This window comes from Lithobates pipiens, unplaced genomic scaffold, assembly GCF_037356315.1.
Source record: "Lithobates pipiens isolate NorthernLeopardFrog02 unplaced genomic scaffold, aLitPip1_a1.2 Scaffold_18, whole genome shotgun sequence".
In the NCBI taxonomy this organism is placed as follows: Eukaryota; Metazoa; Chordata; class Amphibia; order Anura; family Ranidae; genus Lithobates; species Lithobates pipiens.
The window spans coordinates 77253442-77325530 of NW_027507758.1; the positions used below are offsets into that span (position 1 = coordinate 77253442).

At 44.7% G+C, this 72089-nt stretch overlaps 1 protein-coding gene across 1 annotated transcript; it reads left to right on the plus strand.

Moving 5' to 3' along the window:
• The first annotated feature begins 18977 nt into the window (after nucleotides 1-18977).
• LOC143986681 (uncharacterized) lies at nucleotides 18978-49529 on the plus strand. The gene is made up of 2 exons (XM_077485088.1): nucleotides 18978-23708; nucleotides 49303-49529. Exons 1-2 carry the CDS (start codon nucleotides 20591-20593, stop codon nucleotides 49527-49529), a joined length of 3345 nt encoding a protein of 1114 aa, XP_077341214.1. The 5' UTR covers nucleotides 18978-20590.
• The last annotated feature ends 22560 nt before the right edge of the window (nucleotides 49530-72089 follow it).

The window sequence follows — 72089 nt, forward strand, 5'->3', positions numbered from 1 at the left end:
TTAATAGTTTTTATTGCTTTTAAAGGCAGCAAATAGAGAGTCGTTAAAAAAAATCAATAGGTACATACGAGTATGGCACACAGGCCAACAATACACAGTGATCATCTGCCAATAGTTTAATATGGTAATATATATTAATGTAGCACTAACCTCCTAAGGAGCTGCTGCTTTTATTTGTGCTTACCGTTCTCTTACCTGCTCGCCTCTTCATCTTCAGGCACCTAGTAATTGCGGGTTAGAGGTATTTGTCAGATCCAGAGGTCAAACAGCTCCACAGACTGGATCCAGCAGTCACTGGAAAGGCCCCTCTCACTTGACCTAGCAGCCGATGAGATGCACAACAAAGTCTCTGCCACAGACTTGTTAATTGAACTTAGTGGTTTTGAGGGTAGATACACAACAAAGTCTCTGCCACAGACTTGTTAACTGAACTTAGAGATCTTTGAGCGTTTTTAGGAAGAACTACCATATAGTACCAGATTCTTTCAGCCGACCCGGTGATACTGTAAGGATATTGATCCGGGTTGCGTCCTCAAACTGAGTTTCCAGGCTCCTTCAGATACACCAGCCTTGCGCTCGGTCTTCCACTGGAAAAGTCCTTGTCAGAAACCATGAAACAGACTGAGACAGAAGTACAATCAAATCACACTTGTTTATTAATAAAAATAAAAAAGTAAATAGAAAAAAGTGTATCCCAGGCAGGAAGTCAGGGATCCAAGGAGAGCAACCGCAAGCAGGATAAGAAGCCAGGTGGGATGTCAGCAAGCCAGTCTTGAAAAAAACAGCAGGAGATGGTTCCCTGTGATATGACCACGCGAAGGCAAATGAAAGATTGAGCAGGAAGGCTTTAAATAGGCAGGTCAGACGAGCATCATCGGGAACAGCTGGTAACTGTGGAAAGAGAAGAGAGCTGGCAATTAGCCGACAACTGAGTGGCCAGCCCAGAGGAGGAAGGGCTAAGCCAGCCCTGACAGTCCTCCCCTGGATCCTCCAGCTTTTCTTGGTTTCTCCCTGCAGGGGAGACAGCACAAAACCACCCCTGGATCAGAAGGCCCCAAGACATTCCTGGGCCTACACAGCTCAGTTGAGAATCCTCGGCCAGCAGGCCCCGAGGCACAAGACCATGCGACACAGACCCCAGGCCAGGAGGGCCCTGGGGTTGGGATCACGGACCCTGGAAAACGAACCTAGAAAAATGGTGTCGGTACCTTAAATACCTTCTTCCCGAATGCACAGCAGGGAAACCACACCCACTGAACCATCTCCGAGCAAGAGGCGGCATTCAATGCATGAAATTTTGAGTCCTGTGTGTATATATATATATATATATATATATATATATATATATATATATATATATATATACAGGACTCAAAATTTCAAGTCCTTTCACCATCCACCATGCAGCCTGTGTCCACCATCCACCCTGTGCCCACCATCTACCATGCAGCCTGTGTCCACCATCCACCCTGTGCCCACCATCCACACTTTGTCCACCATGCAGCCTACCTGTGCAGTGGAGGAGAGGAACAGGAGAGCGGCCCGGATATTCAGAGCGCAGCCTGGGAACACAGCGATATTAGCTTTCATTTAAATTGCTGTTTTCCCGCTGCTCAACATCATATACAGCCCCCTGGCCAGGGAACTTTGATTGACAGATCATCCGGCCTGGGATTGGATGTGTGATCTGTCTATCAAAGTCCTGGGTCCAGGGAGTGGGGCTGTATCTGACAGCGAGCTGAGGGGAAAACGGCAATGTGAAATGGAAACTACTACTGACACTGTCCACTGCTGTACTAACACTGTCCAGCCATAACCATCCACAGCCCCTCCACCTCCAATCAAAGCACTTTGAAGAAAATAATTGAAAAAAGCAATAAAATTAAAATTGTAAAAAATAATAAAAAATAAAATAATAAAAATAAAAAAACTACTGACACCATACACTGCCCTCACAAACTGTAATAAAATAATACAAAAATAAAACTGTAAAAAATAATAAAAAAATAATAATAAACAAAAAAAATCGACATGGTCTATTGCTCCACTGACACCATCCTGCACATACTACCCACCACCATATACTCCACACCCTTCTCCTGCACATACTACCCACTGCAATATACTCTGCACTCCTCTCCCTTTAGCTGATCATTATATTAGTGTCACTGTTGATGTCAATGTCAGTTAAGCCAGCCAGAGATGATTAGAATCTTGCCTGGTTCAGCAGGGACCGTCTAAGATTCAAACCATCTCTTGGTGCAGCCCTGAACTCTGCACATAGCGCACCCCTGAACTTTGCACTCTGTACATAGCGCTTCTTTGGTAAGAATAAAATACAATATATGCATTGAAATGTTTTTCTTTATCTCTATCTTATCTTCCTAACATTTGAAAGTCATATCCCAAAAAAATCTAAGTATCTTTTATTTATCTCATGGACGAAATGTGAGAAATAATATACAGTATATATCATACAATCATTCCATAAACACATACACTGCATATATAATTTGAGGAAAATATGCTTATAAAATAGTTTACAATTTGCCAATAAAAAAAATATATATATCCCCGGATTTAATTTTAAAAATCTAGACACCTTACTATAGAAGTCACAGAGACATCCGCTCAACAGCTTTGCTTTTATGCACCTGGACTTTTATTATTACCTGGAGTTGGGCTTTAATATTGTAGACTATTTTAACAATTGTATAGAAAAGTTCTATAGGAATATGTAAGTAGGTGCAGTGAGCTAGTCTGCCACTAGGTGGCTCTGTCCTAAAATAGCATGGTGAAAGGTAAAGTTACAAGCAAGTGATTGCTCCCCGTTTAAAGTCCTTCATGTAGTGATGTCATGCGTTAGTCATGGCCCATATACGCTTTCTCACAAAAGTGAGTACACCCCTCACGTTTTTGTAACTATTTTATTATACCTTTTCATGTGACAACACTGAAGAAATGACACTTTGCTACAATGTAAAGTAGTGAGTGTACAGCTTGTATAACAGTGTAAATTTGCTGTCACCTCAAAATAACTCAACACACAGATATTAATGTCTAAACCGCTGGCAACAAAAGTGAATACAACCCTAAGTTAAAATATCCAAATTGGGTCCATTAGCCATTTTCCCTTCCCGGTATCATGTGACTCGTTTGTGTTACAAGGTCTCAGGTGTGAATGAAGAGCAGGTGTGTTAAATTTGGTGTTATCGCTCTCACTCTCTCATACTGGTCACTGGAAGTTCAACGTGGCACCTCATTGCAAAGGGTTTAGGTCTGGAGACATGCTTGGCCAGTCCATCACCTTTACCCTCAGCTTCTTTAGCAAGGCAGTGGTCATCTTGGAGGTGTGTTTGGTGTCGTTATCATGTTGGAATACTTCCCTGTGGCCCAGTCTCCGAAGGGAGGGTATCATGCTTTGCTTCAGTATGTCACAGTACATGTTGGCATTCATGTTTCCCTCAATGAACTGTAGCTCCCCAGTGCCGGCAGCACTCATGCACCCCAGACCATGACACTCCTCCCACCACCATGCTTGACTGTATGCAAGACACCTTTGTCTTTGTACTACAAGACTCACCCGAAGCAGCCACAATATCAGATCCACCTTCATCCATATCCAAGCCCCTGGGCCTTAACGTTGAATGGGATATCTCACATTTCTACCAATAACTAGGGTATTATTTTCATTATATATTGATTTTCCTCCCCTTTTTTTCTGTCCTCTATTTCCCTTCTTTGCCCTCCCCCCTTTTTTCCCTCAATCCTCCCTCTCCTTTTTCTATTTTCCCTCCTTTCCCTTCCTTTTTCCTTCCCCCTCCCTTCTCCCTCCCCCTTTTTTTCCTTCCTTTTCTTCCTTTCCCCTTCTTCTTCACATTATATAAGATTCTGTGTGTTCTAATATAGGTTCTGCTGGTATGTGCACAGTTATACACATGGGGAGCATTGGATACATTTTGTATTATTTTCTATTTCATGCATTATTCTTTTGTCCCCCCATTGTGTGTGTGTATATATATATATATATATATATATATATATATATATATATATATATATATATATGTGTGTGTACACAGATATTTTACTACATACAAAGTGTTATTTCTTTCTTTCTGTTTTTTTTTTTTTCCTTAAACGTGGAAACTTTGAAAAGTTATCGTTATAATTGTTAGTAGACATTGGCTATCCCTGTTCTTAATATTCACAGGTGATGTCCATGCACAATCAACATTTCATATGTCTATGTCTTAAATGTTTAATTATTTTATTTTTTAGAGGGGTATATATATGCCTGTATGTTGGTGAAGCATTTTGGCTATGAGAAAGCACCGTGATTGGTGTGAAATGTGTTAGAGGTGCGTGTTGGTCTGTACTTATCCATGGGTGTATTTGGATTCTGTTTTTATGAAATAAAAGGTGAACATCCAGCGTTCTTGTTTTCATATTAATGGCTGTGTGTTGAGTTATTTTGAGGGGACAGCAAATTTACACTGTTATACAAGCTGTACACTCACTACTTTACATTGTAGCAAAGTGTCATTTCTTCAGTGTTGTCACATGAAAAGATAGAATAAAACATTTACAAAAATGTGAGGGTGTACTCACTTTTGTGAGATACTGTATAAGCCAGGAGGGGAGGGGCCAAGTACCCCACACCTATGCAGATGTAGTCAGCAGAGCTGGTGTACAGAGTTCAGTAGGATCAAAATGGAACTTCCGCTTTAGGTGATGGTGACCCCCTCACATGCTACATTTGGCATGTAATTTTTTTTTGGGGGGGGGGGGGTGGATGCCCTCTTTTTAGAGACATCCAGCTTACACTTCCTCCCAAGGCTCTGCAGTGCAGGAAGTAAGATCACCTCTCCCCCCTCCCTCTCTGCAATCTTCTGGGACACATCACAGGTCCCACTGCCTGGCCATTCACAGCACGCAGCGTGGCTTGCGAATGCACAGTGCGCGCCCACAGTAAGAATGTTGGTGCCGTGGGAGGAGGGTGAGAAGAGCAGCGCTTTGTAAGCCTGCATCGCTGGACCATGGGACAGGTGAGTGTCTATTTATTAAAAGTGTAGCTGCTGACTTTTAATTTTTTTTTTCAGCGGAACTCTGCTTTAAGGAGAGTCATGAGCTGGATGCCTAATGGACAAGTCAAGCCCTCTGAGTGAGTACTAATGACTCTGGGATCAGTTACTGCAGGGAGTATATGTGACTGGGTAGAGCTATGGAGTGGGACTTAAAAGGTGAGGGAGAGATTGTTAGAGGGAAGATGGCTGCTTAACCACTTGCTGCCCGCCAATAGTCAAATGACGGCTGCAAAGTGGTTTCAAAATCCTGACCAGACATCATAGGACGTCCTCAGGATTTTGAGCACGCATCGCGGCGATCGTTGTTGTGGGGTGTCAGTCTGATACCCCGCAACTACGATCTCATTAAAGAGTCTCCGTCGGAGACTCTTTACCACGTGATCAGCCATGTCCAATCACGGCTGATCACAGTGTAAATAGGAAGAGCCGGTGATCGCCTTTTCCTCACTCGCGTCTGTCAGACATGAGTAGAGGAGAGCCGATCGGCTGCTCCTCTGACAGGGGGGGTCTGTGCTGATCGATTATCAGCACAGCCCCCCCCGAGGATGTCCACACTGGACCACCAGGGATGCCACCAGACCACCAGGGATGCCCAGCACCAGGTATGCCACCCTAGACCACCAGGGATGCCAGTCAGTGCCCACAATGGATGCCAATCAGTGCCCACAATGGATGCCAATCAGTGCCCACAATGGGCATCACTGATTGGCATGCATTATTGTTTGGCACTGATTGGCATCGATCAGTACAAAACAATGCAATACAATGTCATTTATTAGTTCCCATATGTGCCACCTATCAGTGCCCATCCATGCCAACTATCAGTGCCCATCCATGCCCATCTGTGCCGCCTATCCATGCCCATCTGTGCCGCCTATCCATGCCCATTCACGCCACCTATCCATGTCAATCCGTGCCAGCTATCAGTGCCAATTTGTGCCGTCTATCAGTGTCCATCCGTGTCGCCCATCAGTGCTGCCTATCAGTGCCCATCAATGCCACCTCATCAGTGCCACTTCATTGGTGCCAGCTCATCAGTGCCCATCAGTGCCGCCTTATCAGTGCCTGTCAGTGCAGCCCCATCAGTGCCCATCAGTGAAGGAGAAAACATGCTTATTTACAGAGTTTTGAAACTGAAACCAAAAAAACATATTTTTTTCAAAATTTTCTGTCTTTTTTTATTTGTTTAGCAAAAAATAAAAACCGTAGAGGTGATCAAATACCACCAAAAGAAAGCTCTATTTGTGGGAAAAAAATGATAAAAAATTAATTTGGGTACAGTGTAGCATAAACGCACAATTGTCATTCAAAGTGCGACATCGCTGAAAGCTCAAAATTGGTCTGGGCAGGAAGGTGTTTAAGTGCCCTGTATTGAAGTGGTTAAAGTGCTCCATATGCTTTCACATGTGACTGCTACGGACCATCCACTAAATGTAGTCGGCAATATACTGTCAAGTGACTCTGGAATGTTTGTCGATGTGACTGTTTTGTGCCATTTCCCAAGTCCCACCAGCAAAGTTCAGCAACCCTATTCATGTATGAACATTCATTAATTTGGGCATATAAAGGTCAACGGCCAGGAGTGTCCTGTGGAGGCCTCTGGCATGGAGTGCGGAACAATATGGTGGAGATCGTTTTCCATAAAGGACAGTGAGGCAAGGACTTTTGCTTTGGTGCCATTATCCAGCTAATCATAAAAAGCCTCTTGCAAATATATTAGTATTAACATTATTGTTATTTCTATTACTAATATTGTGAGAACAGATTACCCAAAGCTGGAAGAATTCAACTGGAGGGTTTTAAGTTTACTCTGTCATTACCATCTCCAGAGCTTCATCTTTCTTGTATTGTAATCCACTGACAGAGTTGCAGACTTACCTGGAACTTAACAAGAAATCCACGTGGATGCAAGATGTGGGCATAGGACTTCAGCTTGATTATTTCACATGGTGCCTCCGTTTACGTTAAATAAAATTTTTGCTCAGCACATTTCTTCTTCCTGCAATCCTTTGTGGTGTAACACACTAAATAAAAGAGTACGCTGCTCAATTTTAAGGTTATAGACTGTGTTTTTTATTGAGCACAGTGGTTTTGAAACACTTCATTGAGCAAGTGAGCAAGCAGAGCGCCAGACCTGGAGTCATACAATACAGACTGATGCACAATTACACAGTCAGGCAGCACTTTACCTAAATTCAATTTTATAATTTTTTCACACAAATAGAGCTTTATTTTGGTGATATTTAATCACTGCTGGGTTTTTTATGTTTTGCAAGAAAAAAAAGAAGAAAAAAAAAAAAAAAGTTTGGCAAAAAAGTTTTTCTTATGCCCTGTACACACGGTCGGACATTCCGACCACAAAATCCGTCGGATTTTGTCCGAAACTTGTGTTGCATACACACGGTCGCACAAAGTTGTCGGAAAATCTGATTGTTCTGAACGAGGTGGCGTCAAACACGTACGGCGGGACTATAAACGGGCCAGTAGCCAATAGCTTTCGTCTCTTAGTTTATTCTGAGCATGCGTGGCACTTTGTCTGTCGGAATTGTCTACACAGGATCGGAATTTATGCGATCGGATTTTGTTAACTATATAAAAAAATCTGAAAATACACCGTACTCCTGATCCCAGTGCTCAAATGAACTTACATTGCCCTACAGCAGCTGTTATGAATACATATCCAAAATGTAAAAAAAAAATATTCCTGATTAAAAACCAAACACTAACATCGCTTCCTATAACAATTACTGCTTATTTGTAAACCAACAAATGCAATGATTCTTATCTAATACCTCTTTATATTCCTCCAAGGTCACACTATAAATATTGTTAAAAGAAATAAATTGTGCGGAAATGATATATATCCCTATATTAACATATAGAGTGTAATATACAGCACCTATGTTCACCATAAAATGTTTTCTTAAAACAACTATAAAACTTGAATAGCAATGTCCATATATATAGAGGAAGTGCGCGGAAAAAAACGCGAGGAGTATTCAGTCCACCGAAGTATATAAAGGTAGCAATACTGATCTCCTACACCGTCACCGTTTTCACCTTGTGCACTCCCCACTGGATGGCTGCTTACCAGAGGTTATATGCAATCAGGCTTTACTGGGGATATCATTTATATCGCTCTCTTAATTCCGACCTCTCTCTCCTCCAAACACGGACAGGTTCTCATCAAAGGGCAACCACATGCAAGGATACACATAAAGACTCATATAGTGTTATACCCTTTATTTGAAAAGTTCAGTCCCTCACATAAAAGTTGCGCTTACATTGTATATAATAAAAATCAGCATATCAGCGCGTCAAACGACTACAGCACAGCGACTACCTCACCGCCGGCCAGCGTTTTTTATCTGCTCGATCTCCACAATGAGTCCCAGGAGGCACCTGCTGAGTCTGACTGCACCCAGTTGGTCAAGAGGGAAGCAAAACGGAAGTTGGGTTAAAAAAAAAGGAGATTCATTGTAAAAAAGGAAGAAGTTCATTATAGAAGACCACAAGAATTTACAAGAATATTGGAGCTCACGATAAAAGGGAATTATCTATTGGAGATATATTATTAGAAAATTAACTAGCTTGATAAAGATGATATTATGTATAATAATAAGAGCTAATAATATACAAATTAAAGGGCAATGATTAGGGATACCACGACGATCAGGAATTATTAAGAAATTAATTATTAACATAGAGAATATATGAAGATAATTAAATAATAGACTATTTTTAATATATTAAATAAATGGAGTATTTTTTTGTATGGAAAGAACGGGTATAATGTCATTTAGATATGCATATGAGAATGATGAGAATTAATAGTGGATGCAAAAATGGTGGAAAAAATTATTATTGATTAGTTCGGGCATAATCATGAGAAAATTAAAAGTAGAAATGAAAATGAAAATAAAAATGAAAAATAATAAACAAAATACAAAAAAAATATATAAAAATAAAAATGAAGAATAAATCAAAAATAATAATGAAAATGAATATAAATGATAAAAAAATATATAAATGATAAAAAATAAATAAATCGATAAATATATAAATAAAAAAATATGAAGAATCACAAATAATAATAATAAAAATAAAAAATATACAAAGAAAAATAGAAAGAAAAAAGAGAAAAAGAAAGTAAAAATAAAAAAAATAAAAATAAAGATGAAGAATAAAAATGGAAAATATATGGTTGTCAAATCAGTAAAAGATACATGTAAAAAAGAAAGCAAGCCTGAAATATTATTGGAATATATGATGTATGGGAGATATGGGAAGTGATAATGAACACCTAAAAATAATAGTTAAGTAGGAGTATTTTGCAGGAAAAGGAAAAGATGTATCTGGACTGAAGCGGAGCAATAAATGATCCAGTAAAGGATAAGCGTATCAGCACATACGCTCACAAATATATACAGCAGGATGACTAAAACCTAACCTAATTAGCATGAGCTAATTATCTAATCACTGACCCAGACTAGTTATCTGAGAGATAAGACTTTTCAGGATAAGACTTTACATCTCCTAGCTCTCTGACTGACTATTCAATATACGTTACCATAAACATCAACACAGGGTTAATTAGCACAACAACAATGTGTGGAATACTCTTACAAGCCAGACTAAACTCATTTACACAACAGACAGGTGGCTGGAGTTGATGACATTAGCATCTAAGCCCTTGTACTAGTTATTCCGACGGATTCATTCCGGACCAGGTCCGGAAGTGATGTTGCATACACACGGTCGGAACAAGTTGTTGGATTTTCCTGTTGCCACGAACGCGGTGACGTAAGCCGTGTACGGCGGCCCTACAAAAGGGAAGTTCAGCACCACGTCCGGCACCCTTTGGGCTCTTTCTGCTGATCTCGTGTCTATCGCGTGTTAGTAGAAGTTTGGTGAGAGACGAATTCGCGCTTTTCAGATTTGTGATTCAGATCACTACTGCTTTTCGGTTTGTGCTTGTCTTTGCGTATCTGATAATCAGTGCGTGCAGTCAGTAAGTATTTGTTTCTCACTGTGGACTATATCTTGGTATAGTACGCTTTGAAAGGCATTTCTTATTGTCTGCTTGCTTCTGCTATTCAGGTCGTTCTTTCAGGCCTTGCTGTTTATCGGTGCTTTCTGTTGTCTTTCTGACGAGCCGACTATTTTGAAATCATGTTTTGTCTACGTACTCGTCGTAGAGTTTGTGCTGTGCAGGGGCTTCATGTTGGGGTTGTTACTTTGACACAAGCCCGGTCCATGAACAGGGAGGGGAGGCGTTTGTTGACCAAGAATTGGTTGCGCCAGCGTGACCAGTTCTCGCACATGCCTTTGCTCCGTGAGATCCGGGAGAATAATCCTGATGATTTCAGAAATTATCTCCGGATGACGGACCCCGTTTTTCACCGTCTGCTGGCTTTGCTGACCCCTTATATCACCAGGCAGGATACCTGCATGCGGCAAGCCATCACTCCGGAGCAGAGGCTTATCGCCACGTTGCGCTACTTGGCGACTGGGAGAAGCCTTCAGGACCTCAAGTTCTCTACAGGCATCTCCCCCCAGGCTCTGGGGATCATTATTCCAGAGACCTGTTCTGCCATCATTCAGGTCCTGCAGAAGGACTATATGAAGGTAAGTTTTATCCTTTAACATCACATTCTATGTATTTCATGATTGCTAATGTCTTGCATTTCTTTCCTCATTCTCTAATTACCATCATTGCAATATGCTCTAATTCATATGCTCTGCCCCTTTGTCCTCAGGCATATTTGCCTCACTAACTTCCCCACCATGCTCTTCTTGGCCCATAAAACTATAGTCTAGTCACTTACCAATGTCTTTTGTCAGCTCCATAGTATTGCTTTCCCCTAAACACCCTCTAAAATCTCTACAAATGTTATGTGTGTGCTTCAATTCATGCAGAGTGACTTTTTTTTATTTTTTTGGTTGTGCCAAACTCATTAGGAACCCCCCTCCCCCCAACTGCTAGCTCAGCTGATAGCAATCCTCTATCTGATGACTTTACCAAACCCAATACACACTATACCTACCTTTTTGATGCTCACATTTATGGACGAGTTCACCAAAGCATGTAGTGCAAGGGTCTGCCTGAATACTTTCAAATGTTTTTTTTTTCCCCTATTAATTATCTTGATATGTAATAGCAGAATGTCAAAATGTACTTCCATTTATTTTCTATTTTTGGTATTATGACACTTCTTACCTGTCCGGTGGGCTGCCAATAGTGTAAGTAAGGAGGGGCTTCCCAAAGTATCACACATTATTTCGGCATTCAGCTCTCAATCAAGTGGAGAGGGTTACCTGTCCCAAACCCCCCCCCCTCATTTTTTAGCAAGGGCCCATCAGATGGGGGGGATGGGGGGGTGATGACTGATAAGGGGACCTTATACTTTAGGCCTTAAATACTCCGTTCCCAAAATGTTATACTGATCTTGGCCAAAAATGTTGGTGTCTAATCTGCTTGCAATGTTGATTATTTAAATTACTAATTTTGGTTCTTGTTTCACTCCACAGTGTCCTTCAACGCCACAGGAATGGCAGACTGTGGCCTCCCACTTTGCCAGTCGTTGGGACTTTCCCAATGGTGGAGGAGCAATAGATGGGAAGCACGTCCGCATCGTCCCACTACCCAACTCGGGGTCGTACTATTATAACTATAAGGGGTTTCATAGTATCGTGATGTTGGCGGTGGTGTCTGCGACATATGAGTTTTTGTATATGGACGTAGGGCAAAATGGACAGATGTCGGATGGTGTAGTCTTTGCACGGACGGAGTTCTACTGGCGTCTCCAGAGTGGCAGTCTGGGCTTGCCACCCCCAGAGGAGAATCAGGAAGGACTCCCGTTCGTCTTCGTCGCGGATGAGGTGTTTGCCCTGGCGAACCATCTGATACGGCCTTTTCCGATGAGGACCCTCACCCCAGACCAGAGGATTTTTAATTTCCGCCTGTCCAGAGCCCGAAGAGTGGTGGAGAACACTTTTGGTATACTGGCCAGCCGGTTCTGCCTTTTTCTTATGCCTATCCACATGGCGGAATACAATCTAAATCAGTGCTGGCGTGCTGTATTCTTCACAATTTTCTTTAAAAAGTTTCTGCGAACTATGCGGTCTCAGTTGGCCAACAATGATGAGAACCTCACGGGCCTTGAACCTGCTCATCCTGGCTTGCCCCCCCCAAAGCGCCCGTGAGGTTAGAACCCAATACATGGACTTTGTGGGTAGGGAGGCCATTGATATGCCAGACAATTTCTGAGAGGCATTTTCACAATAAATTTTTCTTTAAAACTCATTCATTTACTGCTTGGCTTGGTTTTAGGTGTCTCCTAGGTAAATTTATGTTTTTTCTTGTTGTGCCTTTTTCTCCAACAGTGCAAACCCAATTTCAGAGCGAGATGAGGGGACAGTCTCTTCTTCAGATAATCTTATTATGTTGTGGGTCTGCTACACACACACCTTTGAGCATACTTGCCTACACTCTCCTGGAACCCCTGGTACCATATCCTTAATTTACTCCCCCTTCAACTCTAGTGGTACCCCAACCTCCTTATCCTATGTCCCCAAGTGGGAGCGGGACTTATCCCCCATTGATTTGGTGGATTGGAGCAAAGCCTGATCTAGTATTGCAAAATGCTCCTTCAACATGGCTACCCTAGAGGCAGCCTACAAGGTACTCCTCCACTGGTATTGGATTCCAAACCATATGCCAACTCAAACCCATCATACAGTGATAGATGCTTCAGGGGCTGTGGTCAGCGTGGAGATGAATTTCATATCTGGTGGTCCTGCCCCCACTTAGTGGTATTTTGGTCAAGGGTATTTCGTATTTTCTTCACTCTCTTCACTCTCTTGGCCTTACTTCACTGTCCGATCTCAGGCTTCTACTATCAGCAGAAATTGGGCACCTATTTGTTTGTCGCAACCAAGCGTGCAATAGCAAGGACCTGGAAAAATCCGGCTGTCTTGTTTGTAAAGGTGATAAGCATCTTAACGACTGATTAAGGAGAAGATGACTAGTATCCTCCACGACTCCAACGCTAAATTTCTCAAGGTGTGGGGCCCGTAGTGGTAATTATACTCTTCCAACTTTGCACCCGACCAGCCTGGGTCTCTCTAACTGACCTCCTCTTCCTCCTGGCCTGGGGTAACCTTTTCCTACTCCTTTTCTGTTTTTTCTCTCTCACCTCCCTTTTGCCTCTTTGGCATCTGCCCCCCCCCCCTTTTTTTTTCCCCTCCTCTTTCCCCTCCCTTTTGTTCGTATGAGTTTGGTTTGAGTTTTATTTTCCCAAAATGTTGTGGACTGCTCCACACCCCAATACCTAAGCAATTTAGCTCAGACACCCTGTATTGACCCCCGGCCTTGGCAGGAGGGTTATTGTTGCTCGACAGTTCATTTGACAAAACATGTTCTAACTGTGTATTTTTAGAGTCCATTCACACAGGGGCAACTTTGGATCCGACTTGAAGTCGTCCCAAGTTGCCTCAAGTCGTGCAACATAATAAAATCAATGTAAGTGAATGAGAGCCGTCTTAATGCACACTACTGAAGTCACTCGACTTCAGAAAAGGTTCCTGTACTACTTCAATCCAACTTCTAAGTAACTTGTACCCATTGATTTCAATGGAAGTTGCCTCCAAGTCTGATCACCTGTCTTAACTGAAGCAACTTTCCAGTAAGTAAAAATAGTTTTCTAGGCAAACCCCTCCCTCCCACAGAGCTGATTATTATGTGATCGGCCACTGGCAAAGTCTCCTGTCCTGGAAGCAACTTCAAGTTGCCTTGTAAGTTGCTCAAGTCCTGCTGTGGTTCATACTCAAGTCGTGTCCAAGTTGCCTCCCAAAGTCTCACTGGAAGTCGTGTTGCCCCTGTGTGAATGGACTCTTATGATTACTGCTTATATCCCCTGCGCAGGATTTCTACAAATATTTTTGTTTTTCTTATATTTTAATAAACACGTACCAGAGAATTATACAAAAAAATATATTAGTTAAACCCACAAGTGTTTTTTTTTTTACCACTACTATTTCTTTCTATTAGCTTTTGAAAGATACAAATGTAACAATTTCAAAACTGGATAAAGGTTTAGCATTGTAAAAAACTTTTTGATAGCTAGATATATAGTGCATTTTATATACAGGTGTCTATACATCAGACCAAAATGAGGCACAAATGAGGAGGAAAGAGGGACAGAGGCACTTTGATCCAAATCAGGGACAGTCCCTCAAAATCAGGCACAGTCCCTCAAAATAAGGGACAGTTGGGAGCTATGCATACAGTCCTCCCACCCAAACCCCTTTCTAATATATGGGTATCGGTCTGTCCTTGGTAACCTCAGGTCATCAGGCAAGAGGATCACTAGGCAAGCGTCACTTATACTGAGGGTGCGGCACATGATCATAATTAAAATACTCTTACCTTGCATGAGAAAAACACAGGTTTGCTTTAAAGTGGTTGTAAAGGCTCAAGGTTTGTTACCTTCATGCACAGAATTCTCTGTGCAGCAGTCCCCCCAGCCCCTTACATGAGTGTCAGCTTGATCCAGCGATGTGCAAGAGAACCTCAGCTCTCCAAGGACTCTCCCTCCTCATTGGCTGAGACAGCAGCGTAAGCCATTGGTTAATTGCTGGCAATCACCGCCAATGAGCCAATGAGGAGAGAGGGGGCAGGGTCAAGCCATGGTTCTGTGTGTGAATGGACACACAGAGCCGCGGCTTGGGAATGAGCCTGTTTTGGGTGCCCATATTGCAAGCTGTTTGCTCTGGGGACACTTGGCAGGAGGGAGGGGCCAATAGCACTGGCGAGGGACACGAAAAGAAGAGGATCAGGGCTGCTGTGTGCAAAACCAACTGCACAGAGTAGGTGAGTATGACATGTTTGTTAATTTAAAAAAAGAAGAGACTTTAAAGCGAAGTTCCACCCAAAAAATGTACTTTATATAATTAAACTACAATCATCTTCAGCAACATTTGGAAAAAAACTTTTTTTTTTACTCACTCCTTCAGCACTGTTGCTAGGGGGTCCCTTGTATTCTGCTACTTCCTCTCCCCCACGATTGACGTAAGTTCCCTCGGCACCAGTCCTCGCTAGTGCTCCATGGAGATGTGTGTCATCCTTTCCCAGGAGTCAGTGGGCAGCGCCGAGGTCTAGCATTGCGTTATTAAGAAACTGGAAATGACGCAAGCAAAGGCTTCTGGGTTTGGGTGTATGTCTTCTGCTTAACGGGGCAGGCACTTCCGATATTGCCGCCCATTGTGATGGCAGCTTGAGAAGTTTACTGCGCTGCGAGGTGTGCATACTGTGCATGTGCAAGAGCGGGCGGTGCATGCTGGTTATTCAGCAGCACCATTTATCCTTGTGGGCTTTGCCTGCCCACAAGCAATATGGGAGCGCACAACAATGAGGGATATAAGGTTAGTTTTTAGATAAAAGATTAACTATAGCGGCGCAATTTAGCAGATTAATGAGTGCTACATTATAATCCTATCATCATAACAGATGGATTTAAAAAAAAAAATAGCTATATGTCGTTGGAACTGCGCTAATATCACGTTCAAGTAATTGAAATCGATACCCTATTGGTATTCTCCTATATATCTATGTAGTAGGACTGCCTGGCCAATTTGGGTGGCTATAAACTTTATTCTACCCTTTAAGAGGTGCAAAGACTAGATTACATAACGAATTTCAACGAGACTCAGCATTTATAGCTTCTAAATTAGATGTTTTTTTGCCATTAGAACTTGAAAGGGATTACAAATTCCACATAGAAATATGCAATAAATGTTATGTTTCATGGTAATGAATCGTAATAAGGAAACCAAACCCTTCTTATAAAACCAATTAGTAGTCTGGAGTAACTAGTATTCTTTTTATAATGTCGAAGTGTCTCTAACCTTTTTTAAACTCCACAGAATTTAGTTTAGGTCATGTGAACAGGTCCTTGGTTGCCTAGAGTCTCAGAGGGGACAGGTAAGTGTGTACGCTGGCAGAACCACCGGAGAGAAGTATAGGGGTATTATTTTTCACATTACAAGTTTTTAAAAGTAATGTCTTATTAATATATACTTTTATGATTTAAATAAAAACATTTAAAAAAAAAACATGTAATACAGAGTGCATCAATGAAAACTAATTTTAACCACTTACTGACTGCACCATAGCAGATTTACTGCTACAGGGTGGCCTTCCTGTGAAAAATCATGTGTATATTAGGGATGAGCCGAACACCCCCCGGTTCGGTTCGCACCAGAACTTTCGAACGGACCCCACGTTCCTTACGAACGTTAGAACCCCATTGAAGTCTATGGGACTCGAACGTTCGAAATGGAAAGTGCTAATTTTAACGGCTAATATGCAAGATACTGTCCTAAAAAGGGTTTGGGGACCTGGCTCCTGCCCCAGGGGACATGGGTCAATGCCTAAAATGTTTTTTAAAATGGCCGTTTTTGCGGGAGCACTGATTTTAATGACGATTAAAGTGAAAAAAAAAAAGTGAAATATTCCTTTAAATATGGTGCCTGGGGGGTGTCTGTAGTATGCCTGTGAAGTGCCACGTGTTTCCCGTGTTTAGAACAGTCCCTGCACAAAATGACGTTAAACGGAAATAACACCATTTAAAACTGCTTGCGGTTTTAATCTTATATCTGGTTCCTGCAATATGATTGAAAATCATTCAGAAAAATGGCATGGGTAGCCCTCCCTGCCCATTACCAGCCTATTTGGGTCTTGTACGCATATTAAGGGGAACCCCGTACCCATATTAAAAAAAGGAAATGCGTGTGGCCCCCAGGCCCTATATACTCAGAACAGCAGTATACAGGCGGTGCAAACAAGACAGGGACTGTGTAGGTTTGTTGTGTTAAGTTGAATTTGTTTGTAATTTTCAACTTGTACATTTTTAAAGTGTAGCTCCAGTCAAAAAAACTATTTTTAAGCTTTTTGGAAAACATAGGGAAGGGTTATTGGTGGGCGCTGGAGCGCTCTGCTGTGAACGATTATATCAAGAATTGTAATTACATGCCATTGTTGAACAGTGGTAGAAAAATTGACCTTTGGTGGTTGTGGTGCTGGTGCCACAACACTATAAGTCCTCACAATTACTCTGGGTGGGCACAGGAGTGGGCCTTCCTGTGAAATATTATATCAAGAATTGTAATTACATGTCCCTGTTAAACAGGGGCAGAAAAATTGGGCCGCTGGCACTGGTGTTACAACACTGCAACCTCTCCCATATACTCTAGTTTTATTGCAGGAATTAGCCCTGCTGCAAAGCATTGCATCAAAAATTGTAATTAAACGCCCCTGTTAAACAGGGGCAGAAAAATTGGGCCTTAGGCACTGGTGCTGGTGCCACCACACTCCAACCTCTGCCATATACTCTAGTTTTATTGCAGGAATTAGCCCTGCTGCAAAGCATTGCATCAAAAATTGTAATTAAACGCCCCTGTTAAACAGGGGCAGAAAAATTGGGCTGCTGGCATCACCCAGAACCAGAAATGTTCTTCCAACATATCAGCGGAGGAGGAAGAGGATAGACAATCAACATAACAGGACAGTCACTCAGCATCAGCATAGGCAGTCTTGAAGGGATGTGGTATTTAAAAAAAAATTAGTCGGTTACATCAGCTTCAGGTGCTGGGTAGCTGTGGGTGATCCAAGACTGATTCATCTTGATGAAGGTCAGTCAATCAACTGATTCGGTGGACAGGCGCACCCTGTGATCGGTAACAAAGCCACCAGCAGCACTGAAGGTGCGTTCCGAAAGAACGCTGGATGCAGGACAGGCCAGTAGCTCAATTGCATACTGTGCAAGCTCTGGCCAGTGATCCATCCTCAAGTCCCAGTAAGCCAGAGGATTTTCGGTGGGAAAGGTGTCCAAGTCTGACCTTGCCCCTAGGTATTCCTGCACCATGTAAATTAGACGCTGGCGATGGGTGCTGGAACCAATCATACCTTGGGGCTGCGGACTAAAAAATTGTCTGAAAGCATCAGTCAGACGGCCACCTTCTCCACCGCTCCTTCTGACTGATGCCTCAGCAACACGTTGTCCAGGACCAGGAGTTTGTGACCTCCCAGTCTCTGGGAACGCGTTGCACAGAGCTTTCTGCAAGGCTTCTCGGAGATGTCTCATCCTCTGCTCCCTCTGCGATGGCAAGATAAGGTCGGCAACCTTACCCTTGTACCGTGGATCAAGGAGAGTGGCCAGCCAGTAATGGTCCCTCTCCTTGATCCGAAGAATACGAGGATCCTTCCGCAGGCTTTGCAGGATCAGGGAGGCCATGCAGCGTAGGTTAGCTGAGGCATTCAGTCCGGAGTCCTCTGGGTCACTAAGGACAACATGATCCGCAGCTACCTCCTCCCAGCCACGTACAAGTCCACGTGTTTCTTGGGACTGTAAATCATCCCTATAAGACTGCTGCTGCTGATGCTGATGCTGAGTGCCAGCCTCCACCTCCATGCTGACACAATCATCCTCCTCCTCCTCTTCCTCCTCCTCACCCTCTTCCTGTGTGATGGGTGGCACAGCAGGAACACTGTCTGGATAAAGGGGGCCTTGAGAGGCAAGGAAGTCCTCCTCTTCCTGCCTCTGTTCTGCCTCAAGTGCCCTGTCCATTATTCCACGCAGCGTATGCTCCAAGAGGTGGACAAGAGGTACAGTGTCACTGATGCATGCACTGTCACTGCTCACCATCCTTGTGGCCTCCTCAAACGGTGACAGGACAGTGCATGCATCCCTGATCATGTCCCACTGGCGTGGTGAGAAAAAACCAAGCTCCCCTGACCCTCTCCTGGTGCCGTAGTCGCACAGGTACTCATTGATGGCCCTCTGCTGCGTGTGCAGCCGCTGCAGCATGGCCAATGTTGAGTTCCATCTGTAACGATATCACGTCTGAGCCAGGATATATTGTAACTAGTTGCCATTTTGTGTGGAAAGCAGCCATGACAGTTTGGCTGACCTTAGAATAAACTTACAGAATAATCTAAACTCCCCCCTCCCTTGTCTTAGGAATTCCAAAAGCTCTTAAAATCTTCAAAGGGAAGAAAGGTTATCTTAGCAGAGAAAACAAGGCTCAAGTTGCCTAGCAGATATTCCGGCCTGTCGTAAAACTGTCACTTTCTCCATGCAGACAACCAACAGATACCCGTCGTAAATACTTCCAACCAGATAGCGTGCAAACAGATTAGTAAAGTGTTGAAACGTTAACATTTTTTATAACTTTCAAAGCCATCATAGCACAGCCATAATATGGATATATTTAGTTTCCTTGGATAATTTCTAACATTTCAAGTCCAAACACCCCTATGCCAGGTCATATGGGAAGCCACTGGGACCCCTTACTCCTCCAAGGTAACCCTGAAATGGGAAACCTGTCATGTGTGGACTCGTTTTGAAGCAAATATCATGCTGATCACTAAAATGGATATCTGCAGTCTATAAACCATAGAGAGGCAGAGATATGAATATGTATAACAAAGTGTACCTGGGACAGGGTCATGAGTGTAGACACCTCCCAGCAACCAACCCCTAAACAAGATGACCAGACGATTGGTCACTGGTCGCTGTCAACACCCCCTTTGATTTGACAGAAAAGAGGAGAGGCCAAGGCAATAGGCAGTTCTCCTTTTTACCATCCAAGAAAGAACATCTGCCAAGTTGAGAACCGATTACCTTTGCTTATCGATTGAACTCTGATCAACCCTTGGACATTAACTGCAAGTATACTTCCTTCCCAATTCTACCTTATTTCTTTGTGGCTGTATATTGTCTTTATTTTTTGAAACATCCTTTTTCTGTAAATGTTTTATTCGCACCAACCTTGACCTTTTCATAATAAATCCTTATGTTGAAAAGTGTTAACCTTGTCTTTAAAGCTCTTGATGCAAACTATAAACGAACCTGTCTCTTAAAAGGGCGCTACTGTGGTAGAGTAAGGCACTGAGCAGACCTGTCTGTGGTGGCAGTGTGTGTTGCAGGCGCTTATTCTAAACTTATAATTGGTGTTGCTTAAATTACGAGTCCCCCCGGCTCTGTCTTTAAACGGGGGTGGTGGCAGTTAAAGGGTTAATTGTGTAATTAGCCCAGTGACAATCGCTCTCAGGCTGCCTGCACCTAGATTGTGGTCCCGCAAGCTGGAAAATCTTTGTGCTGGGTGCAGCTGAGTGTGGCATTGTTACGTAAGTGACAGCGTGGTGTTAGGTTGGCCGGTCCTTTGTCGCCAGTTAGCGAGGAGGGCAGGGATCTGACACCAGCGTTCGTCACATATTGGCTGGCAGCGTAGCGGGATAGTTTCGCATTAAGAGCATTCAGTGCATTGTTAGGAATTAGCTCTGCACTGAAGGAGTGTAACCTTTGTGGAAACAGTCCTTAGAGACAAGCTGGTGCACATTATTTTTTGTTTACGTTTTTTAAAAAGAGATATACAGCAACAGCTCCTTTCTACGCCTTCTTCCTATCTCTGCTTTCTGTTCTATCTTTTCTGCTTGCAACATGTCTGGGTTATCAGCATATAAAAAGATGAGCAAAAATGATCTGACTGCTGAGTGCACAGAAAGAGGAATTGATGTCGGTGGCAAAAACCGTGATGGCTTGATACATGCCCTACATGAGTTTGATATCCGTGCAGACCAGAACCTGGGGGAAACTGGACCAGAAAGGGTTTCCGCTACTCCAGAGCCCAGTGGTTCAGAGGCGGCCTCACCAGATGGGCAAGCAGAGACTGACACTGGACTACCACGGATTGTTACCTCCAGGCCATCGCCGGAGCAGGCCAGCATCAGATTGCCTGGAACCAGAATAGACTGTCCTCAAATGCAGGAAACGCTACAACACCTCAGGGAGAGGGATCCTGTGGCGTACCTGCAGTTTCTCGAGCGCCAGGCTGAGAGAGAGGAACGCAGGGCTGAGAGAGAGGCTGATCGTCGGCACGAACTGGAGATGGCTAGGCTCCAGCAGCAGCGACAGGTTCAGAACCTCGGATCCCTAGAGCACAGGGATGACTCTCTGCCAGTGACCCCGGCAGCCAAATTTCCAGTTATGGAAAAGGACAGTGACATTGACGTGTATCTACTGTCGTTTGAAAAAACTTGCCGTCAGTACCATCTGCCCCCAGCACAATGGGCCCGGTACCTGACGCCAGGGCTACGAGGCAAGGCCCTGGATGCTTATGTAGAACTGTCAGAAGAGCAAGGAGGTGATTATGAGGCCCTAAAGGCTGCAATCATCCAAAAGTTTCAGCTAACCCCGGAAGTGTACCGGAAGCGTTTTAGGTCCTTGCAAAAGGGGCCTGGGGACTCATACCTGGATGTGGTAAGTCGCTTACGCACCACATTCCGGCAGTGGACTAAAGGCTTGAAAGCCGATTATTTTGAGTCCTTGGAAGATCTTATGATTGAAGATCAACTTTTGCACATCTGTCCTACAGACGTCAGACAGTTTGTGCTGGAGCGAAAGCCAACCTCTGCCAAAGCAGCAGCAGAACTGGCAGATACCTATATCCACTCTCGGGTATCTGACCATCGCAAGGCTCCTCCAAACAGCTGGAAAGGAGGGAAATCACACCTGGCAACCCCTCCTCTACCTACCAACCAAGTTCCTCAGCGGCCGGAACCTGCAGCTCCTGGAGCCAAAGCCTTTGTGACTGACAACCGCAAATGCTATAACTGTGGGAAAGGCGGACATCTCCGGACACAGTGCCCTGAGCAGAAGAAGACGACAACCCCTGGCCATCCGGCCAGCAACCCTTCTGCTGTGCTGCTCGTCGGTGGAAAACCTCCAGGAACCAATGTCAACTTGCAGCCAGTCATTGTAGGCCAACGAACTGTAACAGGCTTTCGTGACACTGGAGCCGAAGTCACTTTGGTCAGACCAGAGGTGATAGAAGAAACAGACATCATCCCAGAGAAGTACCTTTCCCTGACTGGAGTTGGGGGAACCTGTTCCCATGTACCTCGTGCCTATGTTTTCCTGGATTGGGGTGCCGGAAGTGGGATGAGAGAGGTGGGGGTCTCGGAGGAGATCCCCACTGCTGTGTTGTTGGGTTCTGATTTAGGTACCCTTGTTTCTTACTATGCCCCTGCTAAGAGCACCCTGGATGCTCCCACGGAACCTTCTGGACCTACCAAGGTACTGTTTACAGATGTTGGGGTAATATCTGGGCAACCTGTGGATGGACAGAGGGAGGGGGAGGGTGGAGTTGAAGTGCAAGGTCCTCCTTCAGAGACAGGAGAGGAGACCCCCTTGCTAGTGAAGGTACCTGATGTATGTTCCAATGTTGCTGAACTGATAAAGGTTAAATGTGATGATGTTGACAATGATGACAATGATGACGATGATGATGATGATGATGATGATGATGTATTGCCAGTCTTGGTGGTCACTCGCAGTGCTGCAAAGGCAGCCGAGGTGCAGGCACTGATCGCAGAACAGCAGGAGGAGGTCTCGGGGCCCTCTCCCTGTTCTGACCCAGTGGACTCCACCTCTGTTGAGCCTCAGCAGCCGTCCTCGTTTGCCACAGGACTGCTGGCTGAGAGTTGTGGTCCTGCCTTTGAAACTGCACTGCAGACAGACCAAACACTAGCACAGCTCAGAAGTCTAACTGATCGCCCCCCTGCAGAGAATGACAAACAAAAGGTCTACTGGGACAAAGGGAAACTGTATAGAGAAAGTTTGCTTGCAGAGGGGAATGAGGCTGACATAGGTGACAGACAGCTGGTGGTACCCAGTCAATTTAGGGGACCGCTGCTAAAAGTGGCCCATGAGATTCCCCTCGCAGGGCACTTGGGGATCACTAAGACCAGAGGGCGGTTGGTACATAACTTTTATTGGCCCAGGATGCTTGCTGACATAGCTGACTACTGTCGGTCCTGTGTTACCTGCCAGCGAGTTGGCAAGGTAGGGGATGTCCACAGGGCTCCACTAAAACCTTTGCCTGTGATTGACGAACCTTTTAAGAGGGTGGCAGTGGATATCGTTGGGCCTTTGGCCATCCCTAGCAATTCAGGCAAACGTTATATCCTTACAGTTGTCAACTATGCCACGCGTTATCCAGAGGCGGTGGCTCTCCCCTGCCTCCGGACAGACAAGGTCGCTGATGCTCTCCTGGGAATCTTCACAAGAGTGGAATTCCCAGCCAAGCTCATTAGCGATCAAGGCCCTCAGTTTGTGTCTGACTTGATGCAAGCTCTCTGTCAGAAAATACAGATGACGCATATCAGGGCCAGTCCTTATCACCCACAAACCAACGGCTTGTGCGAGAGCTTCAATGGCCCTTTAAAACAAATGTTGCGCACCTTTGTGCACTCTCAGGGCAAGGACTGGAAACGATATCCGCCTCGTCTGCTGTTTGCTTACAGAGAGGTGCCTCCGGAGTCCACAGGCTTTTCGCCATTTGAACTTCTGTGCGGACGGAGGGTAAGAGGGCCCCTGAATCTAATCTGCGAGAACTGGGAGGGCAAGATTGCCGACCCAGAGGTCTCTGGTGTAGATTACGTCCTAACGTTCAGGGATAAAATGGAGACGCTGCTGGAAATTGTGCGGAAAGAACACCTGGTGCACCTGTCACAGGTCCTGGACCAACTGACAGCTGCCAATCTGACCGTCAAACCCAGTAAGTGTCAGATTGCCATGACTGATGTGCAGTACTTGGGACACCGGGTAGGAGGAGGCACCCTGAAACCCGAGACAGGGAAGGTTGATGCCATCCTGGCATGGCCTACCCCCCAAACCAAAAAGCAGGTTATGTCTTTCTTGGGGACCGCTGGCTACTATAGGAAGTTTGTATGTAACTATAGTAGCCTGGCTAAACCTCTGACTGACCTAACCAAAAAGAAACTGCCCAAGGTGGTGTCTTGGACACCAGAATGTGAGAAGGCATTTCAGGCCTTGAAGGAGGCGCTGGCCCGCGCTCCTGTGCTACAGGCTCCAGACTTCACCCGCCGTTTCCTAGTGCAGACTGATGCCTCTGCCTATGGATTGGGTGCAGTCCTGAGTCAGGTGGATGATGCCGGAGAGGAGCATCCCATCCTCTACCTGAGCCGAAAGCTGCTTCCCAGGGAAGTAGCATACGCCACGATTGAAAAGGAGTGTCTTGCGATCGTGTGGGCTCTCCAGAAGTTACAAACGTACCTTTATGGACGGCACTTCACTGTGATCACAGATCACAATCCCTTGAGCTGGCTAAATCGTGTGGCTGGGGAGAATGGCAAACTGCTTCGGTGGAGCTTAATTCTTCAACAATACGATTTCACCATCCAGCATAAGAAAGGCAGCACCCATGGCAATGCTGATGGGCTGTCGCGACAAGCCGAGCCTGCAAGAGTCGGTTGCGTCAGGAGGGAAATTGTAGTTCCCTCCCATGCAACCACCTAAGGAGGGAGGTGTAACGATATCACGTCTGAGCCAGGATATATTGTAACTAGTTGCCATTTTGTGTGGAAAGCAGCCATGACAGTTTGGCTGACCTTAGAATAAACTTACAGAATAATCTAAACTCCCCCCTCCCTTGTCTTAGGAATTCCAAAAGCTCTTAAAATCTTCAAAGGGAAGAAAGGTTATCTTAGCAGAGAAAACAAGGCTCAAGTTGCCTAGCAGATATTCCGGCCTGTCGTAAAACTGTCACTTTCTCCATGCAGACAACCAACAGATACCCGTCGTAAATACTTCCAACCAGATAGCGTGCAAACAGATTAGTAAAGTGTTGAAACGTTAACATTTTTTATAACTTTCAAAGCCATCATAGCACAGCCATAATATGGATATATTTAGTTTCCTTGGATAATTTCTAACATTTCAAGTCCAAACACCCCTATGCCAGGTCATATGGGAAGCCACTGGGACCCCTTACTCCTCCAAGGTAACCCTGAAATGGGAAACCTGTCATGTGTGGACTCGTTTTGAAGCAAATATCATGCTGATCACTAAAATGGATATCTGCAGTCTATAAACCATAGAGAGGCAGAGATATGAATATGTATAACAAAGTGTACCTGGGACAGGGTCATGAGTGTAGACACCTCCCAGCAACCAACCCCTAAACAAGATGACCAGACGATTGGTCACTGGTCGCTGTCAACACCCCCTTTGATTTGACAGAAAAGAGGAGAGGCCAAGGCAATAGGCAGTTCTCCTTTTTACCATCCAAGAAAGAACATCTGCCAAGTTGAGAACCGATTACCTTTGCTTATCGATTGAACTCTGATCAACCCTTGGACATTAACTGCAAGTATACTTCCTTCCCAATTCTACCTTATTTCTTTGTGGCTGTATATTGTCTTTATTTTTTGAAACATCCTTTTTCTGTAAATGTTTTATTCGCACCAACCTTGACCTTTTCATAATAAATCCTTATGTTGAAAAGTGTTAACCTTGTCTTTAAAGCTCTTGATGCAAACTATAAACGAACCTGTCTCTTAAAAGGGCGCTACTGTGGTAGAGTAAGGCACTGAGCAGACCTGTCTGTGGTGGCAGTGTGTGTTGCAGGCGCTTATTCTAAACTTATAATTGGTGTTGCTTAACCAGTTGCCGACCGCCGCACGCCGATGTACGTCGGTACAATGGCACGGGCAGGCATAAGGACATACATGTACGTCCCTTGCCTCCCGCGGGTCGGGGGCCCGATCGGGCCCCCGCCCGGTGCCTGCGGCGGTCGGTATTCGTACGGGAGCGATCCCGGACGAGGGGACGGCCATTCATTCATGGCCACCCCCTCGCGATCGCTCCCGACGAATAGAAATCCCCGGTGACATCACTTCCTCTCCTGTAATGTAAACACAGGAGAGGAAGTGATGTATTCTCTCCTCCGTGTCGGTATTTTTCGTTCCGACACGGAGGAGAGCGGATCAGTAAGTTGCACCAACACTCACACACACAGTAGAACATGCCAGGCACACTCACACCCCCCCTTTACCCCCCGATCACCCCCCCAATTACCCCTGCCCCCCAGTCACAGTGACACCAATGTCATTTTTATTTTTTTTTATTTTTTTTTTTTGCATTGGTGTCATTTGTGACTGTAATAACTGTTAGGGCAGTTAGAGTTAGCCCCCTTTAGTTCTAATGTACCCCCCTAACCCCCCCAATAAAGGTTTAACCCCGTGATCACCCCCCGTCGCCAGTGTCACTAAGGCTGGGTTCACATTGCAGCGGTTTATGAGAACGAATGTGATTCGCACCGCACTGCAGTGCAAATCACATCCGATCTCTGTGCGATTCGAGTTCAGCCATTCGCCGCACCCGCCGCACCCGCCACACCCGCCGCACCCGCCGCAAATTCGCACGGGACCCTTTTTTTGGCCCGCAGCAGAATCGGATCGCATGGGTGTTCACACCATGCGATCCGAGTTTGCAGATCGCACTGCGATATGCGAACTGATCTGGGGGTGTCAGTAACATTTCACTGACACTCCCAGCAGTTCGCATAGGGCAGTGTGAACTGCCGCCGGGAGGCATGCGATGCGGGAACCCGCCGCGGATTCGCGGCGTTTCCGCATTGCTCCAGTGTGAACCCAGCCTAATAAGCGATCATTTTTCTGATCGCCGTATTAGTGTCACAGGTGACGCTAGTTAGGCAGGTAGGTATTTAGGTTCGCCGCAGCTTTTTATAGCGCCAGGGACCCCCATATACTACCGCATAAAGCCCCCTGATTGCCCCCTAGTTAACCCTTTCACCAGTGATCACCATATAACTGTTACAGGTGACGCTGGTTGGTTAGTTATTTTTTTATAGTTTCAGGGCACCCGCCATTTATTACCTAATAAAGGTTTAACCCCCTGATCACCCGGCGGGTGTCATTTGTGACTAATAACTGTTAGGGCAGTTAGGGTTAGCCCCCTTTAGTTCTAAGGTACCCCCCTAACCCCCCCAATAAAGGTTTAACCCCGTGATCACCCCCCGTCGCCAGTGTCACTAAGGCTGGGTTCACATTGCAGCGGTTTATGAGAACGGATGTGATTCGCACCGCACTGCAGTGCAAATCACATCCGATCTCTGTGCGATTCGAGTTCAGCCATTCGCCGCACCCGCCGCACCCGCCGCAAATTCGCACGGGACCCTTTTTTTGGCCCGCAGCAGAATCGGATCGCATGGGTGTTCACACCATGCGATCCGAGTTTGCAGATCGCACTGCGATATGCGAACTGATCTGGGGGTGTCAGTAACATTTCACTGACACTCCCAGCAGTTCGCATAGGGCAGTGTGAACTGCCGCCGGGAGGCATGCGATGCGGGAACCCGCCACGCATTCGTGGCGTTCCCGCATCGCTCCAGTGTGAACCCAGCCTAATAAGCGATCGTTTTTCTGATCGCCGTATTAGTGTCACAGGTGACGCTAGTTAGGCAGGTAGGTATTTAGGTTCGCTGCAGCTTTTTATAGCGCCAGGGACCCCCATATACTACCGCATAAAGCCCCCTAATTGCCCCCTAGTTAACCCTTTCACCAGTGATCACCATATAACTGTTACAGGTGACGCTGGTTGGTTAGTTATTTTTTTATAGTTTCAGGGCACCCGCCATTTATTACCTAGTCTCACTAGTGTACCCCTAAATTTAGGGGTGTCTACTTTCCAAAATGGGGTCATTTGGGGGGGGTTTGTGCCATCTTGGCATTTTATGGCCTTCAAAACTGTAACGCCCTTAGAAAGCCTGAAGGCGGTGCTTGGTTTTCGGGGCCCCGTACGCGGCTAGGCTCCCAAAAAGTCCCACATATGTGGTATCCCCATACTCAGGAGAAGCAGCAGAATTTATTTTGGGGTGTCATTTCACATATGCCCATGGCATGCGTGAGCAATATATCATTTAGTGACAACTTTGTGAAAAAAAAAAAAAAAAAAGTTTGTAATTTTCCCGCAACTTGTGGCAAAATATAAAATATTCCATGGACTCAACATGCCTCTCAGCAAATAGCTTGGGGTGTCTACTTTCTAAAATGGGGTCATTTGTGGGGGTTTTGTGCCATCTTGGCATTTTATGGCCTTCAAAACTGTAATAGGTAGTGAGGAGTGAAATCAAAAAATTACGCCCTTAGAAAGCCTGAAGGCGGTGCTTGGTTTTCGGGGCCCCGTACGCGGCTAGGCTCCCAAAAAGTCCCACATATGTGGTATCCCCGTACTCAGGAGAAGCAGCAGAATTTATTTTGGGGTGTCATTTCACATATGCCCATGGCATGCATGAGCAATATATCATTTAGTGACAACTTTGTTAAAAAAAAAAAAAAAAAAAAAAAGTTTGTAATTTTCCCGCAACTTGTGGCAAAATATAAAATATTCCATGAACTCAACATGCCTCTCAGCAAATAGCTTGGGGTGTCTACTTTCTAAAATGGGGTCATTTGTGGGGGTTTTGTGCCATCTTGGCATTTTATGGCCTTCAAAACTGTAATAGGTAGTGAGAAGTGAACTCAAAAATTTACGCCCTTAGAAAGCCTGAAGGCGGTGCTTGGTTTTCGGGGCCCCGTACGCGGCTAGGCTCCCAAAAAGTCCCACATATGTGGTATCCCCATACTCAGGAGAAGCAGCAGAATTTATTTTGGGGTGTCATTTCACATACGCCCATAGCATGTGTGAGCAATATATCATTTAGTGACAACTTTGTGTAAAAAAAAAAAAATTTTTTTTTTTTTGTCATTATTCAATCGCTTGAGGCAAAAAAATAAAATATTCAATGGGCTCAACATGCCTCTTATCAATTTCCTTAGGGGGTCTACTTTCCAAAATGGGGTCATTTGGGGGGGTTTTGTACTGCCCTGCCATTTTAGCACCTCAAGAAATGAGATAGGCAGTCGTAAACTAAAAGCTGCGTAAATTCCAGAAAACGTACCTTAGTTTGTAGATGTGACAACTTTTGCGCAAACCAATAAATATACAATTATTGACTTTTTTTTTACCAAAGACATGTGGCTGAATACATTTTGGCCTAAATGTATGACTAAAATTGAGTTTATTGGATTTTTCTAATAACAAAAAGTAGAAAATATCATTTTTTTTCAAAATTTGCGGTCTTTTTACGTTTATATCGCAAAAAATAAAAATCGCAGAGGCAATCAAATACCATCAAAAGAAAGCTCTATTTGTGGGAAGAAAAGGACGCAAATTTTGTTTGGGTACAACATTGCATAACCGCGCAATTACCAGTTAAAGCAGCGCAGTGCCAAAGTGTAAAAAGACCTCTGGTCATTTACCAGCAAAATGGTCCGGTCTGAAAGTGGTTAAATTACGAGTCCCCCCGGCTCTGTCTTTAAACGGGGGTGGTGGCAGTTAAAGGGTTAATTGTGTAATTAGCCCAGTGACAATCGCTCTCAGGCTGCCTGCACCTAGATTGTGGTCCCGCAAGCTGGAAAATCTTTGTGCTGGGTGCAGCTGAGTGTGGCATTGTTACGTAAGTGACAGCGTGGTGTTAGGTTGGCCGGTCCTTTGTCGCCAGTTAGCGAGGAGGGCAGGGATCTGACACCAGCGTTCGTCACACCATCTGGTGGGCATGTCACATATAAGGCGGTTCTTGGGCAGGTTCAACTCCTTTTGGAGCTCAGCCAGCCGAGCACAGGCATTAAATGATCGGCGGAAATGCACACAGACATTCCTGGCCTGCTTCAGGACATCATGTAAGCCGGGGTACCTGCCCAAGAACCGCTGCACCACCAGGTTAAGGACGTGAGCTACACAGGGCACATGGGTCAGTTGTCCCTGTCGGAGGGCGGAGAGGAGGTTGGTGCCATTGTCGCAAACCACCATTCCTGGCTTAAGCTGGCGTGGCGTCAACCACCTCTCGGCCTGCCCCTGCAGAGCTGACAAAACATCCGCCCCAGTGTGGCTCCTGTCCCCCAAACAAACCACCGCAAGCACGGCATGGCATTGTTTTGCCTGCGTACTTGCGTAGCCCCTGGAACGCCTACGGAGCACCACTGGTTCTGAGGACAGAGCACTGGAAGAGGCCATGGAGGAAGAAGAAGAGGAGGGGGTGGAGGAGAGAGGTGTGTCACAACCAATAGTAGCATTTTGGAGGCGTGGTGGCGGAACAACCTCCAACACTACTGCACCTTGTCCTGCATCCTTCCCAGCAGCCAGAAGAGTGACCCAATGGGCCGTGAAAGACAGGTAACATCCCTGTCCATGCCTGCTGGACCATGAGTCAGCGGTAATATGCACCTTACCACTGACCGCCCTGTCCAGCGAGGCAAGGACATTGCCTTCCACATGCCGGTAGAGAGCCGGAATCGCCTTCCGTGAGAAAAAGTGGCGTTTGGGGACCTGCCACTGAGGAACCGCACATTGTACAAACTCACGGAAGGGGGCCGAGTCTACCAACTGAAAAGGCAGCAGTTGAAGTGCTAGCAATTTAGCCAAGCTAGCATTCAACCGCTGGGCATGTGGATGGCTGGGAGTAAACTTCTTCCGCCGGTCCAGCAGCTGGGGCAGGGACATTTGCCTGCTATAATCGGATGTGGATGTACCACTAGCAGAGTTCCCGGAAGCACTTGGCTGTGACACACCTAATTCTACACCTTCATTCCTCTCAGAGCAGGTTTCAGAGAGGACTGAAGGTCTAGTGGGGTTGGAGATGCCAGCTGATGAGGAGCAAGGAGAGGTCCGCTTTGTTCTTTGGTGTGGGTCTTTGAGGTACGCTTGCCAACGAGCTGCATGGCAGGTCCACATATGTCTGGTCAAGCATGTGGTGCCCAAGCGGCTGATGTTTTGGCCACGTGAGATACGCTTGAGACATATGTTGCAAATAGCAGCGGTGCGATCTGATGCACTCGTCTCAAAAAAGGCCCACACCAAAGAACTTTTAGAATAACGCGCAGAGGAAGCGCTCTGGGCAGGCGGAGCTCTGCGGTGTGATTCAGTCGGTGTGCTGCCCCTAAGCTGGCCCCCGGGGGGCATCCTGCCTCGTTGGACATGTGCCGCCTCCTCCTCCTCCTCCTCCTCCTCCTCCTCCTCCTCCTCCTCCTCCCTCCTTCCAGGCACCCACGTGGAGTCAGTGCCCTCATCATCCCCTCCCTCTTCATCGCTGTAGCAAATCTGGCAGTATGCTGCAGCTTGTGGAACATGACTGCCAGATTGCTGTCCTTCTTGAGCATCCCCTCTCTCTGCGCTCACGCTACTGCCTTCCTCTAGCTGAGTGTCATCATCAGAGCCCACCAAACACTGGGCATCCTCCTGGAGCATGTACCCAACACTGTGCTCAAAGAGTTCAGGAGACTCCTCAGGAGGACGTGGTGGGTCTAGGGAAGGAGTCACTGATGATGACATTGAGAGGAGGGAAGACGATGTGTTGGCAGCTGCTTTGCTACTACCCTGAGACTGGGTGAGAGAGGATGAGGAGGATGAAGAAGGCTTGGTCATCCACTCTACCAAGTCGTTGGCATGTTGCGGTTCAACATGTCCAGCTGCAGAAAAGAAGCACAAGCATGTCCCATGGCCACGTGCTGATGACAATGCACCGCGTCCACGACCAGCACTGTTGTCTCTAGACACAGAGCCTGCTTGCCCTCTTTTATCGGCTCGCGCCTGTCTGCCTCTCCTTGCTGGCCTTCCAGACATGGTAATGGCCTGAAGGGAGTTGGGTAAAACAGTAGTTGGGTAGTTTATATTGTGCTGGAGGCACACAACACCCACTAACTCCTGCAGATGCCTTTTTTATAGAACAGCAGAGATAAAGGGGTATATACAGATGTATACTGTGCTGTGCTGGAAGCACACACAACTTCCAATAACTCCTGCAGATGGCAATTGGGCTCAAATAGAGAACAGCTATGTAGGTGGATTATAGCGGTATTTACTGGGTACAGAGCACGCAGACAGCACGCACTATCTCCTGACACTACTGACTGCAAGCTCTATTATTAAAGATGGACAACTAGCTATATAGGTGAGGTGAATATCACGGTGTATACTGCAGTCAGGGCACGCAGACAATAACCAGAAAACAGCAGAGTTAAAGGGGTATATACAGATGTATACTGTGCTGTGCTGGAAGCACACACAACTTCCAATAACTCCTGCAGATGACAATTGGGCTCAAATAGAGAACAACTATGTAGGTGGATTATAGCGGTATGTACTGGGTACAGAGCACGCAGACAGCATGCACTATCTCCTAACACTACTGACTGCAAGCTCTATTATTAAAGCTAGATCACTAGCTATATAGGTGAGGTGAATATAGTGGTGTATACTGCGGTCAGGGCACAGACAATAACCACTACACAAGAGCAAGATAGGAAATCAGCCAAAAACGATTGGTGTGTAACTGTGTTGAAGGTACACAGAACACCCACTGCTTCAGATGCCAACACACTACACGAGGCCACCTCAAAGGCGGCCTTATATAGTGTGGGGCGTGCACTACATAGCCTGAGCTATGATTGGCCACAGGCAGGATGCCTGTGGCCAATCATGGCTCTCCTCGCTGCTGGCGCTGCGATTGGCCAAGCATGCGGGGTCACAGTGCATGCTTGGCCAATCACGAGCCAGCAATGCACTGCGCCACCGCAGTGCATTGTGGTCCGCGCGCGCCACACGAATTTTGACGCGAACGGACCAAGAGTTCGGATTTCGCCGAACGCCCGAACAGCCAATGTTCGAGTCGAACGTACGTTCGACTCGAACACGAAGCTCATCCCTAGTGTATATATATATATATATACACAGTGGTGTGGAAAAAGTGTTTGCCCCTTCCTCATTTCCTGTTCCTTTGCATGTTTGTCACACTTAAGTGTTTCGGAACATCAAACCAATTTAAACAATAGTCAAGGACAACACAAGTAAACACAAAATGCAATTTGTAAATGAAGGTGTTTATTATTAAAGGTGAAAAAAAATCCAAACCATCATGGCCCTGTGTGAAAAAGTGATTGCCCCCTAAACCTAATAACTGGTTGGGCCACCCTTAGCAGCAACAACTGCAACCAAGCGTTTGCGATAACGTGCAATGAGGCTTTTACAGCGTCCTGGAGGAATTTTGGCCCACTCATCTTTGCAGAATTGTCCTAATTCAGTTACATTAGAGGGTTTTCGAGCATGAACGGCCTTTTTAAGGTCATACCACAACATCTCAATAGGATTCAGGTCAGGACTTTGGCTAGGCCCCTCCAAAGTCTTCATTTTGTTTTTCTTCAGCCATTCGGTGGTGGACTTGCTGGTGTGTTTAGGATCATTGTCCTGCTGCAGAACCCAAGTTCATTTCAGCTTGAGTACACGAACAGATGGTCGGACATTCTCCTTCAGGATCTCTTGGTAGACAGCAGAATTCATAGTTCCTTTTATCACGGCAAGTCTTCCAGGTCCTGAAGCAGCAAAACAGCCCCAGACCATCACACTACCACCACCATATCTTACTGTTGGTATAATGTTCTTTTTATGAAATGCAGTGTTCCTTCTACGCCAGATATACTTGGACACACACCTTCCAAAGAGTTCCACTTTTGTCTCATCGGTCCACAGAATGTTGTCCCAAAAGTCTTGGGGATCATCAAGATGTGTTGTGGAGAAATTGAGACGAGCTTTGATGTTCTTTTTGCTCAGCAGTGGTTTTCTCCTTGGAACTCTGCCATGCAGGCCATTTTTGCCCAGTCTTTTCCTGATGGTGGAGGCATGAGCGCTGACCTTAACTGAGGCAAGTGAGGCCTGCAGTTCCTTGGACGTTGTTGTGGGGTCTTTTGTGACCTCTTGGATGAGTCGTCGCTGCGTTCTTGGGGTAATTTTGGGCGGCCGGCCACTCCTGGGAAGGTTCACCACTGTTCCATGTCTTCGCCATTTGTGGATAATGGCTCTCACTGTGGTTCGCTGGATTCCCAAAGCTTTGGAAATGGCTTTATAACCCTTTCCAGACTGATAGATCTCAATTACTTTCTTTCTCAATTGTTCCTGAATTTCTTTGGGTCTCGGCATGATGTGTAGCTTTTAAGGATCTTCTGGTGGACCTTACTGTGTCAAGCAGCTCCTATTTAAGTGATGCCTTGATTGTGAACAGGTGTGGCAATAATCAGGCCTGGGTGTGGCTAGAGAAATTGAACTCAGGTGTGGACAACCACAGTTATAGTATGTTTTAACAAGGGGGGCAATCACTTTTTCACACAGGGCCATGATGGTTTGGATTTTTTTTCCCCTTTAATAATAAACACCTTCATTTACAAATTGCATTTTGTGTTTACTTGTGTTGTCCTTGACTATTGTTTAAATTGGTTTGATGTTCCGAAACACTTAAATGTGACAAACATGCAAAGGAACAGGAAATGAGGAAGGGGGCAAACACTTTTTCACACCACTGTATATGTATGCAGTGCCATATCGCAAAAAATGGCCATGTCATGAAGGGGGTTAAATCTTCCGGAGGTCCAGTGGTCTGCTGGGCTTTCTAATAAGTAAGCCTAGCATTTCCTGTGTGCTTTATTGGCATCCTGTGTAAATTGATTAGTTTTGGTTCTATAGGAGACAGCTGGGGGTTAGACCCTCCTTCATTCATTACTCCATGTAATATTATATCTCCGGGTATGCAGGTAAATTTTTAGCACAGTAGTTGCATTAAGAGCCTCCACAGAGCAGCTAAGTATGGTATATGTATTGCCTTATGGGGAATTTTACCCTCTTGTTTATGCTTATACATAGATGTTGATTTTGAAGTGCAATACTGCAACAAACTCCATTTGCATTTAAACTGTATCAAAACCCAAAAACAAAGAGTAATATCATGCATCTAACCAGTCCGTAGAATGTGGTGGCTGCATTAATTTTCTCATTCCGGGATTTTTTCCCCTTTATTTCCCCCTGGTGGTGCTACCAGTAACACTCTTCTTGTTGTAGAGTAAGGCCCCTTTCACACATGCGGACCATTTTTCTGTTTTCATCCATCTGCTGACAGATGAAAAACAGACATTAATGCATCTCTATAGAAAAACGTATGTAAATGGATGATCATCCATTTACATCTGTTTACCTCCGCTTTTTGGAACGCAAATTTTTTTTGGAAGGGATCAAAGCCCTAGTAGACTCTTTTTTTTCCCTACAAATAGAGCTCTCTTTTGGTAATATTTTATTATCCCTGCGGTTTTTATTTTTTGCGCTCTAAACAAAAAAAAAGGCAACAATTTTGAAAAAAAACACAATATTTTGTACTTTTTGCTATAATAAATATCCCCATTTTTTTTAAAAAAAAGCTATTATTTTCCTCAGTTTAGACCGATATGTATTCTTCTACAAATTCTTGGTACTAAAAATCGCAATAACAAAATAGGGGAAAGATTTATGGCATTTTTACATTTTTTTTTACTAGTAATGGTGGTGCACTGAGATTTTTATCAGGACTGCGACATTATGGCGGACAGATTGGACAATTTTGACACATTTTTGGGACCATTGACAATTATACAGCGATCAGTGCTATAAAAATGCACCGATTACTGTGTAAATATCGCTGGCAGGTAAGGGGATGATCAAGGGGTTAACTGTGTTCTCTCATGTGTGTTCTAACTGTAGGGGGGTGGGAGTGACTGGAGGAGATGACAGATTATTGTTCCTAGCTAGTAGGAACTCACAATCTGCCTCTCCGCTCCTCACAGAACAAGGATTTTTGTGTTTACACACACACACACACACGTCCCTGTTCTGGCTTTCATGCCCGCGATCACGCGTGGCCAGTGGTCATCGCGACCGCCAGCCAAACACATCGGCCCCTCTGCAGTGCAGCAGGCACGCGCGCCTGCTATCCCACTTAAAGGAGCCGATGTACAGCTACGACAGTTCGCAGGATCGTGCCGACCTGCCGCAGTATAATGACGGCAGCTGGTTGGCAAGCGGTTAAAGCAGGGTTAGGTTATAAAAAAATATCCCAAGCTTTGATCATCTCATGGAGCACTGTTCAATCCATCATCTGAAAATGGAAAGAGTATGATACAACTGCATACCTACCAAGACATGGCCGTCCATCTAAACTGACAGGCCGGGCAAGGAGAGCATTAATCAGAGAAACAGCCAAGAGGCCCATGGTAACTCGGGTGGAGCTGCAGAGATCCACAGCTCAGGTGGGAGAATCTGTCCACAGGACAACTATTAGTCGTGCACTCCACAAATCTGGCCTTTATGGAAGAGTAGCAAGAAGAAAGCCATTGTTGAAAGAAAGCCATAAGAAGTCCTGTGGGCAGTTTGTGAGAATCCATGTGGGGGACACAGCAAATGTGGAAGAAGGTGCTCTGGTCAGATGAGACCTGAACACACCATCATGGAACATGGTGGTGGCAGCACCATGTTGTGGGGCGGAGGTTCGCGTTCCAGCAGGACAATGACCCTAAACATACAGCCAGAGCTACAATGGAATGGTTTAGATCAAAGCATATTCATGTGTTAGAATGGCTCAGTCAAAATCCAAACCTAATTTCAATTGAGAATCTGTGGAAAGACTTGAAAATTGCTGTTCACAGAAGCTCGCCATCCAATCTAACAGAGCATGAGCTATTTTGCAAAGTAGAATGGGCAAAAATGTCCCTCTCTAGATGTGCAAAGCTGGTAGAGACATCTCCAAAAAGACTTGCAGCTGTAATTGCAATGAAAGGGGGTTCTACAAAGTATTCACTCGGGGGCTGAATACAAATGCATGTCACACTTTTCACATATTTATTTTGTAAAATTTTGAAAACCATTTATCATTTTCCTTCCACTTCACAATTATGTGAAACTTTGTGTTGGTCTATCACAAAATCCCAATAAAATACATTTACATTTTTGGTTTTAACATGACAAAATGTTGCTTTCTTCCAGGGGCCGGTAGGGGGCCCCATCAGGGTTACCAACCTCATTAAATTCAGGGGCAGCTATCGCAGATTTTTACCTCTGTCCCTGAAAAGTCTGTTGTTGTCATCCATTGTCTGTAACAATGCCGAGTCTATAGCTGCTCTGCCTCTGCAATGCCAACTCAGCCAATCGGAACACAGTGTACACGCCCCTATTTCCAGTGCGGCTTATTTGTCTTTAGGCCCCTTTCACACTGGGGCAGTGGGTGTGGTGGGTGCGTTGGCGATGCTATTCGCCCACTTTTACCCCCTGCTAGCGGCAGAGAAAGGGTTAAAACCACCGCATCGGACCCTCCCTGATCTACACGAGCTTTGTGTGGGGAATTGGGGGGGAATAGTATAGGAAGTAGCAGTCAGGTGGGTCAGTGTATGTGTCAGGTAGGTAGGTCAGTGTATTGTCAGGTAGGTAGATCAGTGTATGTGTCAGGTAGGTGGGTCAGTGTATGTGTCAGGTAGGTGGGTCAGTGTATTGGTCAGGTAGGTCAGTGTAGGGGTCAGATAGGTCAGTGTAATGGTCAGGTAAGTCAGTGTAGGGGTAAGGTACAGGGCCGTAGATTGATTTTTTTTCCTTGGGGGGTTCTTGTCTTTCAAACTTAAAGTTATCATTTACACTTTTATGTTGGGGGAGGTATGGTTAAATCATGTGACAGCAGAGTGGGGCAATGAGACTTTGCAATGCAGTGCAGCAAAAATGATCCTCATTCAACTGAATAGAACTCAATGCACGCAGTTGTGGTGCGGTAGTGTACTCATTAGTACAGCGGGCTCTTCCTAAGCTCCCTCGGTTTTTTTTTTTGTTCAGCCCACGGGGTTGAAGTAAAAAAAAAAAAAATCACCATGTGAACCAGGCTTTAGATCTCATTCACATGTCCTAAATGGCCATGGAATAGCAAATATACCATGAATACCTACAGCCAGGATCACTGATGTTTTGGCAGCCATCTCTAAGCCTGGGGGGCCCATAATCTTCTATTGACTGGGGTCCCTATGCAGGGCCGTCTTTAATATTGATTGGACCCTGGGCAAAAATTTTCTTAGGGCCCCCCATGCAATTTCGCTCTACACCTTCTCTGAGACATACAATAAATAGCAGCTAGACTTAAAATCAGTTTACTGTATCAGATCAGGCAGCGATTGTGATTGGTTGCCAGAGGTTAAAGCATATCTTTACTGCTTACTGACTGGTTGCTAGAGGTTACAGCACTCCTTAAGGCTCACTGATTAGTTGCTAGAGGTTACAGCACATTTCTGCTTGTTGATTGGCTGCTAGAGATTGCTGTACAGTAATACTGCTCACTGGTTGCTATAGGTTACAGCACATCTTCTCCTCACTGCAGGGGGCATGATATACCTATGAATGCTGCCTTTATTTACATATCAGTGCAGTTGGCCTCAGCTATTTACATATGCATGTCACTGCTATTTACATATGAATGCCAGTATTTATATGTAAACACAGGTCTGCAGGTGAGTCATCTGTACACAACAATAGAGCAGAGTTGGGCAGCATTAGTAGCAGCAGAGGACTAAAACTTCAAGGGAATGTATACTGGGATAGTTGGCAAGTATGAGGCAGCTGCTTTGGGCCCCACAACAATGAAAGGGCCCAGGGCAGCTGCCCCTTTTGCCCTGCCTTAAAGACGGCCCTGGCCCTATGAGTTGTCGGTCCGCCCCTGCTGTCTTTCATTTAAAAAAACTGAATTTAACAGAGGCGGTTGTCAGAAGACGATCATCCACTTGCCCATAGAAATACATTGGTGTCTGTTTTTTTCCTTTAACAAATCCAATGCCAATGTGAAAAGGGCCTATAATACCACGCACCACACTGTATGTATGGAATAACAGCGTTGTCACTCTAGGACAGATGTGCATCCGTGTACAACACTACTCCCCTCAAATGAAATACAGTAACATAGTATTAATGTGACAAAAAAAGAAAGAAAAAAACACCATATAGTGAAAAAAACAATAAAAAAGACCAATAAAACAAAAAACATAAAACAAAAATTAAATAAATAATCCAAAAATGAAATATGTACCTAATATTATAGATACATAATAGTAAAGCAATAATTTGAACACCAAGAATTTAAACAATATTAACACTGAATAACGTCCATGTGATCATATATCCTGTTATTAAAGTGAAATGTCCAAATAATTAATCCAACACCAGTGAGAAATCTTCATAAAGATAGCTTGATTAAGACACACTATTCTTTTCTCTCCAGAAACAATGTGCACTTTCCCGTCACCAAATATATAGATTGGCTCCTTACCGACTTGAGGCGACCCCCCGTTACAGAGGGTCACAACAGGCAAAATTCGTTTTTTTTTTTTTTTAAATCATCTTTATTATTTTCCTTATGTAAAATTCAACAAACAATTACATTCAATCCTAAGGCATTGAGGCTTAAACAAGTCCTTCAATGTCTTCACATTTACATACATACTTATCCATAACATATCTATAACAGTACTAGATGGTGGCCTGGGGGGGGGGGGGGGGGGGGGTTACTGAAGGAGAGACATCCTGTGAAAGAGAAAAAAAAAAAATATATAAAAAAAAGGGGGAGAATTAAATTTGCCCCCTGTGTTATTTCCCTTCTTTATGTGCTTTTATTATGCCCTTGTGATTCCTTTGCTTCTTAACCACTTAAGGACCGCCGTATTGCCATTGTACGTCATCGCAATGGCACAGGCAGGCACAAGCACGTACATGTACGTGCCTGCCTTCCAGCGGGTGGGGGGTCCGATCGGACCCCCTCCCGCTGGATACGGTGGTCCGGTTCGCTTCAGGAGCGATCCGTGATGAGGGGATGGCCGTTGGTTTCTGGCCACCCCCTCTGGATCGCTCCTGGCCAATGAGAAGCTTCCTCCCACTGTGTATTGTATACACAGGAAGGAGGAAGTGATGTCATTCTCCTCGGGGCGGTCTTTTTGACCGGACTACGAGGAGAAGACAAAAAGTAAGTGCACCAAAACACTACTCTAACACATAGGTACACATAGGTACACAAACCCCCCCCCCGATCCCCCCCGATCCCCCCCCCAGTCACAGTGTCACTGATTGCATTGATCATTTATTTACAGATCACTGCATTCAGTGTCAGTTGTAACAGTAAAAACTGTCAGGGCAGTTAGTGTTAGGTCCAGGGTAGCCCCCTACCCCCCCCCCCAATAAAGGTTTAACCCCCTGATTGCCCTTAGAGTTAACCCTTTCACCCCCTTTTGCCAGTGTCACTAAGCGATCATTTTTCTGATCGCTGCATTAGTGTCGCTACTGTCGCTAGGTAGCTAGTTACTTTTTTAGGTTCACCGCCAGGTTTTTATATCGCTAGGTACCCCGATATACTACCCAATAATGGTTTTAACCCCCTGATTGCCCCTAGTTAACCCTTTCACCCCCTTTTGCCAGTGTCACTAAGCGATCATTTTTCTGATCGCTGCATTAGTGTGGCTAGGTAGCTAGTTATTTTTTAGGTTCCCCGCCAGGTTTTTATAGCGCTAGGTACCCCGATATACTACCCAATAATGGTTTTAACCCCCTGATTGCCCCTAGTTAACCCTTTCACCCCCTTTTGCCAGTGTCACTAAACGATCATTTTTCTGATCGCTGCATTAGTGTCGCTAGTGTCGCTAGGTAGCTAGTTATTTTTTTAGGTTCACCGCCAGGTTTTTATAGCACTAGGTACCCCGATATACTACCCAATAATGGTTTTAACCCCCTGATTGCCCCTAGTTAACCCTTTCACCCCCTTTTGCCAGTGTCACTAAGCGATCGTTTTTCTGATCGCTGCATTAGTGTCACTAGTGTCGTTAGGTAGCTAGTTATTTTTTTAGGTTCACCGCCAGGTTTTTATAGCACTAGGTACCCCCATATACTACCCAATAATGGTTTTAACCCCCTGATTGCCCCTAGTTAACCCTTTCACCAGCGATCACAGTATAAGTGTCACTGGTGACGCTGGTTAGCCAGTTAGTTATTTAGGTTCCCCGTCAGGTTTTTATATAGCGCCAGGGACCCCCATATACTACCTAATAAAAATTTGAACCCCCTGATTGCCCCTAGTTAACCCTTTCACCACTGATCACCATATAAGTGTTACGGGTGACTCTGGTTAGTTTGCTTTTTATAGCATCAGGGCACCCACCATTTATTACCCAATAAAGGTTTAACCCCCTGATCACCCGGCGGGTGATATCAATTAGGTTTTAGGGTCAGGGTCTGCGTCGCCCCAGGCAGCGCTAGGTTAGTTCCAGTACCGCTAACACCCACACGCAAAGCATAAACCTCCCGTAGTGGTATAGAATCTGAACAGATCAATAGCTGATCTGATCAGATCTATACTAGCGTCCCCAGCAGTTTAGGGTTCCAAAAAAACGCATTGTTAGCGGGATCGGCCCAGATACCTGCTAGCACCTGCGTTTTGCCCCTCTGCCCAGCCCACCCAAGTGCAGTATCGATCGATCACTGTCACTTACAAAACACTAAACACATAACTGCAGCGATCGCAGAGTCAGGCCTGATCCCTGCGATCACTAACAGTTTTTTTGGTAGCATTTTATATTTAAATCCAGAAGGCAGTGCTTGGTTTTCGGGGTCCCGTACGTGGCTAGGCTCCCAAAAAGTCCCCCACATGTGGTATCCCTGTACTCGGGAGAAGCAGCAGAATTTATTTTGGGGTGTAATTTGACTTATGCCCATAGCATGTGTGAGCAATATATCATTTAGTGACAACTTTGTCCAAAAAAAAAAAACTTGTAATATTCCCGCAACTTGTGGCAAAATATAAAATATTCCATGGACTCAACATGCCTCTCAGTAAATAGCTTGGGGTGTCTACTTTCCAAAATGGGGTCATTTTGGGGGGTTTTGTGCTATTTTGGCATTTTATGGCCTTCGAAACTGTGATAGGTAGTGAGGAGTGAAATCAAAAATTTGCACCCTTAGAAATCCTGAAGGTGGTGATTGGTTTTCGGGGTGCCGTGCGCGACTAGACTCCCAAAAAGTCCCACATATGTGGTATCCCCATACTCGGGAGAAGTAGCGGAATATATTTTGGGGTGCAATTCCACATATAACCATGGCATGTGTGAGCAATATATCAGCTAGTGACAACTTTTTGTAAAAGAAAATTTTATTTTTATTTTTTGTCATTATTCAATCCCTTGGCACAAAAAAAAAAATATTTAATGGTCTCAACATGCCCCTCAGCAAATAGCTTGGGGTGTCTACTTTCCAAAATGGGGTCATTTGGGGGGGTTTTGTGCCATCTTGGCATTTTATGGCCTTCAAAACTGTGATAGGTAGTGATAGGTAGTGAGGAGTAAAATAAAAAATGTATGCCCTTAGAAATCCTGAAGGCGGTGCTTGGATTTCGGGGTCCCGTACGTGGCTAGGCTCCCAAAAACGTACGAACGTCACCCCGGTCGTGTTCGCTTGACATACACCAGGAAGGACGGGTTGGTTTTTTGGCGTGTGTCCGGCCGGCGCACGCTTCTTATCGAGCCTGTTGTTACTTTTCACATGTAAGTGCATATATTTTTTGATTTTAAATTAAAAGTCATCGGTTTTACACTATATGGAGCCTATGTTTCCTCTATATGATACTACGCTGAGTGGGGAGTGTAACATGGAGTGATGATAGTGACCGCCATAACTCTATCTTGTGGAGGATCTGAGACCGATTGAAGGGTGCAGTAATCTGGATGTCCATCTAAACTCATTTTGCCTGTTGTGACCCTCTGTAACGGGGGGTCGCCTCAAGTCGGTAAGGAGCCAATCTATATATTTGGTGACGGGAAAGCGCACATTGTTTCTGGAGAGAAAAGAATAGTGTGTCCTAATCAAACTATCTTTATGAAGATTTCTCACTGGTGTTGGATTAATTATTTGGACATTTCACTTTAATAACAGGATATATGATCACATGGACGTTATTCAGTGTTAATATTGTTAAAATTCTTGGTGTTCAAATTATTGCTTTACTATTCTGTATCTATAATATTAGGTACATATTTCATTTTTGGATTATTTATTTAATTTTTGTTTTATGTTTTTTGTTTTATTGGTCTTTTTTATTGTTTTTTTCACTATATGGTGTTTTTTTTCTTTCTTTTTTTGTCACATTAATACTATGTTACTGTATTTCATTTGAGGGGAGTAGTGTTGTACACGGATGCACATATATATATATACATGTGCCATACTTGGAGGTGATTTCATAGGTACAATATTTAGGGTTTTATATTTTGTTTTCACATATACACACATCCTGTTCATTTTGGGATTTTGAGGTTAAGCGCAGTTCCCCTTTTTTTCTTATGTTGATTTGTGTATTTTTGGTATACATTAGAATTGCAGCTTCCGACCACTTTTTATCTTGAACATTTCGTAGCGCAGTTTTTCCCCCCTTTTTTTCTGTTCACTCTAGGACAGGACTACAGAGCACATCTCCCTCCTCTCTAAAATAAGAGTCAGGTGTTCAGAAGTTCTGTAGTTATTTTATTTGTATTTCTTGAAACAGATAAACATAATTAAAAGTGTTCTGTTTTAACAGACCAAAGGAGAGCAAATAGGAAGTTCATTGTTAGGGTTTACATACACATTGTCATTGCCCATGTATGCTCCAGATTAGTGACTCCCCAAGCAGTAACATAAGGATACAGCTGTCAGGATCTTGTGCCATGAAAAACAAGTCAGCTCATCATCTTGTCATCAGAGTTTCTGTCTACCTGCTTGCAGTTGTTTACCATTAAATATATGTAGCCTCCTGGAATATATTTTCTTAGGCACATATGATGAAGATATCGGACCATGAAATTGCCCGCTCGTTAACCTGTTCTAAGCACCTTAAAATAAAAGTCAGATCACAAGCAAGCTGTGCAATGCTCATAAACTGAGTTCCCTAAACACACAATCATTGAGTAATCTTAGCTCGTTGGGAATAAATTTGAAGAGCATCAGCAACAAGCAAACATTTACAAGGTATAAGCGATGGATCCCAGGCAAATGGATAAATAAAATAAATAAAGTATGTAGCACTACCCCCGAAGGAGCTGCTGGTTAGATTTGGACTTACCGTTACCTTCTGTTCTCCTCGTTTCTAGGGGTGTCCTGTGGTAAATGGGGAGGGGGTAAGGTTTGCGCTATGGGGACAGAAAAAGCTATTTAGAAAATAGGAAAGAGGCAAAAAAAATATAAAATCACATATGTAGAGAAGGGAGGCTGCCACTACCAGGTAATACCAGCCTAATAGGTTGGAAGGGAATGTAAATACTAAGGTGGTAGCTATGGCGCTCTCCTGTGACAGCACATAAAATACATATTACATGTGAATTACAAGTGCTAAAATTAATAAACAACTTTCTTAAAGTGCTAGTGCTACATAAACTCCTATGTAATTATTGCAGTGCAAATTGCAGGTGGTAAATAAAAACAGAAAAATGTTGAAAAAATAAAAAAAAAATGCTGAAAAAAATGTTGAATTTTTTTTAAAAGAAATATACTCTATATTTCACAGCTGTGTGCAATCGAAAGTGCTTATGTGCTTTTGGTGCAAAATACGTGCTTATAAAGCTTATGAAACTTATATCATCTTCACACAATAAAGTCCATTAAAAAACAATAAAGTCCAAGAAAAGATAACTTCAAAAGATTCCACAGAAATTCAATCAAAGTGACTTGTGCTCAGTGCCTGGTGTATCCTGAATTACAATTGGTGCATTTTCCGTGCATAGGACAAATTGCCGCACTCACCAGCTCGCCTCCACAGTGTGAGCCCCTGTGTCGCTGTGTAAAGCTGGTCCGGTTAATATTCAGTTACTCCTCATTTCCTTGTGTTATATAGAAAAATAAAACATCCATGGTGTAGTACTGTTTAAGACTATTATCTTTATTATAATTCAAAAGTGGCTACCAGACGACGTCCAATGACGAAACGCACAGGGCGTGGCCTAACGTGTACACACTCTCTCTCACAAGGCGGCGGCAATGTTTGTATTTTAAAAGCGTTTTTACCTCTGATCTATGTGAGTAGCCACTTTTGAATTATAATAAAGATAATAGTCTTAAACAGTACTACACTATGGATGTTTTATTTTTCTATATAACACGAGGAAATGAGGAGTAACTGAATATTAACCGGACCATCGGTGAGATTGACACCTCACGATCCCCGTCGCCTGGTATGGATTTAAAGGGGAACCCCTACACCGAAAAAACAGCGTGGGGTCCCCCCCAAAGTCCATAGCAGACCCTTTCCGAGCACGCAGCCCGGCCGGTAAGGAAAGGGGGTGGGGAAAAACGAGCGCCCCCCTCCTGAACCGCACCAGGCCGCGTGCCCTCAACATGACGGGGTGCTTTGGGGAAGGGGGCCCTGCGCCCCCCCACCCCAAAGCACCTTGTCCCCATGTTGATGAGGACAAGGGCCTCTTCCTGACAACCCTGGCCGTTGGTTGTTGGGGTCTGCGGGTGGGGGGCTTATCAGAATCCGGGAGCCCCCTTTAATAAGGGGGCCCCCAGATTCCGGCCCCCTACCCTATGTGAATGAGTATGGGGTACAATGTACCCCTACCCGTTCACCTGGGGGAAAAAAGTGTTAATAAAAAAAACACAACAAAGGTTTTTAAAGTACTTTATTAGACAGCTCCGGGGGTCTTCTTCCGACTTGGGGGGTCTTCCAGCCGGGCTCCTCCACTATCTTCTGCTCTTTTAACGCTAGCTCTTTTACTAGCGGAGGAGCCTGGCTTTCTCCTTCGTCGCCGCCACCGTCCGGGGGTCTTCTTCCAACTTCGGGGGTCTTGTCCCGCTCTTCGCTTCTTCTGCTGGGCCTCTTCTTCTTCCTTCCGATGTTGACACAACGCTCTCTCCAGCCGTAATGGCAGGGACGCGTTGTGCGTTGACTTATATAGGCATAAGGGGCGGGGTCACCGGGCGATGTCGCTTTCAAGGGTTCAGAATCTGTCAGTCAATCATCAAACATGAAAAGCAGCCAACCTGGACCATGGACCAATCATAAAAGGTTTTTAAAAAAAGGGTATACAAATAGAGTTGCATCCTTACTCTGACCTTTATTACCCACAAAGATAAAACACCATGATTATATAATTCCCATAAAAAATATTCTCTAGTCTAAAGCGTTCCTGGAACCTTGGTATCAAGCTTCTCCTTCACAAATAATTCATACTCTCTTTCTTCTTTTCTTTCAAGTCCTAGCCTTATTGGATGTGATGTTTTGTACCCCTGGACTAGCTATTTGGGAAATGATCTAACGAGTCGAGGAAATATTACTATCAGTGGCGGAACTACCGCCATAGCAACACATGCGGGCGCTATGGGGCCCGCAGTCAAGTGGGGCCCGGTGAGGACAGGCGGTGCGGCTCCGTGGGTGATAGCGGACGGCCCGCGGCTCGTCCGCGAATGATAGCGGGCGGCCTGCGGCTCCGCAGGCGAGAGCGGCGGCTCCGCGGGTGAGAGAGTGGGCGTGAGCGGGCTGGCCAATCAGGTAGCTGACGGGCGGGGGACCATAGAGATTACATCATCTTTCACTGCCCGGCGCCCGTCCTGCATCCCTGCAGTGCAGTTTCCCCCTCACTGTGCAGGCAGCCAGGAAGCAGAGAGATGGCATTATCTCTCTGCTGCCTGACTATCTGCTGCCTGACTCTGTGACACAGCAGGAAAGTGACAGAGCAAGTGACAATCCATAATGTGTGGCAGGCGACGTGGCAAGTGACAACCGGGACATGGCAAGTGACAATCTGTAATGTGTGGCAGGTAACGTGGCAAGTGAAAATCTGTGACGTGGCAAGTGACAATCCGTAACGTGTGGCAGGTGACGTGGCAAGTGAAAATCCGTGACGTGGCAAGTGACAATCCGTAATGTGTGGCAGGTGACGTGGCAAGTGACAATCCATAATGTGTGGCAGGTGACGTGGCAAGTGACAACCTGGGACATGGCAAGTGACAATCCGTAATGTGTGGCAGGTGACGTGGCAAGTGAAAATCTGTGACATGGCAAGTAACAATCCATAATTTGTGGCAGGTGACGTGGCAAGTGACAATCCGTAATGTGTGGCAGGTGACGTGGCAAGTGACAATCCATAATGTGTGGCAGGTGACGTGGCAAGTGAAAATCCGTGACATGGCAAGTAACAATCCATAATGTGTGGCAGGTGACGTGGCAAGTGACAATCCGTAATGTGTGGCAGGTGACGTGGCAAGTGACAACCCGGGATGTGGCAAGGGACGATCCATAATGTGTGGCAAGTGACAATCTAGGACATGGCAAGTGACAATCCATAATGTGTGGCAAGTGACAATCTAGGACGTGGCAAGTGACAATCCATAATGTGTGGCGAGTGGCAATCTAGGACATGGCAAGTGACAATCTGTAATGTGTGGCAAGTGGCAATCTAGGACGTGGCAAGTGGACAATCCGCAACGTGTGGCAGGTGATGTGACAAGGGAAAATCCTTAATGTGTGGCAAGTGACAATCCAGGACGTGGCAAGTGACAATCCATAATGCGTGGCAAGTGACGTGGCAAGTGACAATCTGGGATGTGGCAAGAGGACAATCCGCAACATGTGGCAGGTGACATTCTGCAACGTGTGACAAGTTAAAATCTGCATCTGGTGGCAAGCGATGATGGCAAGTGACACGCTCAGGGATCCCACTGATTTTGCATTATGGTGAGTTGAACTATTTTGTTTTATATAACAGAACAGAAATTGGTTAGAAGGCATGGAGGTCAGCAATGTGTTCCCTTCAGGGGCTGCATACAGTATACTGCATACTTTGTTGTTAAAAATTAATATAAGCCGTTGCCTGGATACTGTGCCACATGGATGTGGTAGTCTGTTGTTCAATGGCATTAGTTAATTATTTTTTTGTGGGGGGGGGGGGGGCCCATACAACATTTTGCTATGGGGCCCTGTGATTTCTATTTACGCCCCTGATTACTATCAAGGGAGTGAAGAAGCAACATTACTTTATGTGTCATTTACTATTTTGAACGTTACTGTTTGCTGATTATGCTTGATAATGGCTTTTTCATCCATTTCTAACTAATTGTTTTGTACGTATCAAAGTAAATTCTGCCAATAAAAATGATTGGAAACTAAAGATATTCTCCAGCCTTCCACACCTCTGCCACTTTATTAGGTACACCTTGCTAGTACCGGGTTGGATCCCTTTTTGCCTTCAGAACTGCCTTAATTCTTTGTAGTATAGATTCAACAAGGTGTTGGAAACATTCCTGAGAGATTTTGGTCCATATGGACATGATAGCATCACATAGTTGCTGCAGATTTGTTGGCTGCACATCCTTGATGTGAATCTCCAATTCCACTAAATCCCAAAGGTGCTCTATTGGACTGAGATGTGGTGACTGTGGAGGCCACTGGAATCCAGTGACCTCATTGTCATGTTCAAGAAACCAGTTTGAGATGATTTGAACTTTGTTACATGGTGCATTATCTTGCTGAAAGTAGCCATCAGACGTTGGGAACACTTTAGTCATAAAGTGATGGACATGGTCAGCAACAATACTCAGGTAGGCCATGGCGTTTAAACGATGCTCAATTGTTACTAAGGAGCCCAAAGTGTGCCAAGAAAATATCCCCCACACCATTACACCACCAGCTTAAACCATTAATAAAAGGCAGGATGGAGTCATACTTTCTTGGTGTTTACGCTAAATTCTGACTCTACCATCTGAATGTCGCAGCTGAAATCAGACCAGGCAATGTTTTTCCAATCTTCTATTTGTTCAATGTTGGTGAGCCTGTAATTATTATAGCCTCAGTTTCCTGTTCTTAGCTGACAGGAGTGGCACCCAGTGTGGACTTCTGCTGCAGTAACCCATCTGCTTTAAGGTTCAATGTGTTGTGCGATTTTGGTAGACTGGTAGCCCAGGAAGCTGTTTACAAATAACATAAGGTTGCGGTCACCATCGATCGGCCAGCTTATATTTCCTTGGTACCCCCAAGTTTTTCAATAACAAACTCCACGTTGCAAATCGTGTATTCTCATTTTTAAGTCAAAGTTCCTTTTGTTTCTTGATTGCCTAGCTAAGGTATGTTCCATGGCTTTCTCATATGCTTGCTGCAGGTTCTTCCGTAATCTGTCAACATAGCCTCTGTGAGATGTTAAAGGAGTATTATCAATTGAGGTGCCAAAAGCTAAGTCAACAAGAAGGCTGGCTTCTCTCCCAAACATGAGGCGATATGAAGAATAACCAGTGGCGTCATTCACAGTGCTATTGAGAGCATGTACCATGGCTGCAATATGATTTCCCAAGTGCTGCTTCTTTTCAGGGGTTAGAGTCCCCAACATATTCAACAAAGTTCAATTAAACCTCTCAGGCTGAGGATCCAATTGTGGGTTGTATGGCATGGTTTGAGATTTCTTTATGCCCAGCAGGGTGCACAGCTGATGAACTGGCCGACTCTCAAAGTCTCTTCCTTGATCAGAGTGAATTCAGACAGGCAACCCATAATGGAATAATGACAATAAAAAGTACCACAAATTATTTTGTGTCCTTAGAATGTCATAGCGGCGCTCATGTCAAACAGTCCGGTTTTGACAAGCTTTTATATGGTTTCAGCACATATAAGAATGAAGCGATAAGAAAATTCAAGAACATATAAGAATAAGGCGATGAAATAATTCCTCTGAAGAAATGTGATTCTTGTTGCAGTGATCCTAATTGATGTCACACGTGCACCACACACCTCAAATACCACCATGTGTAAGAAAACTTCTCCCCTTTGGGAATTAACTCACCAGATGGCCAAAATTGAAATGCATTTTATAGTAATGTTTAGTTGCCGCTTAAAAAGAACATCCACCAGCTCAGCTAATGTTCTTACTGGGTATACATGGCTTCAATATGATAGGATCATGTGAAAGAATAAAAATATCCACATAGAGTAATCCTATTTATAAATAAATGCCCCCCTAACAAGATATACGTACTAGCTTAAAATATTAAAGAGCAGATATGAAGTAAACTGAAAGCGTAGTCACCAGTCGCCAGTCATGCTGCGGAGGAAGATGCCTGTAACAACAGTCGCTGTGTCCTCTTCCTGGTATTTTGGTGAAAACTAAACTGTACCAATTCCTTAAAAGGGTTTTTGCTTTTGGCATGGAGCTGTGTTTTTGGGCCTTTTATATAGCATTTTTTGATTTCCTAGGCAACCCATAATAGGACTTTAGCCACAGTGCTTGCCTTCTGGTCTTTGGTAGGATAGACCTTTTCTTAACAAGTGAAGTGATCAGTCACCACCAGGATGCTATTTCTTCCACCTGTATCAGTTTCCAGGCACAGGAAGTCAATGCAAACCAACTCTAAAGGCTCTTGGCTCAGCAAATGTTCCATAGGAGCAGCCCTGACTGGTAATGTCTTTCGCTGAATACATGCTAAAAAGGTGTGACAATAACTCTACCTCTACCTCTTCCTCTCATATTAGGCCAGTAAAACCTATCTCTGATCAGGCGGAAAGTCCTCTCTGTCCCTAAATACCCATGATCATCATGCAAAGAGGTCAGAATGGTTGAACGATGCTTCTCAGAAAGGAACAACTGCCATTTCTCTTCTTTGTCTTCTGAAGGGCCTCACCTATACAACACTCCATCCCCTAACTGCAATCTTTTCCATTCTCTATGTAGAACCTTCCCTCCATTCACAGGGCTTTTCAACAGTAATCCAGGGTCCTGCGTGTTCAGGGCTTGAATAGCCAGATGGCATAACAGATCCTGATCCATCCTTAAGTCTCTTTTAGACAGCTGAGGTCGGTCCTCACCTTGGACTTATGTCAGCCCACAGTAGCGCCTGGGTATCCCAGAGGGGTGAACTTCAATAGACTCAGCGGCAACACCTCCCTTCATCTTCTGAGCCATGCCCTGGCACAAGGTCACGTAGGCCCAATCCTCTGACTCTTCTTCTTTCCTATGAGGTCCACGAAACAAAGCATCTGCATCTCGATTTCCAGCACCAGGCCCGTACTTCAAACTGAACTTGAACCCAGCCAAGGCTTCCAGCCATCTGTGCCCTGTAGAATCTAATTTGGCTGATGTCAAGAGGTATGTTAAGGGATTATTATCCTTCTTTACAACAAACTCAGCTCCATACAAATAGTTTTTCAGTTTGTCTACCACTATCTACTTTAGGGCCCGGAACTCCAACTTGTGGACAGGTTAATTCCTCTCAGATGGTGTAAGGCTACAACTCACATGATACCACCATTCTGTTCTTGATAGAGAACTCCTCCCAGTCCCTCTCTACTGGCGTCCATGTGAAGCTTATAAGGCTTGCCAGGATCAGCATAAGCCAAGACCAGGGGTTCCCTGAGACTCTTCTTTAATTGCAAAAATGCTCTTTCACACTGAGAAGTCCATTGATCCCGAACTGATTTTCCTTTCCTGTGAGCACCAGGCTTCTTCACCCTGACTCCATACTCTCCTTCTCCCGTGGCCAATTGTAACATCTCATTAAGGGGCCGAGCAATCTTGGAGAAGTTAGCCACAAATCGCTGATAATAAGAACAGAACCCTAAGAAGGATCTTAGTTCAGTCACAGTCCTTGGCCTGGGCCAGGTGATAACAGCCTCCAACTTCTGCAGATCCGTGGCAACCCCTCCTGCGGAGACAACATGACCCAGATACGTGACAGAGGTTCTGTAAAACTGACACTTTTCCAAAGAAAACTTCAATCCTTCTTCATGGAGGAGTGAGAAAACCTTCTATAATCGAGATTCATGTTCTTCTAATGTGCTTCCAAACACAATGATGTCACCCAGATACACTAACACCTCCACTAGATTCATGTCTCCTACCATTCTCTCTACCAGTCACTGGAAGGTCGCAGGGGCCCCTGAAAATCCTTGAAGCATTCGGCTGAATTCATAGAATCCCAAAGGGCAAATGAATGCAGTTTTTTCTCGATCTTCTAGATGCATGGAGATCTGATAGTACCCACTGTTAAAGTCGAGTACGCTGAACCATTTGGCCCCAGTAAGACAATGAATGTTATCTTCAATGTGGGGAGTTGTGTACCGATGAGGGATGGTGTGCCAGTTTAGAGTGCAGTAGTCAATACACATAGTGATCCATTCTTCTTCAGCACCACCACAATAGGGGATGCATATGGACTCCTGGATTCCTGAATGACCCTTGACCCCTTCAGCTTTGGGACTTTATTCCTTGCTACCATACTAGGATAAAACTTCAGCACAACGCTGGAACTCCTTCCGCATCTGCTGACCATCCTCTTGACCTTTGGTCTCTTCAGGAATCACAGGGGTGGCTGCACTTACTTGCCTGAACCAATACTTCACTCCCAGCATATCTGCACTCTCCTCATTTAGGTGCAGTCTGTCCCTTCGATAGAACTGGTGACCAACTGAGCAGTCAGCCAAGTTCTCCAGGAACCCAAACCTCACCACCAGTGGGACCAGTGTACCGATCCTACCCCCAGGACCGGTGCACCCCTCTCTTATGCAGTTTCCAATGTGATTGGATGAACCGTAACATGCCAAAGACTAATTGGCACTTTTTTCCAGTTCAGGACAGGTCCCTGGTGGGGACCAATTCAGGAATTATCTCTAATCCAACAGCTCTAGCATGTTTATCAGTTTCTAACACAACAAAGGGGCCTGGTTGTCCCCGGACAGTTTGACTGTAGCTTTCACATGAGCAATTTCTCCTGGCTGAAACACTCTTTTCTTTGCTTATAACTTCCACAAACGTCCCACCCCCTCAACAGGGGCATTATTCTCTCTTGCCACACGCCGACAGGCCTTCAGTAACTGAAAGTGGATCTTGTTTGGAATGGAACCATCTTCTCAGAATACCGATGACAACAATCTCCTCACCAGGTCAATATTTGTCCCAATTAGTATTGAATTCCGTCCGGCCCCAGGTAGCCACGGGCACACGACTGCCAAGGTGTCAAAGGCTTACACTTTCCCGACAGCTGCTGACCCAAAGGATATTTGAATAGTCATGTGGGCAATGTGGGCAATTGGCAGTTCCAATTACCCAGATCTCCAGTTCTTCAAGCTTGCGTAGAGGAAGGTGACTCAGGTACTTCTCATAGAAGTCTCGGTATAAAAGTGTGACTTTGTCTAACAAGGCCCTTGTGTAAATGCCCTCTATTTGTACGGACATAATCAGGGATGGCCCCGCTAATTTCTCTGGAAAGCTCTCTAAGTTGTTTCTGGTAGAGTTGGGTTTGCAATCTCTCTTAGGTTTATTCCGGGAGGACCTAACAGTAGCCCTAGGTGGCAACACTAGGTTGTTTCTAAAAGAGTTGGGTTTGCAATCTCTCTTAGTTGTATTCTGAGAGGACCTAACAGTGGCCCTGAGTGGTGACAAAGCATTGACCCTCTGTGCCCGGGTCCCTAACCGAAGTGACGGGTTATTTGGCTGCGAGAGTGATGAGGGTGTCGATGCCACACCCTTCTTCTGAGGCCTCTCCTGACCCTCCTCCTTCTTCCAATTCTGGAGCTCTGTTTCTTGTTGGGGTTCTCTGCTGGCTCCTTCACTGAGACCCCTGAAAGTTTCTTGCCTTCTGATCTAAGAACAGTTTTTGGAATATCTTCACAAGCTCTGCAAACAGCTTGACACTTACTTCCTTCTGCGGATACTGTGCCTTGAAATGTCCTTGTTCCTCACACTTGAAGCACTTTTTCGGCCTGTGCTTTGACCTGAGCCTACATAACATGCAGCAAAGCCTGTTGCACCTGCTCTTGAACTTGGGCTCCATTCTCTGGAGACTTGACTGGAGTAACTTTGACTGGAGTAACTTTGGGTTTGGATTACGCCACAGGAGCCTTGGGGCACTCCCCCCACTCAGATTCCTCATAACTTTCCAGCACACTGGTGTCCACTTGAGCTGACTGGGCTGCGACCTTCTCTGCCTTCTGGGGGTTCTTCACCGCAAGACGGGCCTCTTGATTTTTCTCATTCAACAGGGCTTTTTCTTCCCTCACCAACTTCATCAATTCTGGGTAAGTAGGGGCCTCTCATGTTCCTTTCAGTAGTAGATGAAGCACAATTGGATGGTTGGGCCTAGCCTCTTGCAGGATTCTTTCCAATCTGGCTCTGTGCGCTTCCCAGGGATCAATCCCCTTTTTCAAAATAATTTGATACAGTATTCAATACACTCGAACAACATAGTATGATAACTTCTCTTGTCACTACTGGTGAGTATGTTCAAACTTGTACATTAAGTCTGTTAATTTCTCCACTCTTCCATAAACAGCACATAAAGCCTCAATGTAGTCCATAGCCCCACAGTCTGGTTTTCTTCTTTTTAGACTTCTAATGACATCTGCTAATGGACTCCGAAGACTTTCACTGATCCGTTGTCTCAGTACAGTTTCAGACACATTCCAATCCTCTATCGCCTGCATGACTCGATCCATCCAACTGTCAAACTCTTCCTCGCCTTCTGGGATGGGGACACGGCCTAAGAAAAACTGTAACCTCCAATACCCCTCATTGGCAGAGATGGCATGACTCTTTATTAGGTTCTCAACCAATCGACTCATGTCTGTGTAGAATGAAGCAAGGGGCATTCCAGCCATTGGACTGCCTACAGCTGAGCCACAACCAGAGTCTGCAACCAGACTTCCTTGTGGGACTGGGAGGGGTCTTCATCACCTGTCAACTGTAATGGGATTACTTGACCATCAAGGCCTTCTGCCAGGCTCACGATACTCTTCTGAAACTCAACTGGAATGCTCTCCCTCCACTCCAAGAGAGCATACGTGCAGTTGACATCATACTCATGTTTTAAGTCTAAAAGGTAAGACCCTGGGACAGCCTTCCTCATCAACTGTCGCACCTCCCTGTCAAACCACCGGACTCCTGGCAGTTTCAGAATGGTGGATAGCTCCAACCGGCTCCCATGTTCTCGGCACCAGTCAGTGGCGGTCCATGTTTTCTTCTACCCTGGACACATCACCTGACTTTCTCAAGCATCCAAGATGGGGTATCTCGGTGGGACCTCCAAATGTAGCGGTACCCCCGTAAGGGCTGCTAATAGACTCTGTACCCCGCTGATTACCTCGACTCTGCAAATCCTCCCTTACCTCTGACACTCTGGATTCCATCATGTCACCAGCTGTGGTAGAAAATAGAGACTCACACAATATTAAAGAAATAGTTCAAATACAGTGGTGTGAAAAAGTGTTTGCCCCCTTCCTCATTTCCTGTTCCTTTACATGTTTGTCACACTTAAGTGTTTCGGAACATCAAACCAATTTAAACAATAGTCAAGGACAACACAAGTAAACACAAAATGCAATTTGTAAATGAAGGTGTTTATTATTAAAGGGGAAAAAAAATCCAAACCATCATGGCCCTGTGTGAAAAAGTGATTGCCCCCCTTGTTAAAACATACTATAACTGTGGTTGTCCACACCTGAGTTCAATTTCTCTAGCCACACCCAGGCCTGATTATTGCCACACCTGTTCACAATCAAGGCATCACTTAAATAGGAGCTGCTTGACACAGTAAGGTCCACCAGAAGATCCTTAAAAGCTACACATCATGCCGAGACCCAAAGAAATTCAGGAACAATTGAGAAAGAAAGTAATTGAGATCTATCAGTCTGGAAAGGGTTATAAAGCCATTTCCAAAGCTTTGGGAATCCAGCGAACCACAGTGAGAGCCATTATCCACAAATGGCGAAGACATGGAACAGTGGTGAACCTTCCCAGGAGTGGCCGGCCGCCCAAAATTACCCCAAGAGCGCAGCGACGTCTCATCCAAGAGGTCACAAAAGACCCCACAACAACGTCCAAGGAACTGCAGGCCTCACTTGCCTCAGTTAAGGTCAGCGTTCATGCCTCCACCATCAGGAAAAGACTGGGCAAAAATGGCCTGCATGGCAGAGTTCCAAGGAGAAAACCACTGCTGAGCAAAAAGAACATCAAAGCTCGTCTCAATTTCTCCACAACACATCTTGATGATCCCCAAGACTTTTGGGACAACATTCTGTGGACCGATGAGACAAAAGTGGAACTCTTTGGAAGGTGTGTGTCCAAGTATATCTGGCGTAGAAGGAACACTGCATTTCATAAAAAGAACATTATACCAACAGTAAAATATGGTGGTGGTAGTGTGATGGTCTGGGGCTGTTTTGCTGCTTCAGGACCTGGAAGACTTGCCGTGATAAAAGGAACTATGAATTCTGCTGTCTACCAAGAGATCCTGAAGGAGAATGTCCGACCATCTGTTCGTGTACTCAAGCTGAAACGAACTTGGGTTCTGCAGCAGGACAATGATCTTAAACACACCAGCAAGTCCACCACCGAATGGCTGAAGAAAAACAAAATGAAAACTTTGGAGTGGCCTAGCCAAAGTCCTGACCTGAATCCTATTGAGATGTTGTGGTATGACCTTAAAAAGGCCGTTCATGCTCGAAAACCCTCTAATGTAACTGAATTAGGACAATTCTGCAAAGATGAGTGGGCCAAAATTCCTCCAGGACGCTGTAAAAGCCTCATTGCACGTTATCGCAAACGCTTGGTTGCAGTTGTTGCTGCTAAGGGTGACCCAACCAGTTATTAGGTTTAGGGGGCAATCACTTTTTCACACAGGGCCATGATGGTTTGGATTTTTTTTCACCTTTAATAATAAACACCTTCATTTACAAATTGCATTTTGTGTTTACTTGTGTTGTCCTTGACTATTGTTTAAATTGGTTTGATGTTCCGAAACACTTAAGTGTGACAAACATGCAAAGGAACAGGAAATGAGGAAGGGGCAAACACTTTTTCACACCACTGTATGTATACTGTAATATCAAACCACAAGATACATATGTATATCAACTTCACATCTAATAAACACATTATATTGGTTATTAATACTATTTCTGGAATATAGTACTGGTCAGGGACAGAGGTATACCTCTGTCCCTGACCAATACTATATTCTAGAATTATTTATGCCTCTTGTTGCAGGATCCCCCCACCTCTGGCCCCAGTGAATCCTTTTGGCTACTCCACCCTGTGGGATATGGAGGGAACAATGAGTCAACTCTCTGAGTGAACCCATAGAGCCTTACAAAGCCTCCTTTTGAGGTCTATATTATTGAAATGGAGAACCAGGAGTTAAAGCTCTCACTGATATACACTTTTTTCTGTTTTTAAAACGTACCTTAATGGAATGTTACACTCATTCTGTCACCTAACAACACATGTAAGTGTACTTACCAATTATCCTTACAAGAGTCTTTCCTACTGTAATTTTGCACTATCAAATATTGACTGCTTTTCAACTATGTAATAGATACATTTTTTTCTTCTTCATACACCCCTGAAGAAGGAGGAAACTGTACTCTGAAACGCATTGGGTGCAAGAGGACTTCAAATATGGTGTGTCAAAATATGATGACAATGTTATGAACTGTTTATGCATTCCATATTTTAGCTATTATGTGTAACTATGAATAAATTAATGTTGTACTATAATACTTTCAATACTCTTCAATTTTCTATAAATTCAGTGTGCCTTAAAAGTCCACCTTAGGGGATTTTTTTCTTTTCCAAATATTAACTCAATACAGGGACCTATGTGAACAGGTTAACAGAAGAGTACACATCAGTGCCTGGTACACACAATAATATTATTGCACGAATAATCATACAAATTTTTTTTTGCATGCTAATTCTCATATAAAAAATAAGTAGGTTACTAAAACAGAGAAAAGAAAAAAGTTTGTTGGGACTTTAAATGAGGTAAAATGGGGCCGTTTAAGTCCTCTCCTCCATCTTGCTTCAATATATTAAATAAAGAGAACAGGTGACGGGACTTTCCAAGAAGCACACGGGAGCAATAGAATAAATTGAATAGAAAATAACTTTTAATTGGTTCAGATTATCATAAAGTTTTCATATAAGATTATTTTATGCATTTTGCTATATATCAATATTTTTACAATTCATTAGAACCAGATATTGCACATTAATTGACATTCCAACAAGGAGTTAGTACATATTGTGGCATATACAGTGGTGTGAAAAAGTGTTTGCCCCTTCCTCATTTCCTGTTCCTTTGCATGTTTGTCACACTTAAGTGTTTCGGAACATCAAACCAATTTAAACAATAGTCAAGGACAACACAAGTAAACACAAAATGCAATTTGTAAATGAAGGTGTTTATTATTAAAGGTGAAAAAAAATCCAAACCATCATGGCCCTGTGTGAAAAAGTGATTGCCCCCCTTGTTAAAACATACTATAACTGTGGTTGTCCACACCTTAGTTAAATTTCTCTAGCCACACCCAGGCCTGATTATTGCCACACCTGTTCACAATCAAGGCATCACTTAAATAGGAGCTGCTTGACACAGTAAGGTCCACCAGAAGATCCTTAAAAGCTACACATCATGCCGAGACCCAAAGAAATTCAGGAACAATTGAGAAAGAAAGTAATTGAGATCTATCAGTCTGGAAAGGGTTATAAAGCCATTTCCAAAGCTTTGGGAATCCAGCGAACCACAGTGAGAGCCATTATCCACAAATGGCGAAGACATGGAACAGTGGTGAACCTTCCCAGGAGTGGCCGGCCGGCCGGCCAAAATTACCCCAAGAGCGCAGCGACGACTCATCCAAGAGGTCACAAAAGACCCCACAACAACGTCCAAGGAACTGCAGGCCTCACTTGCCTCAGTTAAGGTCAGCGTTCATGCCTCCACCATCAGGAAAAGACTGGGCAAAAATGGCCTGCATGGCAGAGTTCCAAGGAGAAAACCACTGCTGAGCAAAAAGAACATCAAAGCTCGTCTCAATTTCTCCACAACACATCTTGATGATCCCCAAGACTTTTGGGACAACATTCTGTGGACCGATGAGACAAAAAAGTGGAACTCTTTGGAAGGTGTGTGTCCAAGTATATCTGGCGTAGAAGGAACACTGCATTTCATAAAAAGAACATTATACCAACAGTAAAATATGGTGGTGGTAGTGTGATGGTCTGGGGCTGTTTTGCTGCTTCAGGACCTGGAAGACTTGCCGTGATAAAAGGAACTATGAATTCTGCTGTCTACCAAGAGATCCTGAAGGAGAATGTCCGACCATCTGTTCGTGTACTCAAGCTGAAACGAACTTGGGTTCTGCAGCAGGACAATGATCCTAAACACACCAGCAAGTCCACCACCGAATGGCTGAAGAAAAACAAAATTAAGACTTTGGAGTGGCCTAGCCAAAGTCCTGACCTGAATCCTATTGAGATGTTGTGGTATGACCTTAAAAAGGCCGTTAATGCTCGAAAACCCTCTAATGTAACTGAATTAGGACAATTCTGCAAAGATGAGTGGGCCAAAATTCCTCCAGGACGCTGTAAAAGCCTCATTGCACGTTATCACAAATGCTTGGTTGCAGTTGTTGCTGCTAAGGGTGGCCCAACCAGTTATTAGGTTTAGGGGGCAATCACTTTTTCACACAGGGCCATGATGGTTTGGATTTTTTTTCACCTTTAATAATAAACACCTTCATTTACAAATTGCATTTTGTGTTTACTTGTGTTGTCCTTGACTATTGTTTAAATTGGTTTGATGTTCCGAAACACTTAAGTGTGACAAACATGCAAAGGAACAGGAAATGAGGAAGGGGGCAAACACTTTTTCACACCACTGTATGAGATTATTAAAACATGATTACATGTGTAGTGGCGGGCTCCTGAAGAGCACGCGCTATATGTTTTTCAAAGTAAAACTTTACCCAAACTATAGTTTGGTTTGGGTCTATTTGTCTAAATGTGACTTCTGTGTCAGTCTGACTTCTGTGTCAGTCAGTCTGTTCAGCCTGGCTGCAGGGGGCACTGTCTCCGGTGGCAGGCGTGGAACTATAGTCTGGTCAGGCGCTTAAGTTACTCTTTCTTGGAGTCAGGTCAGTGGGAGTGGCCCCCTCGCTGTGCCCTCTGGGAGAGGGCATTTAAGATACGGACGTCACGTGGTTCGGGGTTCCGGTCCAGCGGGAAGTGCTGATTACATGGTCCTGGTGATCCTGACCACCACCCAGGAAGGCTATGGCCTGGGGTGCGGATCCTTTGATGCCTCGGGGCTGGCTAGCCCAAGGCATGGAAACTAGAGGAGGATTCTGAGGTGGATGGGTGCCGTCTCCGGTCCAGCAGAGACCCATTGAACTTTGAGCATTCCAGGGGAGGACTCTTTAGAAGAACACCACGTACAGGGGTTTTCATAACAAGAGCCTGGAAGGGCTGAAGTACCCAAGAGAATCCAGTCTTGTGGATATCGCCAAGTAGGCTGAAAGATCCAGGTATCCTACAAGTGTTTTACAGCTTCGTTTCCTTGGTGTACTGCAACAACGTCGGTGATAAAGACTTTGTTCCTGAGTAAGCACCTTGTTGGCTGCTAGGCCTTGTAAGAGAGGGACTGTCCAAACTGAGTGTTCATCCAGCTGTGAATGGCTATTCTCTGGATGCAGTCACAGTAAGCAAGTTCCTTAATGTTTATAGACTTTGTCATTGAGAATACCTGAATTCATTTCCAACCCTCTGATCCCAAGTTAAAAGACTGTTCAATGGTTGAAGTTTGCAAATAAAATCCATTCAATTGGATCTATTGTCAGTCTCAAGTTATTGGGTCACCATGGTAGTTATCTATTAATGAAAGAAACAATAATATTTCGATATTATAAAAAAATTTAAAAAAGGAAAAGAAACAACCCCAGAACGCCAACCCAGGACATAAGAGATCCCACCATGAACTCAATTAGCCCACACACTTACATGTGGGTCCTCGCAATTTTATTATTTTTAATAATATCTAAATATTATTATTTCTTTTATTTATAGATAACTACCATCGTTTTGCTCTTGATGATAGGCTGTATCTATATCTCTATGCCTTGAAACAAGTAGAGCTAACAACAACCGATGTGTACACATTTATGAATCTTTTATGGCCGTTCCTCTTCATTTGTTCTTTTTTCTTACCTTATTTCCGTGATACCTTTGTTTGTCATTAATTTGTACAGTTATTAATTTGCAATTCATGTAATCAAGTTTTAATCATCTCATGTATCCCACAATATGTACTAACTCCTTGTTGGAATGTCAATGTATGTATATGTGTGTATATATATATATATATATTATTATTATTATTTTTTTTTTTTATTTAGCTGTATATTTCTTGCTACTACCATAACCAACCATCCACCCAAGAACAACCCAAATTAAATTGTCCTGTGGCTGACGATCACAGCAATACCACATATAGTATGGCCCAAAAACAATGGCGCCCATTTTGCATTTTTTTTTATCCTACCTAAAACACGCTGACACTAACGGATACCAGAAAAAAAAAAATACTGACCTGACCCAAACACTGACCCTGGCACTGACTGAGATCAAACCTCGATCTAGGTATTTTTTTTATTTAATTTTCTTGCACAAAGTTTTTTCTCGCCAAGGAGAGAGAGAGATACAATGCATCTCTCTCCTACATTCACAGAGAAAGAAAACACAGGGGTGGGCTTCACAGTGACTGTTCACGGTGATAGCTAATCAGCTATCACAGTGATCAGGTAACCTGGAATTAGGAGATCCAGTCTCAAAAAGTCTCCAGGCTCTGTGCTCATCCCAAAGGGAGATACGCAAATATGCCATCCCACAGAAAAAAAAACAGTTCAGTGGGGCTGCATATTTGCGTACGGTCGGCGTGAAGGGGTCGTACAAGAAAAATTTCCATGCTTGTCCCATTGGAGTTTGCACGAATTGTTATGATAGGCTCTTGTACTAACGATCAGATTATCATACAATCGCATAAAAAGGGTTATTTTTCAGATTTCCTGATCGTGAGTACGGCCCTTTAGAGGGCAACATGATTCCAGCAGCACTGGAGCCATTAGTAGAATGTGAGCTTGGGCGGGCATGAGTTAGTGGAGGGCTGTTACCTCCCATATCCATTAGGGATCCTGCGACCCCACAGTGATTAAGCAGTGCATGGCTCAGGTACTAGCAAAATGCTGGTAGCAGGTGAGGGCAGGATAATCAGAGGTAACCAGTCATTGTAGGTGGGCAGCATTAAAGGACAATTAAAAATTGTAGCAGCAGCGGGGAGATGCATCCTTCACTCTAAATGGTGGGAAAGAGCAAGCGCAACACTCCGTCCTGCAGATGAAGTCAGTGTTCAGTCGCAAAGGCTTAACCCTTGAAAACCAATGGAAAACTGGAAATTTAGAGGTGCCAAGTGACCAAAGTAGCTCCCAATGCTCAGCCTGATCAGGCCAGCTCTCAGAATGAGGGGCAGGGAAAGTCCTGGACAGTTCTGGACTGAGCCAGAGCCCTCTATGGGTCCAGACATAGCACTACTCCAGAGTCAGAATGAGAATGGATTGCTGCAATTGAAGATACCAGCACTAGCAGCAATGTAGAGAAGTGTCTTGATTTAAAAATAAAATAAAAAAATAATCTGCTAGCAAAAATGAATTAATTCGTCTTTTACACAGCAGAGCTGAAGAGAAGACAAGACGACCTCATTGGACACTAGAAAAGAAAAAAAGACATGCAGGCAGGGCTTTTTTTTTCTCAGGGAATAGGTGCAGGTACTCCCTCCTTCAACCCTCATCTCTGCCCCCCACCCACCTCCAACATCGTTCCTTAATTCCACCCCCTAACCACCACCCAGTATCGCCCCTTATAGAGAATACAGAATCAGGTATCATTTTGTGGTGCTAAGCAATTTGTATTGAATTTGTTGATAACAAGAAAAGCAGTAAAAGAGATCCCCTACAGTGAGCAACAAGAGCCTCTCACAATAGATCCATCCCCCCTCCGGAACAAAATAACCCCCAGCAACAAGATAACACCAGCAAAAATACACCCCTGAGAGGATATCTCCGTCGACAACAAAAGATCACTGAGCAGCCAGCATTAATAGATTCTCTAGTAGCCAGCAATGACAGACCGCTCCCTTAACAGTAGATCCCTCCTAGCAAAAAAGACCCTCCCCCCGTAACGGTAGATCCCTCACCAACATTATACTCCCCCAGCAGTTAACATTAATAGACCGTCTATGCACACTCCAGCACCTCCTGCCTTTACATACATTCAATATGGTATGTGCCGGAACTGCATTCCCCCTGAAGAAAAGCCCTGCATGCAGATAGTAGGAGGGGTTATTCTGGGTTGGCCTATCGTTTTTTTTTTTTTTTTTACATCCATCTTCCTGTAGGTGGCAGAATAACCTAAAAGAGGAGGACTTTCTGTGTCCCTCGGTGGACAAGAAAGAGAAAGTGTTTTTGTCATTGTCCTTGCTGGAGAATATGTCAAGAATAAAAAGCTTAGTTAGACTTTAAAATCAGGAATGTTATTCTTAGAAATCACAGTTTCTGTCAAATGTGTCTGCTGATATTACCCATCATGCATCCCACCCTGGATCACACAAATAATATTCAAACCTGTTATTGCTCGTGCCATTCCAGCTACTAAAACCGAAGTGACAGATTTCATATGAGAAGCTGCCCACGTAGCTGGGGGAACCTGTTGTTGACAATGTATTATCGGATTGTGGAATGTTTATGATTACTGGTCTTGTCATTATTTTCTAGGCACGCTTCCACCTATCACAAAATGGGCAAACCAAATGGCTCCAGGCGTTTTCCTGCAGGTAGAGACTAAATGAGTTAGGAAGTGTGGTTTATGAATGTTTGTTGGAATATGAAGGAAAAACGATCATTAAAGATCCATAAACATTTCCCCATCTGGATTACTAGAGGAGAATCGGTCTACAAGATGCAGGGAAATCAAGGAAAGTCAAATATAAGTTACAAAAGCACTGGAGGAAATGAATACAGTAATACTTTGGATTACGTGCATAATTCATTCCAGAAGCATGCTTGTAATCCAAAGCACTCCTATATCAAAGCGAGTTTCCCCCTAAGAAATAATGGGAACTCAGATGATTCGTTCCACAACCACTGCTTGGTGTATGAAGAACTGTATGTGGCCAGAGGTGTGGGGACACTGGTGACGCTTGGAGACGCTCAGGAATTGTTGACGCTTTTGGGTGCTCCGATTCACGTTACAGCCGCCCCACCCAGCTGGGTGTCTCCGAGCGTCTCCGAGTTCTCCAGTGCCCCCGGACCTCTGGCCACATACGGTAATACATACACCAGGGGCTTGAGTCTTGCGAGACAGCCCTCGCAAATCAAGTCAGGATTTGAAAAAAATATATAGTTTGTCTTGTGAAATGCTCGTATACCGCGTTACTTGCAAACCGACGTATCACTGTATTATTATTTTCCTTATTATTATTGTTAAAGCGTTGTATGGTCTAACTATTTTCAATGAGTGCACATATAGGAGGTGTTAATGTTTGACTAAGGTACACATAGGACTCATTTAAAGTGGTTGTTAACTCACTTCTACTAATTTCTGTCACCCTCTCTATACCATTATAAGAAGTTTCCCTGTGCCTGTGTTCTGTAAAAGATTTGCCCGATTGTAACTGTATAAGATCCGCTCCGGGCACACAGCTGATTCCTCTCCTTTCTTGTCTCTCCGGCTCACAGCTGCAGGGGGCAGGATCGAGCCCTCCCGCTGACATCAGCCGGGGAGGAGAGGGAGAGAGGAGAGAGACACGCACCAGTTGAGCGGCAGGAGTGGAGCTCGTACAGGTACAATCGGGCAGATTTTTCACAGAACACAAGCACAGGGATCTACTGTTCCCAGTGATCGGAAACAGCGACCTCTCTCATGTCCCTGGCAGCCCACCCCCCCCCCCCCCCCCCACACATACACACACAGTTAGAACACATCCAGGGAACACAGTTAACCCCTTGATCACCCCCCTAGTGCTAACCCCCTTCCCTGCCAGTGTCATTTTTACATTGATCCGTGCATTTTTATAGCACGATCAATGTAATAATGTCACTGGTCCCCGAAAATTTTAATTTGGTGTCAGATTTGTCTGCCGCAATGTCGCAGTCCTGCTAAACATCGCAGATCGCTGCCATTACTAGTAAAAACAATTGAAAAAATAAAAGTCCCTAAATCTGTCCCATAGTTTGTAGATGCAATACATTTTGCACAAACCAATCAATATATGCCTATTCTATCTTTTTTTTACCAAAAATATGTAGAAGAATATATATCAGCCTAAAATTATAAAGAAATTTGTTTCTTTTATATTTTATTTTGGATATGTATTATAGCAAAAAAAAATGTATATTTTTTTTTCAAAATTGTCGGTCTTTTTATGTTTATAGCGTAAAAAATAAAAATCTCAGAGGTGATCAAATACCACCAAAAGAAAGCTCTATTTGTGGGGAAAAAGGACAACAATTTTGTTTGGGTGTCACACGACCGTCAGTTAAAGTGACGCAATGCCATATCGCAAAAAATGGCCTGGTCAATAAGGGGGCAAATTCTCATCCTTAAGTGATTAAATAGAAGGCAGGCTCTACCACCCCTCTGAAAAACAACCAATGCCGGATCACTTTTTTTAAAGGCAGTTTACTGCTGCCTCCTGAATGCCAGTTTTTTTTTTTTTTTTTCAATTTCAATTAGGATTTTTCATTGAAATACGGTGCTGCAACTTCCATAGTGGTATGCTCTTGCAGCACAGTCTCATTGAATTCAATAGGTTTGTTCAGCGGGTGGTGCTGCCTATAAAATTTCACAAGCAGAGTTACAATTGCTCTGCAAAGCATTGTGACCATGTAACTAGACCCCTGTAGCTTCCATGTCTCCTTGTAGGTGGTAGTTGCTGATGAATGCAGGTCCCCCCCCCACCTCTTTTACCATCGCCCATGTGTACCTAGACATACAGATAGACATAGCTCATTTACACATGCTTCTGTATATCAGAGAGAGGGCTAAGCCTCGTCTACATGGTACGATTGTTCGCCAACTAAGCGTCTGATTTTTGTCAAAAGGGCGTGTGCCAGGATCTTTTCTTGCATACTAACGGTACACAATTGTCGTGCCACAAACACGAATGTAGTGACGTACTCCGAGGAATTTAAGCTCTTGAGCTCCACCCTTTGGGCTCCTTCTGTTAATTTCGTGTTTGGTGAGCATTGATTCCGAGCACTCGTGTTTGTACTTTCGACTTTTGTATGATGGATTTGTGTACTACCATACGAAAATCTGACGTCAAACCATTGTCCACTGAAAATTTACTAGCCTGTCATCCAACATTTGTTGGCCGAAAGTTGGACAATTGTCAAAAGGAGCGTACTAATCGTAAGATTTTAGGACACCAGTCTGTCAATAGATAATCCCCTGCCAACAATCGTACTGTGTTTACGAGGCTTTAGAGAACAGCTATGGAGGTAAAATCAATTAACCGCAGAGCATGTGCAGAAGCAGTATTTTCATTTACATATATACGCCCTCGTTCACACCGGTGCAATTTTTCATGCAATTTAACAGTTCCAAATCGCATGACAAGGCACACACTTTGCCGGCAATGGAACCATTCAAATTGCCTTGACTCATGTAGCAGCGACTTTAGAAAAGGTTCCTGCGCTATTTTTTTTTTCCATTTCATTGCGACTTGCTTAGACTTCTGTTAAAGAGGAAGTAAACCCTTCCAAACAACTTGGACCTACAGGTAAGCCTAGATTAAGGCTTACCTGTAGGTCCAAGCAATATCTCCTAAACCTATATGGTTTAGGAGATATTTGCCCGAAAATGGGCACCGCTGTCTACGGCGCATGCGCCGTAGACAGCGGCGCGCAGGCGCACTAAATGCGGCAAATCCATGAATGGATTTGCCAAATTTGTCGACTCCCGTGCGCATGCGCGGAAGTGACGTCATCGCGGCTTCGCCGAGTGGCAGCGGCGGAGCTGCGAGACGCGACTCCCGTGCGCATGCGCGGGAGTGACGTCATCGCGGCTTCGCCGCTGTGATTCGTCGGAGCTGCGAGACGCCACCAGCAACATGGATGCGGCGGACTACAGGGATCAGCGGCGACTTCGCTGGCTCCTGTGTCAGGTAAGTGACACATAATGGACTACTATGCGATGCATAGTAGTCCATTATGCTTTACCTTTGCAAGGAAAAAAAGAGGAAGTAAACCCATCAGGGTTTACTTCCTCTTTAAACAAAGTCACAAGCTGCAATGAAATCCGAGGTGCAAATCGCACTGATCTGCAGCTTTAAAATTGCATTGAAGTTGCGCAATTTCAAAGCCGCACTGATGTTAGACAGGGCTTAACCCAAGAATAAAAATGTAACATTTTGCAGCTGACCAGTCCTTTGATGTGGTGACCTCATTAGTTTCCTTTTACATGTTTTTTTACACCTTGCGATCCTGCCAGTAATAAACTTCCTTTCCTAGGGTGACACTCACTCGCTACACTATATCCTCGAAGGGGCAGAGTTGTGATCTCAGAGTGGGCACCGGATTTGTATTACAACCCCCTACCCCTTATCTCCATAACATAGGGAGGAAGTGTTCTGTAATTTGCAGAAGATAGCTGGGAAGGCTGATAATTTTTTTTTTTTAAAGTTCAGGTCAGTGCACATTAAGTTACAAGGGCACAGAGGGGATGGGAGGAGCCGCTGACACGTAGCGGCCGTCGGCTCGCGTCCTCTTCCCCCGCCGCCCCCGCCCATGCCTCCTGTACCGCCCGCTCCGCCCACCCGCCGTCAGCTGTTCGCCTCCACGAGGCTGACGGACGCTCTGGATCAACTTAGGAGAGAGAGCGAGCAGAGAGCGCTCCCTCGTGAAGTGGAGATACATCGGCAGGAAGGCGACTCTGTGTGAAGCCCTGCACCCCCTCTCCTGTACCGCGGAGTCAGCCTGACCGCACGGACCTTCTCCACCCCTCCATAGGTCGGTAAGGCTATGAATAAGATGATTACTGTCAGAGTGGAGGAGCAGTGATAGGTGAGCAATCGTGTGGATGAATGGAGGGGAGATGGACTGCTGGATATCCTGTCATCATCAGTGATTAGGAGTTATTAGTCTAAAGAATTTCTTGGAGAGTGGTAAGGTATATATATTTACAAGCTGGCTAACGATTGCTGTTAATGCGACACCTATTACCTGACTACCAGTTGTTACCAACACTGCCTGGTTTGCTGGACACGGACCTCTCCACCCCTCCACAGGTCGCTAAGGCTATGAATGAGATAATCAGCGACAGAGTGGAGGTGCAGGGATAGGTGAGCAATCTGTATGGATGTAAGGAGGGGAGATGGTCGGCTGGGCATTTTGTTATCATCAGTGACTAGAAGCTATTGTTGTAAGGACTTTTTCTTTGAAAGCGGTAAGGTGTATATATATATATAAGCCTGCTAACAACCGCCTTTAATGCGACTCCTATTTCTGGACCATCAGATTATTACCAACACTGTTTGATCAGCTGGAAATAAACCCTGCAGGGGGAGGAACGATGAGAGGTGAATGGATGGACATCTGAAGGACAGATAATTAGCAAGGTTATGCGGAGTTTTTCTTTCCCTCATTCTTCTATTTACAATTCCATATAGAGGCATAAAATAGCGGCCCAGATTGGCGCTTATTTCACAATTCTCTGTCCTTCGCTCATTGTTTGTCCAGTACTCCTGGACAGCAACTCTTGCGGGCCGACACTGGTAGCGAGTGCTGGAGTTAACTTATGACTAATATCTGCGGCTAAAAAAGAAGGGAAAAAAAAAAAAGAGAGAGGGAGAATTTTGGCGTGGGTCCTGGGTGACGAGCTGGACTGGGGTTCCCTGCCCGTTAACTGTGCTGTTGTTCCCCGCTGGCATACGGGAAAGGCCCTGGTTCTTGGTGTTAATTTGCCACAAAAAGAGAATGCCGGGGAAGATGAATAAAAAGGGGGGTGCGGGGCCTGTTAGCCCGGGGGGGGATACAACGGTACTTGGTGGGGGAGACAAGTATCATGGAAAACAGTCAGGATACCCCCAGCCAGAAGACATCAACAAAATCAGGTGTAGGCACTAGTAAAACTACGGATACGGGTGAAGGGCGGGGAGTGGGAAAGCCTAAGGATCCATGCCCAACTCGCACCAGGATGGGGGGGGGTAAGCTCCCGAGATGAAGATAAGGGCAAAAAAAGGGAAGAATCGGGGAGAAAAGGAGAGGCCTCCCCCCTACCCGAAATCCAACCCGAACCAGAAGGAGCCCCAGTGCTGGCAGAACCACAAGTGAGCCTGAGCATGCTGAGAGAGATATTTACAGAGGCACTGACTAAGGTTGAAATGTCACTTAAATCCGATATAGCCGGAATAAAGACAGATATTGGCCGAGTGCTAGGAAGGGTGGAAGAGATGGAGGAAAGAATGAATGGATATGAACAGAATATGAGGGACCTAAGAGAACAAGTGAAATTAGCCCAAAAAATGAATAGATCGATTCTATATAAAATTGAGGACCAAGAAAACCGTGGAAGAAGGAAAAACTTAAGGATAAAAGGTCTAGAAGAAAAATTTAAAAACGAAGAGCTCCCTAGGGTGATGCAGGACCTGTTCAATCCCATTCTAGGTAGGGCGGAGAATGACAAATTAAAAATAGACAGAGTACACCGAGTCGCGGGATACCGGGCCCAAGCCACAGAAAAACCAAGAGACGTAATAATTAGATTCCACTTTTATGAGGAAAAAGCGTTAGTGGTGGAGAATATCCGAAGGATGGACAAAATTTTGTTTCAGGAGTCGGAGTTACAGATATTCTCGGATCTGGCAGGGGAAACACTGAGGAGAAGAAGGCTCCTCAAACCCCTGACAGATCTAATGAGGTCACTAAATGTCCCCTATCAATGGGGGTTTCCAGCATGCCTTAGAGGAAGGAGAGACGGCCGCTCCGCGGTATTAAGGTTCCCAGAGGATTTAACGGACTTCTGCAATAAGTTAGAAATCCCCCCACCAGCACTACCAGGATGGGAGGAGGCGTTGGGGTACGAAGGAATTAGTGGGGCTGCGCAATGGTCTCGGGTCCGGGATGGGGGGGGGGTGTAATTACCATCATTGGCGGGTGAGGGAGGGGGTTGGGGGGGGGGAGGCGCGGGCACGTGGATAGGCTGTGAATGAGGCGGTCCTCCCAAAGAATGCTAGGTGCGCAAAAGGTGACCTGTGGGTCACCGAGACACCTAAGCGAGGAACAAATGTGGAAATTGTTCACTCCTCCGAATGGAGGAGGGGGGGAGGGGGGAGGGGGGTGGGAGGGGGTTGGAGGGGGGGGGGTGGGTTAGGGGGTAATCTCTCTCTCAAACAGGGTCTGGGTGCTCTCTCTCGCTCTCTCTCGTCTCCCCCTCCTCTCTCCCCCCGCGCCGGCGGCGGGGGGAGAGAGGAGGGGGAGGGGATGGGTGAGATATGACAAGGTTGAAATTGATAACATATAATGTGAGGGGTATAAGTACTCCCCAAAAAAAGTTCAGAGTAAACAAGGAGTTGGAATTGTATGGAGCGAATGTGGTCTGTTTGCAGGAAACACATCTGTCACATGAGGCTAGAGGGAGATTGACGTCCCGGGGGTTCCCGACATGGTTCTACGGCGACTCTACAACATGTCACGCCAGGGGGGTAGCAATAGGTTTCGAGAGAAGTGTTAGGTTTGATGTTGAGAAACAGATGGCCGATCCGGAAGGGAGATTTTTGTTTATAAGGGGGAAATTATTGGATGGAGCATATACCTTTGCGAATATATACTCCCCAAACAGGGACCCAGATAAATTTTTAAGGAAGGTCTTGGAACTATTAGCAGAGTTTAAAAAAGGTAAACTGATAGTGGCGGGAGATTTGAATATGTGCATCGACCCTCGGGCGGACTCCTCAGCCGGGTCCCCTCGCTGGTCGGAGCTTAGATATAAAAAAATAAAGGCTCTGCTTTTAGAATTTCAGTTAGTTGATGCTTGGCGGATTAAACACCCGAACAGCAGAGACTATACTTTCTATTCTTCGGTGCATGGGACATTTACCCGAATTGATTATGTTCTGATTGAACATCAAATGCTCCCAGCACTTAAAGATATAGTAATAAAATCTATCTCCTTGTCTGACCATGCTCCAGTCATGGCTCAGCTGGAGCTAGTAACAGACCAGGCTAAAAGAGAGACATGGAGACTAAATGAAGCATTGATCCAGGACCCTGAAACTAGAAGTAGAATTGAAATAGAACTTGAAGAGTTCTTTATTAGAAATGACTCCCCAGGGGTTACGAGGAGCACGATATGGGAGACCCACAAAGCATTCATACGAGGAATCTTAATAAGCATTGGGACAGGGAAAAAAAAGGAAATAGGGAAAAGGTTACAAGATCTAAATAAGGAGATTTGGGAATTGGAGCAACAAACAAGGCCAAAGGGGATCCCAGAGAAAGTTGAGCTAAAAGATAAGAAGCTACAATTAGAAGAACTTTTGGAGAAGGAAAGGGTGCGAGTTAACCACTGGGCAGAGAGCATAAGATACCAGGAGGGGAACAAACCTGGGAAATGGCTAGCGAGAGTAGTACGGGAGAGAAGAAATGCGTCCTCTATACCCAAAATTAAAAATGAAAAAGGGGAAATGAAGTACTCCACCCCTGAAATAGCGACGGTCTTCCATAATTATTACAGCCAGTTATATAAGGTAGGACTGGGAAAGGAGAAAAGTAGAGATAAGGAGGATACCATTGAGTATTTAAAAGGGATAGATCTTCCCATAGTCCCAGAGGATGAGCTGGAAATGTTGGAGACCCCGGTAACGGTAGACGAGGTGGTGAGGGCAATAAGGGGAATGGCAATTGGGAAAAGTCCAGGCCCGGATGGGTTTCCAATCCTATACTATAAAAAGTTTGAAAAGATACTGGCGCCCAAATTATGCGAGTATATGAATGCAGTTGCAGAAGGGGAAGAACTGAGGAAGGAAGCATTGACGGCTTACATAACTTTGATTTTAAAGGAGGGGAAGGATCCAACAACCCCTGGGAGCTATAGACCAATCTCTCTTCTGAATACGGACGTGAAAATATTCTCAAAAGTGATAGCAGAAAGATTGAAACCATTGCTACCCCAATGGGTCCATGGTGACCAAACAGGGTTCGTTACGGGCAGGGAGGGGAGGGATAATTGTCTTAAAACCCTAATGCTGATTCACGGGGTGGAGAGCAGTGGACCCCCAGTCGCCCTGTTGTCGGTGGATGCTGAAAAAGCGTTTGACAGGGTAGACTGGGGCTTCATGTTTGAGACCTTAAGATATTTGGGGTTAAAAGAAAAAATACTACGATGGATAAAAG

What these genes read in the sequence shown, in the direction of transcription:
- LOC143986681 (XM_077485088.1), top strand. Translation starts at nt 20,591, where the DNA reads ATGTCTGGGTTATCAGCATATAAAAAGATGAGCAAAAATGATCTGACT. An exon ending in CAATCTGACCGTCAAACCCA is followed by an intron (nt 23,709 to 49,302) that starts GTAAGTGTCAGA and finishes TATGCCCAGCAG; the next exon opens with GGTGCACAGCTGATGAACTG.